Below are 72,089 nucleotides of genomic sequence, written 5' to 3'. Positions count from 1 at the left end.
ACCGTCAAAACAAGTAATTAAAGATAAATGAAAAAGTCTAATATTTAAGCTAAATAAAAATATGAGAAAATTCATGTATAATTATTTGGGACATGTTATAGTCAATGAATTCAAGAAAAAGTCAAATTCGAGGAATTTTACGTCTAGGGGTAAAACGGTCTTTTACACCTAGAAATTATTAAACGTCATGGCAGTGCCCTAAATGCTATTTTATGATATTATGACTATTTATGAGATGTTCATGATTAATTATGATTTATTTAAATGTCCATGAATTTTTATGATTTAAGGTTGACATTTAAAAGACATGTTGCTACTTGGTTTCAAAAACAAAATGTTATGTTATACATGATTTTTATAAAGTAATGAGAATGTAATAAGTTGAAGGAAGTGAAGTAATTGTGGTTAATTCGATAAAATTAGAGATATCGTGAGGGCGACGGTCCCAGTGAGAGCCCGACGATCGTGTTTCCATTATTAGGAATATGAGGTTATGAGGTTTGACGTAAGAATGGGAATATCGTGAGGGGAGAAGGCCCCAGAGGGAGCCCATTTATGGAAAAAAGCCCTAGAGGGAGCCCCGACGATCGTATCTCTATTCGAATCATGATAGGCCAAGGCTCAGTTGACCGGTGAGAGTGTTGTTGATGTCCCCGCCGCCCAGTACTATGGTTTCATGTAGATGGATCCATAGAATTTTCATGTTCATGTCATGTCAGGAAAGTCACAATTAACGATCTGAATTCAACAAAGAAAAAAGAAAAGGAAAAGAAAAATGTTCATGATCATGTTAAAGGTTTATGTCATGTTGAGGAAAAGGAAAAATGTTAAGGTTTATGTGATGCATGTCATGAAAGTGTTTATGCTTAAAGTTGATGCATCATTTTGAAAATGTTTCTATTTAAAGTTCATGCATCATAAAAGGTTTACGAAAATGTTCATTTTTGAAGTTTATGCATCTTCATGAAAACGATATTTTAAGTACAAATATTTTTCACTGTTATATGTTGACTGTATTACTTATTACTTGCTATAAAGATGATGGTGTGTTGGGTCTTTAAACTCACTAGGTGTGATGGATGCAGGTGAGTTTGAGGGAGGTCTTGACGGGTGATTTGACTGGACTGAAGGTGCACACAACCCGAGGACCAACGCTTCTATTTTTTCGCATTTACGATTATGACTTATGATTTATGCTAAAGATTTTAAGACTATTTATTTATGCTTTGAGAGATTTTTGAGAGGTTTAGTATGGGCTATACTTTTCAAATTTATTGTTTTTATGTTTGATAAAACATGCAACGATTTCATTTTTATGACTATTTCACTTGATTTTTAAAATGCTAGTTGGATGATGTTTTATTTTAAAGGGTAAAATATTTTATAAAAATATTTTATAAAAATATTTAATGAGGTTTATGTGTATGGCCGAAAATTGAGTGTTTATATAAAAAAACTTCTAGTACTTTTTAAGCAATAAAAAGGGCAGACGTTTCAGTTGGTATCAGAGCAATGGTTCTGTAAAGGGTTGTGCCACCATCAGCGCCAGAAAGATCAGTCGTCAAGCCTCAATTTGTAAGTTTACATGCTTTATGTGATTTTTATCTTGATACCTGCATAAGTACATGAATTATACGTTCCCGTCACATGTTTAATAGCTCTATGAAGATATATGATTTATATGCTTTAGAATTTTTATACGTGATACGATATCTGATAATAAATTATTTGGTTTCAACGCATGTTGACTTTGTGGTGGAATTGAACTATGTTGATTTTTGGGTTTTTAGTATTGACGGTATACTTTTGGGCTATAAGTTAATCGTGAATATTATGAATGCTTTGGGACACGTAGATTTTCTAAGAAATTCGTGATTACTAGTTGAAATAATTTTTGGGAATTACTCATAAGAAATAATGATTCGAGGATTTGCAATGACTTGGGAGTAAGAAAATGTATAAATTGGAATTTTATGTCTTGATGAAAGGTAAAATTGATAATAGCAATTGATTTTGGGTAAATAAGTTTAAATTATCGAAATTTATACTATGAGAAACCCATAGAGGAGAATTAAGAATGTTAAGAACTTATGGATTAATCGTAGGATTTTGAAATTAAGAACCAATTAGGATGATTTTTGAGGAAATTAAGAATTTATTTTTGCAAATGCTAAGGAATTTGGGAACTAGTTTAGCAATAAGCGATAATTAAATGGTTTAAATGATGAGAATTTTGAGGATTTAGACTTTTAAGAATATTTGGAACATTGGGATATCTTGGGTTATAATATTATAAGGAATGTTAATCAAGGGTTTTTAAGAATGAATCGCGATTAGACTTGAAAATCTAAGCGTTAGCGGATGCGTTTGGGATTTAAGATTGAAATTTGATAGGTTGATGAATATTTTGGGTATAAAATAAGGAAGTAATATACGATAAGTATGATCGTCCATCTTTTGATATTGGGAATTTTAAGAAAAATTGAAATTCGAGGTTATAATAGTAACAGCACTAAGTCATTTGGGTCTTTTTAAGTTGCAATTTGAAAATAAGGATTTAGAAGGAAAATTTAATTGGGATTAAGGAGATGTAAGAACATTCTAGAACTTAAGTTTGATCAGAGTAGCGCAGCGGAAGCGTGGATTTTTGGGATACTAGAACTAAGTCTAAACTGTGGGTTATTAAGGATAAACGAATTTCGATGACTAAATTCAATTGAAGGGGGGAAGATTGTAACATCCTGAAAATTTAAAGGTCCACGTAAACCACATGCATGCAATTATTAAATTCCCTTGTATTTTAGTTAATTGTTTTAATTGCATTAAATTAATTATGTTGTGCATATTTGTATGTTTAAATTATATTTTATGCATGTTTGCATTAAAATGTATTTTTAAAGGTTATTCGAGTTGCGATCGAGGAACGGAGACCGAGGGCTGAAAAAAATAGAAAATGTTTTTATTAAATAATTTCTTTTAATTATTTAAATTAAGGATGATGCTTTTTCTTATTTTTGAAAGTAAGGAGTTTTTATGTGATTTTATACGCCGTGATCGAGCAAAAATTGCAATGTGAAATCCTTAATAAAAATATGTTTTATATGCTCAAAATTAATCGCAAGTGCACGATGTCAAGCTATAGTGTAGTGTACGTGAGTACGAGTATCGTTCTACTGAAGACTGTATTTAACAATTATTATTTTCAGTTATTGAACATTTAGCAACGAACATTGATTTGATTGTTTTAACACTACTATTTTTGAACAAATATGCAAATAAAAAGATTCAATAATTAAATGATGAAAGATAATATCTAAAATGGTTGATTAAAATTCAATGAGAAATGGATTTGTTGGGAATATCGGTTCACTTACCCCTCGTTAATTAATTAATTTATTCGATAATGATCATATGCTTCCGACAGGATTTCCTATTCAATTGACCGCACTCTCTCGAGCTATGCCAAACTAATTCTACTCAATGAAGTAATTAAATGTCTTTAATTATTTATCAAGAGTGAATCGCATTTCGATCTATGAAATCCCCTAGTTTTCGACCTTTAGGACTATGACTATCGGCGCGTATCCAATTTCATATATCTATGCAAATTGTAGATCCACGGATTATACTACTCGTTCCTATCACAAGTTATTCTCTCGAACTCACTCGCAATATAAAGACGTTGTTAAAGTTAGTTACGCTCTAACAACGCGATAAAACAATAGTATAATCAAGAATAAATCAGAAATCGAGGTGTAAATTAATTATATCAAAGTTTTGGGGCAGGATCCCCTTAAATCCCAACAAATTATAAATTTTAGCTACTAAAATTCATAGCGAAAATAAACAAAACTAAGTTCAAATGATAAAAACTAAATAAGAAATAATAGAGTTGATGAAAAACACGAAGAGCGATGCCCGGAAAGCTTCAAATCTTCAATCCAAGCGCCAAATTCTCTCCAAAGCTTCCGTTGGCTCTTCAACCTCGTTTGAATGATCTCCTATTTCGTGCAATGATCCCTTCCATCTCATTCCCATCCAGAATTAAGGGAAGAAATCGTCCAAAATCTTCCCAAAAATAACGAGTGCGCCCGGGCTGACATAAGTTTCCGTCAGGCGGATGGTCTTCGCAGATTTTCTTTTTTCTCTCTTTTTTGGCGCGCCCGGGCGGACATAAGTTTCCGCCCGGGCGGATGGACTTCGCAGAAATTGATTTTTTCTCTCTTCTTTGGCGCGCCCGGGCGAACATAAGTTTCCGCCCGGGTGGATGGTCTTCGCAGAAATTGATTTTTTTCAAGCTCTCAAGCGCCCGGGCGGACATAAATGTGCGCCCGAGCTGACGTCCTTCGCAAAAATTCTCTTTTTTCTTAAGTTTTGTACGAATCTCCTGCATTTTCACCAACGAGATACATGAGTAACAATAAAACATAATTTATTCTAAAATATGATAAAATGCATGCAATCTAAACGATAAATGCAACACCATGCGACAAAACATGACATGAAAAAACAAGTAAAATCCACCTATATCAACCCCCCAATACTAACCTTTTGCTCGCCCTCGAGCAAAATAGGTGACAAGATAGAATGGAACATGGCATAAATTAGCTCGACAGTGAATTCATAGTAATCAACCAGCCTCAGCGAAACTCAACATATTCCCTTGTCAATCAACACAAAAGCACAATTCTTCGCACTTCCCTTGGTCTAGACATCGTTTCAAATAAAGCCTGAACATATGTGTGTGTTGTTAGTCCTAGCATCACAAATGATAGAGGGATCCATTCTCAACCATTGTCAGAGATTTAAATCAGTCTGTTAGTGTAAATATCACTCTCCTTTATTCCTTTGCACTCAGTATCCATCAGCAACTAATTTTTTTTTCTGAATAAGAATACAGTAATGAAAGGACTATATTAGAACTTTTCATTTCAGATTCAAATCCATGTGTTTTGCATTTTTAGCCAGGAATAGGATTTCATTCCTTTATTCGGCTCCTCAACACCTTACATCTCCAACTTTAGCCAGGAATAGGATTTCATTCCTTTATTCGGCTCTCCCACACCTTACATCTCCATCTTTTTTTTTACGATGCTGATAGATACCTCGATTCAAGAGAATGTCGTCAAGTTCAATTTACACCTTCAAACATCTTCGTTCCCCACTTTAGTTTTTAAATTTTCACCATCTTATCACGCATGCTTCTAGTTCTAACATTTGTGCAAAGAGAGTTCAATGTTTTAAATAAACTTTATGTCTTTACCATAGTATGTGCTAAAGGTGTGCGAATACACGACAGACAGGGCATGTCTCATCACTTCCTAATCATACTTGGCTAACAATGTACTACTCCAAACACTGTCGGCTGACACACAAACATATGCAAAACAACTAAAACTACATGCCAATGAACAATACGACCAAAGCACCAACACGACAAAGACGACACAACACCCATCCACCCCCCAATACTAAAGTCGAGCATTGTCCCCAATGCAACAGACGATAGAACAGAGACAGATAGTGCATAACAAAACAGATGCAATATTACTTAAACTATGCAACAAAAATAGAAATAAACGAAAATAAATAAACTGAACGAAACGAAATGCGATAAAGAAAAGAAGGGATAGAAGTGACTCCCCTCTCACTGATCCTCCTCCTCGTGCGCCTCCGGGGGAACGATGCCAGCGTCCGGCTCTGGCGCATCGGCGTAATGAAAATGGAACGGCGGCGGGAAAGCTGGCATGGGTGGTGGGAGAAGAGCTGGGTCGACACCGCTGTGGCTCAGGGATAGGCAAAGCATGGCGTCAATGGCGGTCTGATAAGTCTGACTCACAGCCTGCCACTAGAGCTGATGATCAGCAAATGCAACAAATTCATCCATCCTCTCATGCAGAAGGCGACGTCTAGGTCGCGGGGCCGATGGTGGAGGCTGCTCTGGCAGTGGATCAAAAGTCAAACTGTCCCAGATAGGGCCAAACTGAGGGAACGCCTTCCGCCAGTACTGCGATCTTCTGTAGCCAGCTGGCATCATCGAGGGCCTTGGTCGGTGGCAGCCACTCATCGTCGTCCTGAAAAACCACCCCAGCGCTCGCACATAGTTCGGTGATAATATGAGGAAAGAATAACGCCACATTTGGATTATGGCTGCTCAATTGGATCTGTGAATGAATGATTTTTCCCGCGTTGAGCGGCAAATGTGTGATCAGTGCATATGTCAACAATGCCCTTTCCCTCTGGACGTCACTCGTGTGCCCGACTGGCATCAATCATGTGGTCAGAAAAGCATACCACATTGCAGTCGGGACTAGCAGATATTTTTCAGCGAAACAGGTGTGCGATCCAGGTGTCTTCCACGGAGACCCCGGATAGCAGATGCGGCGCATCATCAACTCTAAATCGGGTTCTGCCGCCCATGCCGTATACAACGAATCATCCACCGCCGGTGTCTCAAGCACCCTATTAATTTCGGTTGAACTAAAATCCACCAATTTTCCTCTCACAAACGCCTTGCTGTCACTTCGGTCAGCCGCATTGGCGTAAAATTCTCGCACCACTGGTGCCACTGCGGCTTGCGGTTGCAAACAAAATTTACCCATCCTCTACTCGCAGTTTGTCTGATAATAAGAATATTCTCCTCAAGCTGGAAACCTCGCTCCCGAATCGGAGCGCGATGTATTTTCGCATGCTCATATTGTTCCCTAGCCGCAGTATTCACAAATAATTGGGAAGTATGAGATGACGAAGAAGAAGCACCGTGACTTACCCGAGCCTTTTTAGGTGCCATCGTTGTTGACGATTTCTGAAGAACAATAAGCCCGGAGTAGGAGGGTGTGTCGCCGAGAGAATGCTCGTCGGAACTCGGAGGAGGTGGCCGGAATAACGCAGCGGTGGCCGGAGTTTGTAGAGATGGCCGGAAAGTTCAATTTTTGACCGGAAAAATCACTTCTTGATGTTTGGTGCGGATGGAGACCCACGATTTGTACCTAAAATTGACACAGACAAGAGATTTGAGCGAGATTGAGAGAGTAGGGGCAAAAAATCGAGGGGAGGGGCGGCTAGGGTACGAATGGGGGAAGAAAAAGAAATTTGCAGATTTAAGAATCTGCGCGATCCGCCCGGGCAAGAATAAATGTCCGCCCGGGCGGATAACTCACGGCTTTTTTAAAAAAAAATTTGAAAAGGGACGCGTCCGGGCGAATGTAATGTTCGCCCGGGCGGAAGCTTCACGGCATTTTTTTTAAAATTAGAATGAAAAAGAACGCGCCCGGGCGGATGTAAATGTCCGCCCGGGCGGAAGCTTCACGGCTTTCCCCTTCTTCTTTTTTTTTTTTAAATAATAAGAGCACAAACTAAAAATCGAATGAAATGCAAGAAAAGGGAACGAGAGGTAGTTCTCAATTTATAGTCGAGAGCTGGACTGTCGGTCAGTTTCAGTTCGGATTGTCTTGGAACCGGGTGATTCCAAGTTGCGGCTCAATTGTGCCACCCATGTAGTGCTTCACTCGCTGGGCATTGACCGTAAATGTCCCATTCTTTCCGTTGTGCAATTCTACAGCTCTCGATGGGTAAACTTTAGAAATTACGAATGGACCAGACCATCGCGACTTCAATTTTTCGGGAAAAAGTCGCAACCGGGAGTTGTAAAGCAGGACGTTTTCACCTTCCTTGAATTCTCTTTCGATGATCCGTCTATCATGAGCTTTCTTTGTCTTTTCTTTGTATGACAGTGCAAGATCATATGTTGAAGGAGACGTCGTTCACCTGCATCAGTAAAGTTAAAATTTAATGCTTTTGTTGCCCAATATGCACGATGCTCTAACTCTACAGGTAGATGACATGCTTTACCAAACAGTAACCTATATGGTGTAGTGCCTATAGGTGTTTTAAAAGCTGTCCTATATGCCCAAAGAGCATCGTCTAACCTTACTGACCAGTCTTTCCTACTAACACCTACCACTTTTTCTAGAATCCGCTTAATCTCCCGGTACGACACTTCCATTTGACCACTCATCTGGGGGTGATAGGGAGTAGATATCTTATGTGTCACACCATATTTGCTCAAAAGTTTTTCAAATAATTTGTTGCAAAAATGGGTGCCACCATCACTAATGATTGCTCTCGGTGTTCCAAATCTGTTAAAAATATTTTTTTTCAAAAATTTCAAGACCACCTGAGCATCATTAGTGGCATATGCTTCTGCCTTCTACCCACTTAGACACATAGTCAACCGCAACCAAAATATATTTTTTCGTGAATGAACTGGGAAACGGTCCCATAAAGTCTATCCCCCACACATCAAAAACCTCACACTCAATGATGTTATTCAATGGCATTTCATGACGGTTAGAGATGTTACCTATCCGCTGGCATTTATCACAAACTAGCACATAAGAACGAGCATCTTTAAAGAGGGTTGGCCAACAAAAGCCGCATTCAAGTACCTTAGATGACGTCCTTGTTGGTCCAAAGTGACCACCTACCTCACGGTCATGGCAATGATTGAGAATTTGCTCAAACTCCTCCTCTGCAACACACCTTCTTATCATAGATTCTGCACAAATCTTAAACAAAAAAGGCTCCTCCCAAAAATAAGATTTCACGTCAGAGAAGAATTTCTTTCGTTGGTGAAATGATAGATTTGGTGGTGGTGTGCCTGTGACAAGAAAGTTAGCGAAATTTGCATACCACGGACAATGTTTCATCTCAAACAATTGCTCGTCAGGAAACCAATCATTAATAGCCTGATCTACACAGTCATTACTAACAAGTTCCAGTCTAGACAAATGATCCGCCACCACATTCTCAACACCTTTCTTATCTTTTATTTCCAAATCAAATTCTTGCAACAATAAGATCCATCGAAGTAGGCGTGGCTTTGCATCTTTTTTAGCGAGTAAATATTTCAGTGCCGAGTGATCTGTGTAAATAATGACTTTGGACAAAACAAGATATGAATGAAATTTGTCAAGCGCAAATACTACTGCAAGTAATTCCTTTTCAGTTGTCGCATAATTCAATTGAGCCTCATCTAAGGTCTTACTTGCGTAGTAAATTGTATGTAATACCTTGTTTTGCCGCTGTCCAAGCACAGCTCCCACCGCAGTATCACTGGCATTGCACATGACCTCGAAGGGTAGATCTCAATCTGGTGCCACCAAGACAGGAGCCGTCACCAAGCGCTCCTTCAAATTCTCGTATGCCTGTAAACAATCGGTATTGAAATCAAAGGGCACATCTTTCATAAGTAAGGAAGATAGAGGTTTAGCAATTTTAGAAAAATCTTTGATAAAACGCCGATAAAAACCGGCATGGCCTAGAAAACTTCTAACTCCCTTAATGGATGCCGGAGGTGGTAAGTTCTTGATAACTTCAACTTTTGCCTTATCCACCTCCATTCCATGCCCTGATATCTTGTGCTCCAATACTATTCCTTCTTGTACCATAAAATGGCATTTTTCCCAATTCAGCACCAGATTCGTCTCCTCACATCTCATCAATACCACCTTCAAATTCTGCAAACAGTCATCAAAAGAAGAGCCAAAAATCGAGAATTCATTCATAAAAATTTCAAGAAAGGTTTCTATCATGTCATGAAATATAGCGGTCATGCATCGTTGAAAAGTGACAAGGGCATTACACAAACCAAAGGGCATCCGTCTAAAAGAAAAAGTGTCATAAGGACAAGTGAAAGTGGTTTTCTCTTGGTCATCAGGCGCAATCATAATTTGGTTATACCCTGAATACCCATCCAAAAAACAATAAAACTCATGACCCGCTAACCTCTCAAGCATTTGATCAATGAAGGGCAGTGGAAAGTGATCTTTACGGGTGCATCATTTAATTTCCTATAATCAATGCACACACGCCATCCCGTAGTTGTCCTAGTAGGTATTAGTTCATTTTGTTCATTTTTTATCACAGTAATCCCACCTTTTTTCGGCACACATTGAACATGACTTACCCATGCACTATCAGATATAGGATAGATAATACCTGCATCAAGGAGTTTGATAGTTTTTGCTTTTACTACCTCTTGCATCTTTGGATTTAATCTTCTTTGAGGTTGCACAAGAGGTGAGTACTTATCTTCCATCAAGATCTTGTGCATGCAGACTGATGGATTGATTCCTTTGATATCCGCCACCTTCCACGCAAAAGCACTCTTGTGTGCTTTCACAACTTCCAACAGTTTGTCCTCCATCACATCTGTCAAAGCAGCAGAAATTATGACAGGTAAAGTGTTATGCTTACCTAGGTATATGAACTTTAGGTGTGGAGGCAATGGTTTTAGCTCAAGCGTCGGTGGCTTCTACCAGGCTTGACTTCTATGGGATCAAGTCTCTTCGATCTCCCAAGTCCTCTAATCTCATCCTTATTTGCCTCTTCCATGGTTGGTTGACATTGAGGTATGCCACTATTTCGGCTTTCTCTTCGTCCAAGTCATCTTCTCTCTGTTCAGTAGTGAGAGTGGCCTCCAAAAGGTCCCTAAGAGCATACTGCACATAGTTAGACACAAAAGCATCAAAAGCATCAATTCTATAACAACTATCAGATCGCAATGTGTGCTTAAGTGCATTAAAAACATCAAAAGTAATCTCTTCGTCGCCCACTCTCAATCTCAACTTCCCTTCTTGAACATCAATCAGGGCCTTGCCAGTCGCAAGGAACGGTCTCCCCAAAATCAAGGGCATCTCCATATCCTCCTCCATGTCGAGCACCACGAAGTCCGCGGGGAAAATAAATTTGTCCACTTTCACTAGCACATCTTCAATCACTCCGCGGGGGTACTTGACAGATCTGTCAGCTAGTTGTAAAGACATCCTCGTTGGCTTAGGTTCTCCCAATCCAAGTTTCCTAAACACAGAAAAAGGCATCAGGTTAATACTTGCACCAAGATCACATAACGCTTTACGAAAAACAACATCTCCAATCATGCAAGGAATAGAAAAACTCCCTGGATCCTTAAGTTTCGGTGGGATCTTGTTTTGCACCAAAGCAGAGCAATTTTCAGTAAGATTCACCGTCATGTGATCCTCCAACTTTCTCTTGTTTGCTAAGATGTCTTTTAAAAATTTAGCGTAACTCGGCATTTGCATCAAAGCATCGGCAAAAGGAATATTCATATGCAATTTTTTAAATATCTCAAGAAACGTACTGAATTGCGCATCCAGTTTGGCCTTTTTTAATGCTGCAGGAAAAAGAGGAGGTATAACAATTTTAGGTTGTGTAGTGGGTGCTAGTGTAGAGTTAGAAGACTTACCTTTGGATGTTTCAGAATGCTCATCCAATTTCTGAGTTTTCTCTTTTTCTCTTGACTCTAAAACTTTCCCACTCTTCAACTCGATAGCCTTCACTTGCTCTTTTGGATTTGTCTCTGTATTGCTTGGCAAGGTGCCCGGCTCTCTACTTGCTATCATCTTGGCCAACTGTCCAATTTGATTCTCGAGCCCTTTTATCGATGCATCTTGGTTTTGAAGTCTAGTTTCAGTGGATGAAATAAACTTAGACATCATTTGCTCCAGGTTGGACTTCTCTTCTCTAGGAGGATCAGATCTATACATCGGTTGTTTCCTATATGGTTGTCCTCCTTGCGGTCGATTCTGACTGTTTTGACCGCCCCATGAGAAGTTGGGATGTTGCCTCTATCCAGGGTTATATGTGTTTGAATATGGATCATTCCTTGGACGGTTGTGGACTCCCACTTGATTCACCGGTGCCTCATTTTGCACATAAAATGGATTGTCATCTTGACAGTCCTTCACAAAATGTTCATCTCCACACTTTTAACAGAATATCTCTTGAACACGCATAGTTGTGCCACCCATGTTCAAGCCATCTAGTTTCCTGTTCAAAACCTCAAGTTGTGCAGTAATAGCAGAAATATCAGTTACCTGGTGAACTCTCGCACTTCTCCGCAGATTGTTTCTTTCAGATTGAGGATGATAGCTGCTAGCAGCCATCTCCTTCAACAACTCATATCCCTCTTCAGCAGTCTTCCTCAATAGGTTTCCACATGCAGCAGCATCTATGTTGGAACTTTTCAAGTTCGCAATCTTGATTTTGATGTTAACAAAACTTGTTAATGTGTTTCTAACATATTTACTCAAGTGTGAAGTTGAAAACACAAGAAGCAAGCTGAAACTGAATTTTGCACAAACTGAATTTCTGGCGAACTTCAGTATTTTGATGATATCTCTCAACTGGATCATCCAAATGACAATCCGCCAACTGGACTGATTAGAAAACTCAGTTTGGAACAAATCGTGTTTCACGTCAGTTGGGCAAAATCGGATGTTATCATGGTCTAACTGATCGATCAATTACCGAACTGATCACACGAAAACAGCAATCAGTTGAGTTTGAGCAGCTGCGGTATTTTGGTCATATCTCTCAGCTCGGTTATTGAAATGAAGCAATTCAGTATGCGTTGGAAAGATAAGACGATGATCTACAAATCATCTTCAGAAGTCAAAGTCTGAATCAAAGCTTAAGATGCTGATAAATGACGATGAACTTACTGGTTCTGCACAAACTGAAATCAGCTAGGCTGATTTCAGCACACCAGCTAAAGACCAGTTGAACCAGACCAGCTGAACTGAACCAGCTGAAACTGAACCAGACCAGCTGAAGACCAGTTAAACCAGTCCAACTGAACCAGACCAACTGAACCAGTTGAACTGATTGACCAGTTGAGTTGACCAGTTGACCAGAGTTGACCAGTCGAGAAAATGTCCAGCAAGACGAATTTGACCGTTGCAATTCCAGAAACAGTACAGAAACTTTCCAACGGTCATATTCTTGTGTCTAACGTATATATCAGTGTTGGAGCCTATAAATACAATATATTGAAGATCAAACAAGAGCTTTTGAAGTGGATTCAAAGCATGGGCAGTTAGCATGAAGATATCAGCTAGTTGAGAGCACAAGCCCTTGTGTGAGGATACATTTGAGATATACACTGTAAATGATAAATTCCTCACACACAATCATTCACACATATACAAGAGATTTGAACTTCAAAGAGTAGTTGAGTGAGTCTTGCACAAAGACAATAAACTTGTGTATGTATTCTTTGCATATGAGACATTAAACAATATGCTGATTGTGAGGTGCTGCCTACAATCTTGAGTGCTAGGAGTTCTAGTTGGGTGCTGCCCTTCCGGAATGGGTTTGTACAAGTAGTTGTATAAATCAAAGTCTTCTAGTGGATCTTTCCCAAGGGGAAGAAGGGGTGACATAGAAGTGTTTGAAATCTCCGAACATCCATAAACAAATTCGTGTCTATTTGTTTATTGCATTTGCTTATCATTTTCACTGTTTTTAAAGATGCATTGTTGAAGCATTTTATGTCTTCTTCAAATACCAAAATATTGTATACCAAGTGTTTGATAAAATGCTTCAACTGAATATTTTTACTCATTCAAATTACATATATTTTAAATGGTTTACAAAATATTTAATCGGTTTCTACGAAGGATTATTTCGAGTATCTTCCGCTTGGTTTTTAACCAAACTCGATTTAATTGTCGGTGTTCAATATTTCAAGAACCGAGCTATTGTAGCTCAACGGTGATCCCCCTAACCGATCGTATCAATCTATCATAGTACGATTAGGAGTAAGTAAACCATAATAAAAGGTTTGAACAACTAACCCAAGTGGCAACTCGTGATGTGGGCATCTACGTAAGAGATCTTTGAAGCGCTCCCATGCCTCATACAACGACTCCTGCTCGAATTGAGCAAAGGTGGTGATGTCTGCCCGAAGCTTCATGGTCTTAGATGGAGGAAAATATTTGATGAGAAACGCTTTCGCCATATCCTCCCATGTGGTGATTGAACCTACAGGCAAACAATTCAACCAAGCTTTAGCTTTATCACACAAGGAGAAAGGAAACAAACGCAATCTAACAGCATCATCAGAAACTCCATTGAATTTAAACGTATCGCAAATTTCAAGAAAATATGCGATGTGCGTGTTTGGGTCATCTACTGCAGATCCTCCAAACTGGACTGTGTTCTGAATCATCTAAATTATAGCTGGTTTGATTTCAAACTGGTTTGCCCGCACCATAGGCCTCACAATGCTGGGGCGTGCTCCATCCAAAGAAGGTTGGGCATACTCCAGCATCGGTATGCGGCGTGGCATCTCAACACGTCTAGCATCATGGTGTTCCTCCTCATGATCGTTCTCGTGCCTCTGCATCAGTTCTTTCAGTCTCTGCTGTTGTCTTCTCCTGCGGAAAGTTCTTTCAATTTCAGGGTCAAACTGCTCAAGCTCCACGTCAAGTGACTTTGGCATGCACTGGATGAGATATCTGTGAAGAAATCGAAGGTGTCAAACAAAGTAAAATAGAGAATACTAAAGAAAATAACTAAAAATAAAATTGTGACTTAACAATTCCCGGCAACGGCGCCAAAAACTTGATCGAGCAAAACTTGCAATATGAAATCCTTAATAAAAATATGTTTTATATGCTCAAAATTAATCGCAACTGCACGATGTCAAGTTATAGTATAGTGTACGTGAGTACGAGTATCGTTCCACTGAAGACTGTATTTAACAATTATTATTTTCAGTTATTGAACATTTAGCAACGAACATTGATTTGATTGTTTTAACACTACTATTTTTGAACAAATATGCAAATAAAAAGATTCAATAATTAAATGATGAAAGATAATATCTAAAATGGTTGATTAAAATTCAATGAGAAATGGATTTGTTGGGAATATCGGTTCACCTACCCCTCGTTAATTAATTAATTTATTTGATAATGATCATATGCTTTCGACAGGATTTCCTATTCAATTGTCCACACTCTCTCGAGCTATGCCAAACTAATTCTACTCAATGAAGTAATTAAATGTCTTTAATTATTTATCAAGAGTGAATCGCATTTCGATCTATGAAATCCCCTAGTTTTCGACCCTTAGGACTATGACTATCGGCGCGTATCCAATTTCATATATCTATGCAAATTGTAGATCCACGGATTATACTACTCGTTCCTATCACAAGTTATTCTCTCGAACTCACTCGCAATATAAAGACGTTGTTAAAGTTAGCTACGCTCTAACAACACGATAAAACAATAGTATAATCAAGAATAATCAGAAATCGAGGTGTAAATTAATTATATCAAGGTTTTGGAGTAGGATCCCCTTAAATCCCAACAAATTATAAAGTTTAGCTACTAAAATTCATAGCGAAAATAAACAAAACTAAGTTCAAATGATAAAAACTAAATAAGAAATACTAGAGTTGACGAAAAACACGAAGAGCGATGCCCGGAAAGCTTCAAATCTACAATCCAAGCGCCGAATTCTCTCCAAAGCTTCCGTTGGCTCTTCAACCTCGTCTGAATGATCTCCTATTTCGTGTAATGATCCCTTCTATCTCATTCCCATCCAGAATTAAGGGAAGAAATCATCCAAAATCTTCCCACAAATAACGAGTGCGCCCGGGCGGACATAAGTTTCCGCCCGGGCGGATGGTCTTCGCAGATTTTCTTTTTTCTCTCTTCTTTGGCGCGCCCGGGCGGACATAAGTTTTCGCCCGGGCGGGATGTTCTTCGCAGAAATTGATTTTTTCTCTCTTCTTTGGCGCGCCCGGGCGGACATAAGTTTCCGCCCGGGCGGATGGTCTTCGCAAAAATTGATTTTTTTTCAAGCTCACAAGCGCCCGGGCGGACATAAATGTGCGTCCGGGCGGACGTCCTTCGCAAAAATTCTCTTTTTTCTTAAGTTTTGTACGAATCTCCTGAATTTTTACCAACGAGATACATGAGTAACAATAAAACATAATTTATTCTAAAATATGACAAAATTCATACAATCTAAACGATAAATGCAACACCATGCGACAAAACATGACATGAAAAAACAAGTAAAATCCACCTATATCAACCCCCCAATACTAACCTTTTGCTCGCCCTCGAGCAAAATAGGTGACAAGATAGAATGGAACATGACATAAATTAGCTCGACAGTGAATTCATAGTAATCAACCAGCCTCAGCGAAACTCAACATATTCCCTTGTCAATCAACGCAAAAGCACAATTCTTCGCACTTCCCTTGGTCTAGACATCGTTTCAAATAAAGCCTGAACGTGTGTGTGTGTTGTTAGTCCTAGCATCACAAATGATAGAGGGATCCATTCTCAACCATTGTCAGAGATTTAAATCAGTCTGTTAGGGTAAATATCACTCTCCTTTATTCCTTTGCACTCAGTATCCATCAGCAACTAATTTTTTTTTTTTTTGAATAAGAATACAGTAATGAAAGGACTATATTAGAACTTTTCATTTCAAATTCAAATCCATGTGTTTTGCATTTTTAGCCAGGAATAGGATTTCATTCCTTTATTCGGCTCCTCAACACTTTACATCTCCAACTTTAGCCAGGAATAGGATTTCATTCCTTTATTCGGCTCCCCCACACCTTATACTTTAGCCATGAATAGGATTTCATTCCTTTATTTTTAGCCAGGAATAGGATTTCATTTCAGATTCAAATCCATGGGTTTGGTTCAAGGGTCGGGGCGTTGGCTAGAGCCACATGCACCAAAACTTGGAGTCCTAGAAAAGTTAATCTCTCGGCCAGCTTATGGATGAGGGAGGGGTTCATGTATTTGGGTTTTGGGTTGGTTTCTTAGTGAACTTAGGGTCCAGTATGGTACTCTAGGATGTTGGTCAAGTTTTGGATCGACATGGTTCGGGGGTAACTCGCGAAAATCGAAAGTTGGCTTGGGGTCGAAGTTTAGGTGTCAAGTTAGAGTTTTAAACTAATTAAACATTGGAAAACGGCTCACAGGGGCTCGAGTCATGGTCCATAAGGGCTAAAATAATATAAAAAGACTAAATTATGAATTTAGAAATTTTATATTAAAGTTTGGGATTTTACGGGATTTAAACACCGTCAAAACAAGTAATTAAAGATAAATGAAAAAGTCTAATATTTAAGCTAAATAAAAATATGAGAAAATTCATGTATAATTATTTGGGATATGTTAGAGTCAATGAATTCAAGAAAAAGTCAAATTCGAGGAATTTTACGTCTAGGGGTAAAACGGTCTTTTTACACCTATAAATTAGTAAACGTCATGGCAGTGCCCTAAATGCTATTTTATGATATTATGACTATTTATGAATGTTTATGAGATGTTCATGATTAATTATGATTTATTTAAATGTCCATGAATTTTTATGATTTAAAGTTGACATTTAAAAGACATGTTGCATGCTTGGTTTCAAAAACAAAATGTTATGTTATGCATGATTTTTATAAAGTAATGAGAATGTAATACGTTGAAGGAAGTGAAGTAATTGTGACTAATTCGATAATATTGGAGATATCGTGAGGGCGACGGTCCTAGTGGGAGCCCGACGATCGTGTTTCCATTATTAGGAATATGAGGTTATGAGGTTTGACGTAAGAATGGGAATATCGTGAGGGGAGAAGGCCCCAGAGGGAGCCCATTTATGGGAAAAGACCCTAGAGAGAGCCCCGACGATCGTATTTCTATTCGAATCATGATAGGCCAAGGCTCAGTTGACCGGTGAGAGTGTTGCTGATGTCCATGCCGCCCAGTACTGTGGTTTCATGTAGATGGATCCATCGATTTTTCATGTTCATGTCATGTCAGGAAAGTCACAATTAACGATCTGAATTCAACAAAGGAAAAAGAAAAGGAAAAGGAAAATGTTCATGATCATGTTAAAGGTTTATATCATGTTGAGGAAAAGGAAAAATGTTAAGGTTTATGTGATGCATGTAATGAAAGTGTTTATGCTTAAAGTTGATGCATCATTTTGAAAATGTTTCTATTTAAAGTTCATGCATCATAAAAGGTTTACGAAAATGTTCATGTTTGAAGTTTATGCATCTTCATGAAAACGATATTTTAAGTACAAATATTTTTCACTGTTATATGTTGACTGTATTACGTATTACTTGCTATAAAGATGATGATGTGTTGAGTCTTTAGACTCATTAGGTGTGATGGATGCAGGTGAGTTTGAGGGAGGTCTTGACGGGTGATTTGACTGGACTGAAGTTGCACACAACCCGAGGACCAGCGCTTCTATTTTTCCGCATTTACGATTATGACTTATGATTTATGCTAAAGATTTTAAGACTATTTATTTATGCTTTGAGAGATTTTTGAGAGGTTTAGTATGGGCTATACTTTTCAAATTTATTGTTTTTAGGTTTGGTAAAACATGCGATTTCATTTTTATGACTATTTCACTTGATTTTTAAAATGCTAGTTGGATGATGTTTTATTTTAAAGGGTAAAATATTTTATAAAAATATTTTCATGAGGTTTATGTGTATGGCCGAAAATTGAGTGTTTATATAAAAAAAAATTTTAGTACTTTTTAAGCAATAAAAAGGGCAGACGTTTTAGTATGAAATCTCTTATCAGAGTATGGTGGTAATTATGAAAGGGGTTTCATAGATTACACCATCGATGCAACTACGACGTGACACATAGTATCGATTCTTTGACAGCTCTCGATATACCAATAGTTGTCGAATCGATCGGGATATATGAGATGAAGGGGCCGTACTGTACGCTAACCATAATAGAATGCTTCTTGCAGGCACTATCATTTGGTAGCTAGGGAATCATGTAAGCGATGCTGCTAGGCATTTAACATGATTGGTTGGGTACTATCAGACTTGAGTTCTGACGTTCTTATTATCAAAGAGTTGATAATTAAGAATGGAGCAATTGGGGTATGCTCATATAAGGACATGTTTAGTCCCGAATCACATTAAGATGTGAACCCACGGCTAGTTGTATCAATGAACCAATGAGGGTCACACAAGTGCTAACTTTTTAGATCCCGTTGAGAAGTAAAATAGTTCAATGTGTTGAACAGCTTATAAAGGAGTTTATAGGCACAAGAAAAATTAGAAGTATGACTTCTATAAGGGGAATGTATGTGAGGCCCAGGGCTGAAGAGGGCGGGGGGTGATCGCCGGTGCCATGAGGTTGCACGGACAATGAGCGGCTCCTGGCAGGCTTCTAGGTGGAGGGAACATGAATGAACCGATCCCACACCAGAATGAGAGGGATTCCGAGACTATTCAATGTAATGGACTAGACAGTTGAAGAGGGCTTTGACTTGGGGTAATTTTGGGATGGGTGATCTCCTGGGAAGTTTCCGAGGGTGCGTGTGAGTGAGGACATAAGCACGCTGGAAAGACTCGTCTTGGTACAGTGAGGACAGTCGTTGAATCTGGGGCGTTACAGTTGGTATCAGAGCCGACCTCTCTTAGTACGGTGTGGTTCGGGGACGAACCAAGCGGAAGCTGGTGGGCATGTGAGGCCCGGGGCCGAAGAGGGCGGGGGATGATCGCTGGTGCTATGAAGGTTGCACGGACAATGAGCGGCTCCTAGCAGGCTTCTAGGTTGAGAGAACATGAATGAACCGATCCCACACCGGAATGAGAGGGATTGCGATACTGTTCAATGTAATGGACTGTACAATTGAAGAGGACTTAAAAGATTTGATATGTACTACTCATATCAAGAAGGTGCATCTTCTTTTTGGTAGCTCATCACATAAGAACTCCAAAGTTAAGCGTGCTTGACTTGGGGTAATTATGGGATGGGTGACCTCCTGGGAAGTTTTCCGCGTGTGAGTGAGGATATAAGCACGCTGGAAAGACTCGTTTTGGTACAGTGAGGACAGTCGTCGAATTTGGGGCGTTACAATGTAACTTTTAATTTGTGGAAGTGTTCCTAAATTAAAAGTTGATCAAATAAATAATGTATTTGAAAATTGTGATTTTCATAAACATTATTATGGACTAAATTAAATTAATTCAAGTGTTGAATTAATTAAATAACGTTGGGCCTTGTAGAACCCAATAACAAATAATTATTCAACTAGTGGGCTTGAGTAAAATCAAGTAAAGTTTAAATGGTCTCAAATTTGTTTGGAATATTTAAATAAAATTCCATGGGCCTTGTAATTGTTACAAGCCCAAATAAAATGCTTGCTTGGAAGGTGAAGGGTCGGAGACAACTTTTTCAACAAACAAGGCATGGCATGCTCATGCACTTTTCAACTTTTTGCACAACCAAAACAACTCATCTTTCTCTCCACTAGGGGTGGGCGCGGGTCGGGTTTTCGGGTTCGGGTACCCGAAATTTCGGGTACCGACAAGTCGGGTAGTAAATTTTACTACCTGACACCAACCCGATCGGGTACCCGAAATATTCGGGTAATTTCGTCGGGTACCCGAAAAAAAAAACATTTTTTTAATTTTTTTTTGAAAAAATATATGAATTTTTCACATTTCACAAAAAATCATGTCATTATACCGAGTTATAGCTAGTCATTATATCATATTATGGCTAAAAAATAAAAAAAATCATGTATTTTTCACATTTAACAAACCCATAAAAAAAGTAAAACAAAAAATTTCGAGTACTCGATACCCGATCGGGTATCGGTCAAATTACCCGAACCCGAACCCGATAATATCGGGTACCCGACAAACCCGATTTTTATTAAAAATACCCGACCCGATCGGGTCGGATCGGGTACCCGATACCCGAGAATAAATGCCCACCCCTATTCTCCACACCCATCTCACTTGGCCGAAATTTTGAGCCTCATTTTCCTTCAATTTTGTTCTTCAATTTTTGAAGAAAACATACTCTTCTCAAAAGAAAAATGCCTTACATTTTATAGTGCAAGTGTAAGGTGGATTTAACTTGTTGGTGGTGGACCTTATTTGAAAGAAGAAGTCCAAAAACAAAGAAAGCTTGTAGAGGGTCAATCATTCAAGAGCCAAGTTGTTTAGAACTTGGTTGAAGCCAATAATCAATCTTTGTGATTGATAGGTAATTTCTAAAACACCCTATGTATGACATTTTGTGTTTTATTGTATTTGTTACACATCTTAGTGTTTAGGGTGCTCGGTTTTTGCTAGAAAAATAATTTTGAAACTTCCGTTGCGTATTTCGGACACCTTAAACGATCACCCTTCATTTTTATGTTCAGTTAAAAAGCTGTGTTTGTTATCCTCTGTGAAACATTATCAAGATGGTATATAGGGATGTAAACGAGCTGAGCCGAGCTGATCAGTATTAGGTTCGAGCTCGGCTCGTGTAGGATATATATATGCTCGAGCTCGTGAGATGAGCAGTATCAGGTTTGAACTTGACTCGTTTAGGATATATATATGCTCGATCTCGGTTCGTTGAGCAGTATCAGGTTTGAACTTGACTCGTTTAGGATATATATATGCTCGATCTCGGTTCGTTTGAAAATTACTAAGCTCTCGGTTCGTTTGAAAATTACTAAGCTCGCGAATAGCTCGAGCTCGGTTTCGTTAATAGCTCGTATCATGTTTAACATGCCTATCTCGAGCATGGCTCGTTTTCGAGATCGATAACAAATTCGTTTTAGAATTCGTCGAGTATTTTTAGCCAAAATTTCAAATCGTATATGAGAATTTAAGAGGTATGATTATCTTTTTATAAGATTTCAATAAAATAGAAACGTGGGACAAAAACTCATTGCCTACAAACCAACCCAAAAATTAGCCTAGCTCGAGCTTGAGTTCACAATTTCTGCATATGAAGTTTTCAATATTCTCGAGATTGCGTTGTAATTGTGTATACAATTATGTTCGGATTTTATTAATGCAATAAGAAGGTTTGCAAATTACATTTGTCAAATCATCTCAAAAGCTTCATCGTCAAAACTTGAAAAGTTTAGGTGTTCAATTATTATTTTTTCCAGAAAAACTAAAATTAATTCGCTTTGCCTTTTGAAGTTTCCTGTCATTGATAAACCGAAATCGAATCATATACCTCTTTTATGGTTTTAATCGAAAAATTAAATATGAACTTATAAAAAATTTTTATAAAAACGTTTTTACAAAAAAATTTTTATAAAAACGTTTTTACAAAAAAATTTCATAAATATTTTAAAAGTTGATTTAAGTTAAGAAATAATTTGTATTTGAACAACTATTCTATAAAAAAATTTACGGTTAAAAAGTATATGTTTTGATTCTCGTTACTTTTATTTCTAAAACTATAAAAAAAACATTTATCATTTAAGAATTTTTTTTAAAAAAATATTTTTGAAAAACATTTAACAAAAATCTTATCCAAACAAATATTTCATGTTTTTTTTTTCACTTATAAAATACTAAAAACCTTATAAAGTATTTATTCGAACGGAAGCTTGAAATCCAACAAAGTCGTATCAAATCCAAAAATCACAAAGCCAATCCACTAATGTTTTTTTTATTAATATAATTTATCTATTCTTTTGCCATTTTAAAGAAAGATTGACTTCCAATTGAATTCATCTTAAAATAAAATATAATAAAAAAGATTATATCTCTTGTGAAACGGTCTCACGAATCTTTATCTGTGAGACAGGTCAATTCTATCGATATTCACAATAAAAAGTAATACTCTTATCATAAAAAATAATATTTTTTCATGGATTACCCAAATAAGAGATATGTCTCACAAAATACGACTCGTGAAACTATCTAACATAAATTTTTGCCAATAAAGAAATACTTTTTGGTTTAAACCAAAACCACGTACTTCGGTCTAGTTTGATTCGGTTTATGAACAAATTCGTAAAAAGTAATAAGCCTCACTTTCTTTTGCTTTCAAGTAATAATCTAACTCATTATCGGATACACACGTGACACGCTGAATGAATTATTGGAAATGTAAAATATAAATTTATTGATTAATGTATAAATATGTGTAAAAATATGATTGTGTGGTAAGAGACATAATATTATTTTAAAAGTCAATATACTATAAGATTGAAAACTATCGTTAAAAACTAGTAAAATAATAAAACCAATTTCTAATAAATATAAAATATTTAAAAGCTGCATTAATACCGCTGAATGCATAAAAAATATTATAAAAATTTTCATGGGACGATCTCAATAGTCAATTTTATGAGAAAAATATTTTATTTAGGTCATTAATGAAAAAATATTATTTTTTGTACAAAAAATATTACTTTATGTTGTAAATATAATATAAGCAATAAAGCAAGTTTGACATGTTTCACAAAAATAGATCCGTTTCATAAAAACTACACCAATAATATATATACCCATGATGGACATATGTTCTTAAATTAGAAATTTTATTTCGAATTATGTAATCGTACTGACCCAAAGAATATTTTTTTTATTAGAATAACATGCTTGAAACATGTTATTCGACCAAATATAGATAGTTCTTGTACAAAGTATTTACCTTTATGAATATTTTAAGATTTGATAATTTATCTATGAAATAATGAAAAAATATATTTCAAATCAAATATAATACAAGAAAAACTCAACTCAAATTTGATTTGATTGAGCTCGAGTCAAACGCAACTTTTTACGAGTTTAATTGTTTTTTCGATTAATTATATATAATTTCTAATTTTTAAAATGTTTTTTGGAGTAATTATATATTATTGTTTTTTTAGAAGATATATAATTTAAATATACTTTTGTCTATACAAATAAAAAAGCAAAGTTGTTAGGGAAAATAATGTAATATATTTACAGACATCTTCTACATAGAAAACACCTTCACATCTTCTTGAATCAAAGACGATTCTCTGTTGTGAGGTTGAGAAAGCATATCATGTTCACAACCGGACGGGATTACGGGTCGAATACTGCCTGGATTCAAAGGGAAAAGGATCTTGTAATATCCATCCATGATTGCTTCTAAATTGCATGTTTCTGCAACTTTTGGGATCTGGTCCACAAGGAGATCAAACAATTCAAGATCCCTAATAGTTTGAGATTTCAAAATCATAAGCTGTCACCAAAACAAATTCACCCCAGATTCTACAAGCTTCCAGAAACCGGGCTTGATGTTCTTGGCCAAAAATAAGGTAATTTGCATTCAGACCAATGGTCTGAAAAACAAAATCATCTAAAGTCCCTCTCAAGAAATGATAGGAAAACCTTGTCCGAATTTGGTTTCATTTCTAGTGTGATTTTCAAAGACGTGCTCAGATTGTGTTTCAAATTAAAACAGACCCCCATTTTCCAGCATGTTTGACATATGCAAGGGTGATGCATTCATCCACACATACTAATTGCTTTCAAGATCAGTATATTTCGCAACACTATGGTGTCAAAATGTGAAAAAGAACTATTTTTACCTGATATATGTCCCGCAAGTATCCGTGAAGGTTTGGATATTCAACCAGTTTCCTTTTGGTGCACTTGAACAGAACATTGTACACACTATCAAACCTTATCAAAGTCGTGAACAAACACACATCTGCAAGTGTAATGGTATCACCACACAAGTATCTTGAGCTCACCAAATGCTCATCCACCATGTTCAAAGTACTGAACAACTCGTTTACCGCGGTATCGTAAGCTTCTTGACTCTGAGCAAAGCCACACCTATTGGGCAGACAAATCACATCACAAAAGTCAAGGCTTGTAACGAAATCACATAAAAAGTTGAGAAAATTTATTCATTTGCCATGCCTAAATCCAGAGCTCGTTGGATGTAAGTCTGGATGTGCTCGAACAAATAGTATCTTTTCATTCACTTGAGTTTCTTAATCTTATAAATTACGGAGAGCTTTTCGATGGCGATGATCAAAAACCTGTATACACCATTGTTAACAGTGGGGTAGATAATTTGGTTCCATTCTTCTATCTTCTTCTTCAATCGAGGAGGAGCTAGGTCTAATCCCGGATTGGATGACAACTCATTCAATCCAGAATTGAACAGCTCTATGATATCATAGCTCTCGTTGCAAGCAACGTCCTTGTTGTCCACATCCCACAGCATCGGAACAGTAGACCTGCCGCTATATCCCCCACGCCGCAGATTGTAAACCTCCTTCAAGGTTTTACAACCATTTGCCTTGTCGGAACCAGGAACGAGCATGTCATTCTTCGTGGCAGAAATGGAGTTAGCCCTGAATTCCCAGGAGCCATCGGCGCCCGGAGAGGCTATGGAGACAGGGATGGAACCTTCGAGGCCTTTCAGTGCGCGTACGATCAGGGTGCGGTGTGCCCACGGGCATGATAGGCCGACGTAGAGGTGGAGGTTTGGGCGGGGTTGGATCGTGGGGCTGCGGAATTGGGACGCGGGGCGGTTGTATCGGCCGGTTGGGTCTGAGGGGGCGAGCTGGGACATCATGAGGTGCCAGACGGTGGACCAGGCGGCGCGGGCAGTTGAGATGAGTAGTTGGGGTGGGAGGGAAGGACCCCACAGGATTTTGGTGAGGCTGGTGATGGGATTTGTGTTTTTGGACATTTTGATGGTTGGTCGGAGGTGGCGGCGCTTGGCGTGGGCGGAGGGCGGAGGGAGGATGAGGGAGACACCGGTAGATGAATTGCTCGCCATTGCTCTGTTGGTCTCTCGAGTGAGTCGGTTTATACAGATACCAACTGCTGACGGGTGCAACAGTCAATACCGAAAACTCGAAAAATGAGACTAGAGCTTGGGCTGTTGCGACTAAGCCCACTTAAGTACCATAGCCCATATTACTCACTCAATTAGACGAAAAGGATTTTATTCATTGAGAATTTAAGATTTGTATATTTTAAATCTATCATAATTATTATTGAAATTATATCATTTTGAATTTACGCATATAAATTTGAAATCAATAAATTTAAAACGCGACATCATGTTATCTGATGCAACTCGGGCGACTGTGACGAGTCGGGTCGGGAACTCCGCCGGATTTGCAATCAAGATGTTGAAGGAAATATGACATCTGGACTGAACTTCTCTTCTTCCTGAGAGATTTGAGAGATCTGCGAACAAGAAAGTAACCACGTTAATGGGCGTCGGAGAGGTGTCCGGCGTGACCTACTCCGATGCTTAAGTTAGTGAGAAACTCAAGCAAGAAAACCAATGTAGCCAAGTGATGGCTGTGAGATTGGTGTGGAGAGTGGGAGTAAATGAATAATAAATGAGAGCATTCAATGTGTGAATTAATATCTGAATAGAGAGTAAATGCAAGTAAACAACCTGGTATTCATAGTAGAGGATGCAATGATGACCTCGTTCTCTGTATTTGAGCATTAATTGTAGTAGAGCGGCTGATTATACTCTATTGTTCTGACATTTCAAATCTCATACTAGTCACATCCAGCCTACTTGATTTTATCAACCACTTGCACTTGTGTCAGAAATAGGTCGGCTGTGCATACTCTAACAAGTCGACGCCATTAAATGCTCCACTTATATCGAGGTGGCCTAGGTAAAATACTTCTCGAGAATCCTTATGAGGGCCCGGGCATACAACATCCCGGGGAGATAATGTCCCGGGTGCTCCCCTAGCCCGGCCTCTCGACTGACTGGCCCTTCCATGAATTCTTCATGTCGCTTTCTCCTTGTCCCGGTCAATAGTCCATTTTTCTGACCCGGGTACTTTCCATGAACAGGCTCTATGGCCCGGGAGGTTCCGGGCACTATCAATGACCCCGGACATCCCGGGGTATCATCATTTCCTCCTTAAATAGTCGGGCTAGAGCCAAGCTCGCTGTATCGATTAGTTTTATGTACCCGATCAGGAGGAATATTTTGTCGTTTTTAGTCTACCCGAGATGATAAGGATGACGTCACCACATCAATGCTGACGTGAGACCTAGCCTTAAAGTTAACAGAAACTTTTCGTATTCCGAGAAGATAAACCATCATGCCGCCTCGAGCCTTGCGCCTATCATTTCAGATATCCCGCCTAATCATTCCGCCCAATTTCCTAGGTCAATCTGGTTCGTCCGATTCTCCTTAGATCAATGGTGTAGATTGACCCTTACCCTTATATATAGTAACTAAGTGATTTTCGAAAAATCATTTGCAAGTTCGAACTTGTAGCGAAGCTCTGTCAAATTTTCTCCTCAAGCTATTCCAACGTGCACTCTTGCTTTCCGGCGATTTCTACTACCAACTTTCCACCACCGTTCTTAGTAAGTCCCCTCTACCCTACTCTATTTCTTCATCATGTCCAATTCCACCTCATCCACATCCCGTAAGAAAGTCAGGGGTCGGTCGGAGGATAACTCCCCGACCCCTTTTGAAACCTCCGTTCACATCCCAATAGGCATACCTATTGTTTCCTCCCGACCCCTTCTTAAAAAACAGGCCAAAGCGTCTTCCTCCTGACCCACTGGGGTCTCGGGCAAGGGGAAAGACAAAGTAGCAGAGCCTTTGTGGTTCTCTACTGTAATTTCTACCCTTCGCCCGGGTAGTTTAGAGGAGGTAAAATCCTTGGGCTCCATCCCATCTAACTATAAAATCCGAATCCCCGGCCCAAGTGATAACCCAGGCACCTCTCCCCTGGTTTCCAGACTTTCTTCCTGGAACAACTCAAAAGTGGACTCCGATTCCCATCCACCACTTCTTTGAAAACACCTGCCCGGTTCTATGGGCTTCCCATTAATCATCTCCACCCTAATGCCTTTAGGATCATGGCAGCCACCTTTATTTTATTTCGTATGAGAAATATCCCGATTAACTCCTCTATTTTTCATTTCTTTTACTCTTGTCAGTTTAATGATGGGGTCTTCTCTTTCATGGCCCGTATGCATTACCGATTTTTTATTGACATTCCTTCATCTTTGAAGGGATGGAAAACCAAATTCTTTTTCTTGCAATTCCCCACTCTCCCGGCCTGTGATACAGGCTTCTTGTCTTCACTGCCCGAGCAACCAGAACTTCCCCGGGATTTCAAGCTTCTTCCCTCTTTCATCCATGCCTGGGATGCTTTGGAAAAGCAGTCCTTCCTATCCTCGGTGTTGATCGGGGGAAATAATCTGGTTCATTATGGGATCGGGTCCCGGCCCGAAGACCCTGTAGATCAGATGATAGATGAGTTTGATCAACCCGGGTCGCAGGCTGGTAAATTACTTTCCTTGATCTATTTATTTTTTGTATGCTTAACTGTCTAATATGTTGATTTATGATGCAGCTGAAGAAATGATTAAGGCAACTCTTCAGGAGGCTGCTGCCAAGAGAAAAGCCGAGCAGAAGAAGGCCCGGGCTGAGAAGCGAGCCCGGGAAGTTCAAGAGCAAGAGGAGCGACAAGCTCGGGCAGAGGTTGAGGCCCGGGAGCTAGAAGAAAGCAGGGTCCGGGTTGAGGCCGAGGTCCGAGAGGAGGACATCTTCCAGGCTGGTGAGGAGGACTCGGTTCCTTTGAACCATCATAAGAGAAAGGCCGTGGTCGAGCCGATCGTGGAGACAGTGGTGGTGGAGGACGAGGTTGAGGTGATCGCCCGACCTCCTCCTTTGACTAGTTCTTCTGCTGGCCCATCAGGGGGAATGCCCTGGGTCCTCCCCAACATCTTGGGGATGATGTTAGCTCGGATCTAGTCAAAATGATCCGGAGCCTTCTGTGCCCTGATGAGGTGGCACACCTCCAGGGAGTTCATCCCAACATGCTGCTTTGCGAAGGAGTGGCTCGGAATTTTTCTGTAAGTTCATTGAATTATTCATTTTTTCCCTTTTGTATCGTCTTCTCTGACCTTTTCTATGTTTTCAGGGCTTGCAGATGCTCATGCATGCCAATGAGCGAGTGGCCCAGGCAGCGAAGGGGGCCAATACCCAGGCCCAGACTGCCCGGGAGACACACGCCAAACTCCAGGAGGAGATAGGCCGGCTGAATGAGCTCCATGAGCATGTTCTGGCCCGACAGAGGGCGGTCTAGGAGCATACAAATGAACCTGACCCGGGCAGAGCTTGCTGAGGCTCGTGCGGAGGTGACGGCAGCTAAGCCAAAGGCGGAGTCCTCCCGAGTCCGAGCTGAGGATTTCCAGGCTGTTGTGGCCCTTATAAAGACTGCTCAAGAGGAACAAATGGCAAACTTTCTGAAGTCCCCTGAGTTCAAGAAGATGGTGGCTGAGCAAAGCATTCCCTTACTTTGAACAGGACTTTAATAAATGCCTGGAGCAGTTCGAAGAGGCGGGCCTAGTCCCAGCTGACCGGGAGGACTTTCCGGACTTGGAGAAAGCCGCTGCATCTCTTCCGGACGAGGAGGAGGAGGACCAGGGTCAAGATCCCAAAATAGATTAGGACTTCTTCTTATGCTTTTTTTTTAATTCTCGGGCTTCCGGGCACGTTGTAAATATTTTCATTTTCAATGAAATACTTTCCTTCGTTTTCTTCGCATTTGAATATCATTTTAAAATATTTCCAAGTGTTATAGATAACTTGAACCTCTTCAAAGATCCTTATGGATTTTAATCCATTTTTGCCTACACATTTGAGAGATATCCAGGGTGGGAGTACCCGGGCCAGGGTTCGGGTCCCTGGTCTTAAGGGATAACCGGGGTACGGGTCCCTGGGCTTGGTGGATAATCGGGGTACGGGTCCTCGGGCCAGGGTACGAGTCCCTGGGCTTGAGAGATAACAGGGGTACGGGTCCTCGGGCCAGGGTACGGGTCCCTGGGCTTGAGAGATAACGGGGTGCGGGTCCCCGGGCCAGGGTACGGGTCCCCGGACTTGGTGGATAACCGGGGTACGGGTTCCCGGGCCAGGGTACGGGTCCCTGGACTTTGTAGATAACCGGGGTGCGGGTTCCCGGGCCAGGGTACGGGTCCCTGGACTTGGTAGATAACCGGGGTACGGGTCCCCGGGCCAGGGTACGGGTCCCTGGACTTGGTAGATAACCGGGATACGGGTCCCCGGGCCAGGGTACGGATCCCTGGACTTTGTAGATAACCGGGGTACGAATCCCTGGACTTTGTAGATAACCGGAGTACGGGTCCCCGGGCCAGGGTACGGATCCCTGCACTTTGTAGATAACCGGGGTACGGGTCCCCGGGCCAGGGTACGGATCCCTGGACTTTGTAGATAACTGGGGTACGGTTTCCCGGTCCAGGGTATGAGTCCCTGGGCTTTGTAGACATTTCCTTGAACAATTTCTTTATTCGATGCGGACACAGTAGATACAAGTGCTTTTAAACATAATACTTCTTTAAATGAAAAGCATTCAATGACCTCTTAAGAGAGTGTCCCTGAGAATCCTCGAGATAATAAGCTGCCCCTGAGCTGACTCTTCGAACTATTCTGAAGGGTCCTTCCCACCGGGCTTCAAATTACCCTACATCACCCACTGGTTTGACCTTTTTCATGACCAAGTCCCCTATCTGAAAATCTCGTGATCGAACATGCTTGTTGTAAGATTTCATTACCCGGCTGCGATAAGCTTCCATTCGAATGGCTGCTCTGTCTCTCCTTTCCTCAACCAGATCAAGTTCAATGACCCGGGACTGATCATTGTTTCTCGGGTAAGATTCTACTCGAGTAGAAGATTGCCCAATCTCCACAGGTAGGACTGATTCTGAACTATAAACAAGGCTTGTAGGGAGTTTCCCGAGTAGTTGTTCGTGGTGTAGTTCGATATGCCATAATACACTCGGCAGTTCTTCCATCCAATCTTTACCATTTCCATGGAGCCGGGCTTTTAATTCTTGCACAATGATTCTATTAGTTACTTCAGTCTGACCATTAGCTTGAGGATAGGTTACTGAGGTGAAGGATTGGATAATCTTCATTTCTTGACACCATGAGGTGATTTTCTTTCTCTAAAATTGCCTCCCATTGTCTGAAATTAATTTCCTCGGGATGCCATATCTGCAAACAATATTTTTTCAGAGAAATTTCATGACTTCCTCCTCAGTAATCTTGGCTAAGGGCTCGGCCTCTACCAACTTGGAGAAATAATCCACAGCCACAAGAAGGAATTTTTTCTGTGCTCGGGCTATGGGGAAAGGACCCACGATATCCAACCCCCATTGATCAAAATGGCATGACGCTGAGATCGGTTGCATGTTAGCAGCGGGGCGATGATGAAAATTAGAATGGTGTTGGTAACCCTGGCATTTTTGAACAAGCCGGGCAGCGTCTTGATTCATTTGAGGCCACCAAAATCCGGCCAAAATAGCTTTCCGAGATAGGGCAGTCCCACCAATGTGTTCCCCACAGCACCCCTCGTGTATTTCTCGGAGGACATATTCTACCTCATTCTCCGATAAGCATTTGAGCAGAGGGCCTTGATATGATTGCCTGTATAAAACATCATTCAAAAAGACGAATCTGGGTGATTGTTTTCTGATTTTTGCAGCCCGGGCTTGATCTTCTGGGAGCTTGCCATGGACTATATATTCAATGAGAGGGGTCATCCACGAGCTTCCTTGGGCAGATGGTACTTCTTCATCAACGGAAAGCATTAACCGCTGTAAAACAGAGAACTTCTCGGGTGCTTATATCTGACATGGAAGCAGCTAATTTGGCTAACGTATCAGCTTCTGCATTTTTCCTCCCTGGGAATTTGCTCAACACCCCAGTCGGTTAGAGACGATGCCCGGGCCTTGATGAGCCCCAGATACTTGAGCATTTTTTCATTCTTGGCCTCATATGCTCCCTTGACTTGCTAAGGTGAACAACTTAGAATCAGAATAAATAATGACTCGGAAGGCACCGACTTCCCGGGCAGCCTGCAACCATGCCAGAACAACTTCATATTCTGCTTCATTATTAGTGACCCTGGAGTCAATTCTTAAGGCCAGCTTGATCTTTTCTCCTGATGGAGAGATTAGAACTACCCCAACTCCACATCCTGACAAGTTTGATGCCCCATCCATGAAAATTCTCCATACTTCTTCCTCTCCCGGTTGAATCATCTCAATCAAAAAGTCTGTCAATGCTTGGGCTTTAATAGCAACTCGAGGTTTATATTCGATGTCATATTCCCCGAGCTCTACAGTACACTTAATCATTCTCCCTGAGACTTCAGTGTGTGTCATGATCCTCCCGAGTGGAGAATTGGTGAGAACCACAATTGGATGTGAGAGGAAATAAGGCCTGAGTTTCCACGCAGTCATTACCAGAGCCAGGGCTAATTTTTCCACTTCACTATATTTCAATTCTGCTCCTCGGAGGGAATGACTGACGTAATATACAGGCTTCTGGTCGGCCCCTTCTTCCTTGACGAGCACCGAACTAACAGCGTACTCAGTAGCAGATAAATAGACCCACAATTTTCCCCGGGCTCTGGTTTTATCAAGATAGGCAGCTCGACAAGATGCTTCTTCAAGTCTTGAAAAGCTTGTTCACATTTTTCATCCCAACCAAATTTTTGTGCTTTCCTCAAAACTTGAAAAAATGGATAACTTCGATGAGCAGACCGCGAAATGAAGCGTGGCAAGGCTGCAATCCTCCCGGTTAATTTCTGCACATCCCGGACGGATTGAGGGGAAGGCATGTCCATTATTGCTTTGATTTTTTCGGGGTTGACCTCGATTCCCCGATCAGTTACCAAGAAACCCAAAAACTTCCCACTTCTCACCCCAAATACACATTTAGCCGGGTTGAGCTTTATTCCATACTGTCTCAGAGTGGTGAAGGTCTCGGCCAGATCATCAATAAAGCCGGAAACCTCTCGGGTCTTGATTAGAATATCATCCACGTATACCTCAATATTCCGGCCTATCTGCCTTTGGAAGACATGATTCATCAAGCGTTGGTATGTTGCCCCAGCATTCTTTAATCCAAAGGGCATAACAACGTAACAGAAGGTGCCCTCGGAGGTGATAAAACTGGCTTTATCTTGATCTTCGAGAGCCAAGGGGATTTGGTGATACCCCTGATAGGCACCCAGAAAGCTTAATAACTCGTATCCAGAGGTGGAATCCACCAGCTGATCAATCCGGGGGAGTGGATAGCAATCTTTGGGGCAGGCTTTATTCAGGTCCCTGAAATCGACGCACATTTTCTACTTCCCAGTGGATTTTGGGATGAGGACCACATTTGAGAGTCAAGTAGGGAATTGGAATTCTCTGATGTGACCGGCCCTCAACAATTCTCCTACTTGCTCTTCAATGACTTTATCTTTTTCAGGGCCGAAATGCCTCTTCTTCTGCTTCACGGGCCGAGATCCCGGGAGAATATTTAACTTGTGTTCTACCACTTGGGGTGAGATCCTGGCTAGTTCGTGTTGAGACCAGGCGAAAACACTAATGTTAGTTTTTAAACAGAGTAAGAGATTTACCCGGGTGGACATGTTGATATCTCAGGTCACCCGGACGTGCTTTCCCGGCTCAATTTCCACCACCTCCTGTTCCTCTTCTGCAACAAAATGTACCTCCCTCTCTCTTGCCACCTCCTCCTGACTCTTCTTCCCCTTCCCCTCCCTTCTCGCCTTCTTCTGGTCTACCCGGATGGTCTTCCCATAACACTTCCGAGAAGAGGGTTGATCCCCCTTGACTTCCCCGACCTGTCCTCGAACCAGAAATTTAATTTTCTGGTGATAAGTGGAGGCCACAACTCTCATCTCATTCATAGTTGGCCTCCCCAAGATGATATTGTACGAGGACGGGGCATCCACCAGTGTAAAGACTGTCATCACAATTTTCCTCAAGTCTTTAGTGCCCAGGGTCAGTGGCAGGGTGATTTCCCCCTCAGGGTACACGACATGTCCAGCAAAGCCAAACGGGGCAGTCTCAACCGCCTCTAACCGATATTCATGCAAATCCATCTGGACCAGTGCCTCTTTAAAGATGACATTGACAGAACTGCCATTGTCAACAAATACCCTCAACACATCATAGTTAGCCACTCGAGCCTGGATGACAAGAGCGTCGTTGTGGGGTAAACTAACTCCCCTGAGGTCTTCTGGTCCGAAGCTTATAACTGGCTCGTTCCTCCTACTTCCATCAACCTCCAAGCACTCCCTCATGCTCCTCGATTTTCGAGCCCGATTGGAATCACCATCTGTGGACCCTCCCGAAATCATTTTTATTACTCCTCGGCTCGGGGAAGGGTCCTTCCTTTCAACTTGTGTGCTCTTTTCCTCCCGGGAACTCGTTTCTTCCCTTCTGCTTCCACTCGGGATGTTTATTGATTTGTGAGGAGTGTACTGCCCGGGACGTTGAGACAACCAGGGCGGATGTCTAGACTTATCCCGGGGAGGATGAGAGACTGGCATGAGACGCTTGCTAGATTCCTTCCTTAGAGTTCGGAACTCATGGGTACTGTGAGAACATTCCTTGTGAAGGGTGCAAAACCCTCTCTTCTCCGGTCTTGGTGCCCTCGCCATTGGACTGGGAAGTGGGGCCGTGTCTGAGCTGCATTCCTGGATTTCTCGATCCCGGGCAATCCTCAGAGGGACATGAGAGAAATGTCCCGGACCGCTTTTCTTGTGAGCTCTCTCCTCGGGCTTCACAACCCGGTCTCCTCTCGATCTCTTCAAAGCTTCTCTCTTCTGGTTCTGTGCTTCTTCCATATTGATATACTTCTCTGCCCGGGATAGAAGATCTTCAAAGTTCTCGGGCAATTTTTTGGTCAGGAATCGAAAGAAATCCCCTTCCCACAGTCCATGCATGAATGCGGTAGTTTTTATCTCGGGTGCACAGGTTGGGACATCTAAAGCCACCCGGTTGAATCTTTTGATGTACGCCCTTAAGGTTTCATCTTGTCCCTATTTCACCTCAAACAGGCTAAAATGAGTCTTTTTGTATTTTTTGCTACTACTGAATTGATGCAAAAATATTTTTTGAAAATCTTGAAAACAGCGAATGCTCTGTGGTGCCAGCCCTTCGAACCATCTCTGTGCAGAATTGACCAGGGTGGTCAGAAATACTTTGCATTTAATCTGGTCTCCGTAGCAATGCAACATGGCCATATTTTCAAAGCGAGCAAGATGCTCCTCGGGGTCAGAACTCCCATCATAACCTTTGATTTTGGCTGATTTGAAGTGCCCGGGCAGTGGTTCCCGGACAATAACATCAGAGAATGGGCAACCCTTTACAATTTGAGCACTGTTCTTAGAAACCACTTTCCCTTCCAATGCCTTCACCTTCTTCCTTAATTCCTCCAACTCTTCTGCCACAGTGGGAGATTTAGAACCCGCACTTGACTCCCTCTCCTCCTCCCTTCTTTTTTCCCCCTGCGGCTGCTCACGTTGCTGCTCGGGATGACTGGAATGATGAGTGGTGGTCTTCATTGCCATGGCTATCTTAACAGCAGCAGTTATAATCTTATTCAACTCCTCGGGTGTTAAATGGATGGTGGGCAGAGGACCATTAGGTGGGGGGCCACCTGCAGAGAGACGAGTGTTGTTCTCTTCCTGGACCCAGGAAATGTCTTGATTTGCTCTTCTAGTAGGAGCAATATCAACGCCTTAATACTCAGATTTCCCACGGACGGCGCCAATGATGCAACCCGGGCGACTGTGACGAGTCGGGTTGGGAACTCCGCCGGATTTTCAATCAAGATGTTGAAGGAAATATGAGTTAGATGTCTGGACTGAACTTCTCTTCTTCCTGAGAGATTTGAGAGATTTGCGAACAAGAAAATAACCACGTGAATGGGCGCCGGAGGGGTGTCCGGCGTGACCACTCCGATGCTTAAGTTAGTGAGGAACTCAAGCAAGAAAACCAATGTAGCCAAGTGATGGCTGTGAGATTGGTGTGGAGAGTGGGAGTAAATGAACAATAAATGAAAGTATTCAATGTGTGAATTAATATTTGAATAGGGAGTAAATGCAAGTAAAGAACCTGGTATTTATAGTAGAGGATGCAATGATGATCTCGTTCTCTGTGTTTGAGCATTAATTGTAGTAGAGCGGCTGATTATACCCTATTGTTCTGATATTTCAAATCTCATACTAGTCACGTCCAGCCTACTTGATTTTATCAACCACTTGCACTTATGTCAGAAATAGGTCGGCTGTGCATACTCTACCAAGTAGACGCCATTAAATGCTCCACTCATATCGAGGTGGCCTAGGTAAAATACTTTTCGAGAATCCTTATGAGGGCCCGGGCATACAACGTCCCGGGGAGATAATGTCTCGGGTGCTCCCCTGGCCCGGCCTCTCGACTGACTGGCCCTTCCATGAATTCTTCATGTCGCTTTCTCCTTGTCCCGGTCAATAGTCTATTTTTCTGACTCGGGCACTTTTCATGAACAGGCTCTATTGCCCGGGAGGTTCTGGGCACTATCCATGACCCCGGACATCCCGGGATATCATCATTATCTTTAAAGTCAATTAATTGACATTAAAACCATATATAAATCATGTTTTATTGACTAAATATTATATTTTAGAAATTCAAGGATTTCGTTTGGTTGGCTTGATATTATTAATAATTCAAACAAAATCAAATATTTGGTTACAATTTTTATGTAATGATAATTTATCTCACTAAATTAAATCATTAAGTATTTATCAAACACCAATAAAACCATTAGGAAAGTGCCACACGCTCCAAAAGGCGCGTGATTTAGACTGATGATTAAAAACATTAATGAAAGAAGGCCAAGGAGGACAAGACAAGGCGCACTGGTCACCGTTCAATTTTTTTGGCCACTTGCCGGCGACGGAATGCCCTAAACGACGCCAGCGCGTGCTAATTCCTGTCACACGTGTAAATGCAACTACCTTTACGTACATATCGTGTTTGTTATGCTCAGCTGTCGCAGAACTGTGGCGTAGATTTTGTTTTTTGGCCAGATAATTCGAGATGGGGCTTTGAATTGCCATTTTCTTGTACTTTGGGTAAGAGAATAACTAAATTGTGATTGATTTCGTAATTGGTAGTTATTTTTTCAATCTGTACTTGATGGGCTAAACTTTCAAGCACGACCCACGTCGAACTTTTGTCGATCATGAAACTTTTGTGTTTTAGACGTAACGGGGTTCATTGAGCTCAGAATTTGAAGATAAAAAAACTTGGTAGTTGTAATTAAGCCGAGCTTGGTATGACGTATGGGATTTTTATTGTCTGGTGTTTCATTTCTATTTTAGGAATTTATGTCTTTCTTTGTTGCCGTTTATTTAGATTTGCTTATTGTATTCGGAAAATACTGTGGACCTTGGTTTGAATTTATACATCATTCTAATCAACTTTGGTGCATTTTTAGGTTCTGATATTTGTCGTCTTTTCAGATAGCTTGAGCTGACCGATTCAGCTATATTGACGAATAGTTGTTTGTTAGCAAACTGGTTTGTTTCTTTGAATGGGAGAACTCATAGAATAGTCTGGTGATTGATTCAACAATCAGCTTGCAAACAAATCTCAGTTTTATTCATAAATCTTCTATAAACGTAGATTCTTGCCACGGGAACAAATTAAATTGCCCTGTTCACTTCTCGATTATAATGCCTCCGATTTTTTCCGTTAGAAAGATTGAGCAAAAAATCGTTGCTTCAAGCCTTCAACAGCCTAGGATAATACCTTTTTGATAATTAAGATCTTGTTATTTCGTTGTGGAAGTGTGCCATAAAGAGCGACTTAGAAGCACAGAACAGACATTGTGCTGGAAGAGTGTGTGTGTGTTTTTTTCCTGGCAACGTTGTAACATTAATGATAGCGTAACTGTGGAATGATTTAACAAACTGGCAGGTTTTTGTCCTTACCATGCATGGTGAATTTTGTGTACTGCAGTAGTGTTGTTTCTTTAGAAGCATTGACCACTAATTATGAATTGAAGATTTACATTTGTTTTAAAGCTTGATTAAATGAATTTCTAGAGCTAACTGTTGAAAATTTGAAGCATTAGCAATTATGTGTTTCCGTGAAGAAGCTGTGTTTTATTAGAGTCAATAGGAATTTTTAGTGACATCGCGTGAGAAGAGACTGTTATGTTATGTGAAACTGAACATAGTTCATGATGCATGAAACTCTTATATTGTATTTAAATCACTTAAGTGAGTTTCTATTTGATTGGTCTGGTCAAAGAAATATCATTTATCTGTAATAGAACAGATGATGGCGGTGTTTACTTAATCTGAAAGTTACACTTTGAGAAAATTTTCCTTGTAGTTTAGCCAGAGGGGCACTGACAGTGATCATTCTTCTTCTTAAATTTCTCTGTATGAAAAAAAATTAATTTACTCTCCTAAATTTTTTGAATGTTGGTTTTGCTTTCTTCTATGCAAAATTTGTGCCTCTGCCACTGATTATCTTCCCATGGTATTGTTGCAAGTTAAATAGGCGACCAAAAAAACTGAGCTGGTTTTGGTGACTTCATTGAAATTGTTGTCTTGTGTGCCAAAATTGTCAATGGAAGCAAAACCAGCTTTGTCCATTCAGAGATCACGTGCAAGCCAACTGGGTGCTTTTGGGACGTCAGGAGCTGTGCCACCTTCATTTCCTTTTCTTCCAACCTCTGTAGAAGGGACATATGCTAAATGTTCTGACTCCCTGCGGGTATCCCTGGAGAGGGAATCAATGCAACATCCTTCATCTGTAGTTTCACCATCGTCTTCCAGTAGTGGAGCAGTTGGTCATATTTTTGCTTCATCCTCGGGAATTTCTTCAGATCTCCAGTTTTCATCACAACAACTAGAAGGAAAGCATCCAAGACAATCCCCTTTCATTTCTCAGTCAACCAATAGTGGGGAATCAGTTATTTTGCCATATTCTATTGGTTCTAAAGCTCTTCAATCTTCTACATCAAGTCACTGTAACAATCAAAATAATGGATCCTGGTGTACAGATTCACTGCCTGAGTTTCTTGATTTTCCAGCCACAGCGCAAAGTTGTCCTCTTGATGGTAGTGATAGTGGCATAGTTTCTATCCAATCTGAGGATCTGAGCAAGCAAAATGATTGGCAGGACTGGGCTGATCAGATTATCATTGATAATGATGATTTGACTTCTGATTTGAATGATCTTCTTGCCGATGCAAATGTTGCAGAGCCAGAGCCAAAGGTGGAGATGATTTTTCTGTCCATGGTCTCCTAACATTTTCTTTAGCTTTTAATTTTGTGTTAATGCTGGTTTTGATTCAGATGTCCAAAGACTCGATAAATTACTCAATGCTTCAGCCACATGCATCCCAACAGCTCTCAGCTACACCTGGAGAAACTTGTGCCACTGCTGGTCAATCTCCCTCTTCAAATACTGCTCCAGCAAAACAGCGAATGCGTTGGACTCCAGAACTTCATGAAGCTTTTGTAGAGGCGGTCAACAAGCTTGGTGGAAGCGAAAGTAAGTTTATTTTCACATTTTTCCTCATGAAAGTCATTTTGATTAAATACTTGCCTAATTGACCTTGTACTCAAACTGGTCATGTTATTTTTTATTTTTAATCACAGGAGCTACTCCCAAGGGTGTCCTAAAGCTAATGAAAGTTGAAGGTTTGACCATATATCACGTAAAAAGCCACCTGCAGGTAGCAATTTATACTTTATTGCCCGTTTGTGGAACCTGTGTTTAGTATGATGGTCACTTTTCTTGACATTAATCTGTATTTTGAATTGCAGAAATACAGAACGGCCAGATATAAACCAGAGTCGGGGGAAGGTGTGCCACAAGTTCTTCCTAGTCCTTTTGCTATAAGTTTTTTCTTTAATTTATGTCTTCTAGTTTATTTCTTCATAATGAAGAAATGAAGAAAAGGTTTGTTGGCCATGTGACAACTGGTTGGAATAAATATAATGAAAAAGCGTTATTATTTTTCACTTGTTTGGCCACCCTTTTAACTTACATAGTACATAAAAGATGAAGTTTGACTGCCGGCTGGAATAAATATAATGAAAAAAGAGTAATTATTTTTCACTTGTTTGATCACCCTATTCACTTGCACATTACAGAAAAAAACAAAGTTTGACCTATAATTTATGCTTGCGTTGTCCAAAGGAACGATAATTGCTGTAAGGAACCATTTTATCATGGATGGTTGGGCAGAAAGACAATTCTTCGATATAATCTATGTTATGTTTTCTTCTTTAAAGTACCATAGTCAACAACTTATATAATTTTCCCAGTTATCTCCGCTGGTGGTTCATCTTGAGTTATTCGGAATTCATTTCTTTTTCATTTCCTTCTCTCATTTGGTGATGGGCTGGGTGAATTTACTATTATTTCTCTCTTTCTTGGGTTTCAAGAGTGCCAAGTCTTTTCCATCAATGTCAGGTTAAATTAAGTCTCTGACACTATTATTTTTTAGCATGTTTTTTTTCTTTTTTCTTTAGTTTTTGTTTTTCTACAAGATTATCCTTGTTAGTTTTAAGGAAATTTATCCTAATAATTTACATACGCTTGATGATATTTTGTCTACGAAAATGGTTGTGTTCGTTCTCTATTAATTATGTTTATTTTTCATGGAACATAACATATGAAGTCCTGATAAAGTTTTATGAGCTTTGTCATATTTAAGTCGTCCTTTTGCTATCAGTAACAACTGTGAGTTTATACATGTACCTCCTGGAGTTTTTTAAAGAAACTGGTAGACATCGTATATATGTATTCTCTAATCTGTGTTGTTTTTTTTTAAAAAAAATTATTTATTTCTCTCCAATGCATTCCAAAACATTATTTCTTTACTTTTTTCATCATTATTTTTTGTAGACATGGGCTTGTTACTTTAAAATGGTTATACTTAAAAGAGACCAATATTGCCGGCATCACTCACTCGATGTTTTTCTTTTGCAGAATCTTCAGAGATAAAACTTACCTCCATTGAAGAGCTGTCCTCTCTGGACTTAAAAACGTGAGTTGACAGTCTGTTGAATCTATGCTACTGCAGTGGGAAATCGTTCTTTATTGTTGCTTTCCTAATGTTAAGGATTGAAGATTCATTTGCGTTTGAATATCTTGACTGGGTCGATCATCGTCATTATACAACTAGGTCATGTTTATTATCACTGCCATTGGACATGGATTGTGTTAATACTACTCTAAGCTTCTGTAACTGGTTGCTTATATGTGCAATGAGTATTGCAAAATGCCAATATAGATACATTGTGATGCAATAATTGGGTTATATCCAACTAATACCATGTGTTTTCAATCCGAGGGGAAATTTTTATACTTTTTAAAACTTAAAATATGCTTGATAATTTTATTTGTCCACAAAGCTACTTCCTGTGCTTATATCGATTGCTACACAATTTTGAAATAGGGGGATTGAGATCACTGAAGCATTGCGACTGCAGATGGAAGTCCAAAAACGGCTTCATGAACAACTTGAGGTATGATTTGTCCTTCATGAAATTATATGGTAAAATTATCTTCATCCCAGACCTCTTTTTGTAGTTTGGAATGAAGTATCTTTTGATATGGCTCTAGGCAACTCTGATAAACATGGGGATTACACTGGTCTTCTCTTAATGCTGATGCTAATTATGCCTGCAGATTCAGAGAAATTTACAGCTACGAATAGAAGAACAGGGGCGATACCTACAGATGATGTTTGAGAAGCAGTACAAGCCTGGCACGGACTTGATCAAGGGGGTTTCTTCAACAAATGAGTGCCCATCTAATGAGTTGACAGATGCACCGCCAAATTCTCCTCCCCAAGAAACTTTAACTCTAGAAGCCAATAACAGCAAAGGAGGTGACTCGACTAATTTAGCTACAACATCCTCAGAAACTTCGAGACCTGTTGCTGGAAATCCCAAGGCCAATGATGCTGGCATGGTTGAGTCACCATCATCGAAGCGCGCAAAGGTGGATGAGTAAGGCCCCGGTAGTAGTGTTCTAGGCAGTATGTTGTCTTTCTGGGCGATATGTTGTCTATCTAGTTAGTACCCTCCCTAGAGTATGTTCTATTGACTTCAGAGAATGCAGTTTGTGAATTGTGAGAATTATTTCAACCCATGATGATTTTTATGCGATCTGTGAATACGAGTCTCTCTTCAACATGCCCAAAGAAAAAGTAAATATTGTTTTAATATGTAGTTTGGTAGCACTAATTTACGAAAGTTCTGATAGAAAATTTCGATTTTGACCAACGTTGAAGCCTGAATAATATACGACAATATTTCTGAGAATAACTGCAGTTATTATTTTTTTTATCTTGCAGAAATTAATATATTTAAATGTCATGCAAATTCTTTTTACTTTTATTTTGGAATAAAAAAAGAATGCTACTTTCATTCCAGTACTAATAAATCCGGAATTTTGAGGAAAATCTGCATAAATACGTAACAGAAAATTCTTGTTGGAGGTGATTTTGTGTAAAAATTTGCAAAGACTGAACATTAATTAACTCTGAAACCTCCGAGGGAAAAAAAAAAATAACTAATAGGAAGAGTAAAACGAAAAGTCAATTTAGAGGAAGAAAGTTTGGTGGAATCCACTGATTGAACACCTTTGAGTTGAAGCTACACACTATACAGAGACATATTGATTTTGGTGCCAGTTTATGGAAATACTTCATACATATCCTAAAACTTGGTTTTATATATATATATATATATATATATATAAAATTCTTGTCATGCAGACGTGCAAGTGTATACTCGCACCAACCTAAGTTCAAAGCATTGAAAAATGAGACATTTGCTACTGTTCTTTGTATGAAATACGTCCTCTTTTTTTAGACCATTTATATATATACAAACCCATGTAACTTGCTCCAACTCAAGATGTCGGCCACATAAAAAAAATGAGTAAGTTTGATGTGAGATGGTGTCAAAGATCTTTATTCATGAGAATAATCAATCATACTAATAATTTTCATGGGTGATCAAAATATAATATCTGTCTCACAAAATTATTCCATGAAACCGTTTCACGAGAGTTTTTGTGTAAAAAAAAAATATATTATTTCTTGAAAAAATAAGACAAATAACGTTAAGAACAACTGCTTAACATTATTTCGTCTGTCATTTCAAGATTCTCTTTAACATGATCCCTTCAAAAATGTTATTTCATCGTCAACCACATGATTCACAGTCAAAAAAAAAAAAACAAAAGCAATCAATAAAATATCAGACCTCAAAGCTTTCTAGAGCTATCATGGCATCAAATTTCAATCGTACTGTAAAGTATCACTTGTTTTATTCCAACAAAATATCATCTCAGCTACTAAGAAATATAAAATAATATTTAACATTGGATGAAGATATCTTAATGTTCTCCCATTTAAAGGGTATTAAAGTCCTCATCACATGGAGGGAAAAAGAAGAAGCAAGCAAGATGTCCCTCTTGTTACCAATCTTGCTTCTTTTCGAATCAAACCCCAAATGCAGACCCCTCACCTACAATCTGGTAGCCTCCCCCCTCCCAATCAAAATCTTCATAAAAACCCTCCTTCACTCCACTAGGAACCACCCAAGCTAGCTATCTCCGACCGCCCGGCCATGAAGTCGTCAAACTCCACGTCCGGCCTCTTCGCTGGCTCTCACGCCCGCAACGAACTGCATGTCTTGCATGGAGCTGATCAAGATCAGGTAAGCTAACATCTTACTGATTATGATATATTTGTACATACACTGTCTCCGTTCACTGACATGAGCTAGCTTTCATGATTAATTACCCCGGCATACACAGCATAATCGGGATTCATCATCAACAAGGGAATCTGCCACCATAACGTGCCGGGTATGCGGAGATGAAATCGGATTGAAGGAAAACGGAGACAGATTCGTGGCGTGTGGCGAGTGCGGGTTCCCAGTCTGCCGGCCTTGCTATGAGTATGAGAGGAGTGAAGGAAACCAGAGCTGTCCTCAATGCCATGCACGCTACAAGCGCCACAAAGGTATCTTACATTTCATTCCTCATTTATCTTACGCTACATATCTTTGATCTAATACTTCTGCGCGCGCGCATACACATATATACACATATCGCAAATATACGAACCCGTCGATAATATCGTCGTGTGTAGGTGATCGTTTAGTAAATCTGTTGCATGCATGTTTGATTAGGTTGCCCGAGGGTGGAGGGAGACGACGAAGAAAATTTCGATGATGATTTTGAAGACGAATTTCAACTCAAAAATCATCACGCTAATCATGTTTCTCATCATCACGATTCGGTAATTCTACAAATTTACTAAGATATGTTAAAACTGTTATCTATCTCTTGATATATAAGAGCTAATAGATGCATATTTCGGTAAACCTTACATACTAAGATATATTTTACTATTGCAGAATCAAATGCATACATTCAAATAAATACTATTAGGAAAACCACATTTAAACTAAGTTAATTTCATGATTATAAATTTTATGCATATAATTATAATAATAATATCTGTAATAAATTTATTGATTAATTACGTTGCTTTTTTTTTAAAAGGGTGTACAGTTATAGGTATAAAACTGATGCAATTTGGCTCGAACAAGATTGTCCGAGTTGGTAGAGTATGTAAGCACTTGATCAGTAGTCATGAGTTCGATTTACTCTACCAAAATTTTTTCGGACGAGCTTGTCGCACAAGTTCTGCAGAATGTGGTTTATTTGACTGACGTGATTTGAAGACTATCATGTTATCTTGTGAGTTTACCCACTTAGCACCGAATAATAGTAGATGAATTTCTTCGTCATAAAAATAATATGATGCAATTTATACCAATTCAATTTGATGACATAATTCCTAAATCAAGGGGGCATAATGAGATTCAACCGATATTACATATATGAAAATACCCACACAAGTGAAATAGATCCGCGCTCAAGGATTTATCAATAGACCCGCGCTCAAATATATTTTAAAAGATTATTTTAATATAAAATTAAGAACCAAATCCATTTTCCAAATATACCCGGTTGGTAGCCATCCCTTGTTAGTTAATTTTCAGTGCTCGTGCATTAGGAACAATTAAAAAAGTAGGAGTGAGAAAGAAATTATTTAAAAAACGAGGACTATGACTTTTTTTTTTAAGAAACAAGGAGTTGGCTCCTGATTATTATATTAGCCGTAATTAAACTTTTAACTTAATCAATTAATTGTCTTTTTCTCTTTCTTCTCGATCGACACACATATTTCCCAATTAAAATTTACGAGCCATCTATCCTTCCACCCAGAAAAATTGGTCGACCAAAATTAAATTGATCGACCAAAAAGACTTTTCTTGGTCGACCAAGAATAAATTTCTTCTTGGTAGACCAAAAGACCAACACCTTGGTCGACCAAGAAGAAATTGGTATTGGTCGACCAAGAAGAAAATTTCTTCTTGGTAGACCAAATGGTGGTCTTCTTCTTGGTAGACCGAAGGACCACCATTTGGTCTACCAAGAAGAAATTTCTTCTTGGTAGACCAAAGGACCAAAATGTTGGTCCACCAAGAAGAAATTTCTTCTTAGTCGACCAACAAAATTTTGGGTCGATCAATAAAATTTTGGGTCGACCCAAAAGATTGGAATTTTGGGTATACTCAAAAGGCTGGAACTTTGGGTCGACCCAAGTTGGTACATAAATGCTACTTTGGCGACCCAAGTTAAATATGTGTTTCATATGTTAAATCATGTAATATTATGTAATGAAATTGTGATTCATATGTTAAAATATGCAATATAGTTGTGAAATTATGATCCATATGTTAAAACATATAATTGTGATTTTTATGTTAAAACATGTAATTCAATTGAAATTATTGTGATCATATAATTGTGATTTTTATGTTAAAACATGTAATTCAATTGAAATTGTGATTCATATGTTAAAATAGTAACATAGTTGTGAAATTGAGATTTATAAGTCAAAACATGTAACATAATAAGTTAAAACATATTACATTATAGAACATACTATACTTGTGATTATGTAATTGTGATTTATATATTCAAACATGTAACATACTTGTGAAATTGTGATGCATATGTTAAAACATGCAACAAAGTTATGAAATTGTGATTCATATGTTAAAACATATAACATAATTGTGAAATTTGTGAAATTGTAATTCATATGTTAAAACATGGAACATAGTCGTGAAATTGTGATTCATATTTTAAAACATGGAACATAGTTGTGAAATTGTGATTCATATGTTAAAACATATAACATAATTGTGAAATTTGTGAAAGTATGATTCATATGTTATAACATGTAACCCAGAAATCACCAGGGTCGACCCAAAAACTGACCCACAACAAAATTCCATCATAAATACTTAAATCGAAATAAAAAAGATCAATACAATGTCCAATAATTAAAAGATCAATACAATGTCGAATGATTATCAAACATAATACAATGTCCAATAATTATAAAAATCAATACAATGTCCAACAATCAACAACGATCGACCAAATTGATCGACCAAATTTGGTCTTTGACCAAGCTTTTGATCGACTAATTCTTCAAAGAATTGGTCGACCAAAGCATTGGTTTTTGACCAAGCTTTGGTCAAAGACCAAAGCAATGGTTTTGACCAAGTTTTGGTCGACCAAAGCAATGGTCGACCATTGTTTGGTCGACCAAAGTTTTGGTGGACCATTGTTTGGTCGATCGCATGATAGACTACTGTTTTTTGGTCGTTTCGATCAAGAAGAAATTGGTGTTGGTCGACCAAGAAGAAAATTTCTTCTTGGTAGACCAAATGGTGGTCTTCTTCTTGGTAGACCAAAGGACCAAAATGTTGGTCCATCAAGAAGAAATTTCTTCTTAGTCGACCAACAAAATTTTGGGTCGATCAATAAAATTTTGGGTCGACCCAAAAGGCTGGAATTTTGGGTATACTCAAAAGGCTGGAACTTTGAATTGGTCGACCAAAGCAATGGTCGACTTTGACCAAAGCTTAGAATTGGTCGACCAAAGCAATGGTCGACCATTGTTTGGTCGACCAAAGTTTTGGTGGACCATTGTTTGGTCGACCGCATGGTAGACTACTGTTTTTTGGTCGTTTCGACAAAAACGTGGTCGAAATTTTCTTCCTCAACCAGTCGATCGACGAACGAAAATAAACAATAAATCGAAATAAACATTAATATTATCAGATTATATGTAATCAAATTTAATGATGTATTTACACTTAAAACACAGAGACATTTAAGTAAATTGACTTATGGATTTTTTTTTAAATACGTCGTGTCCCATTCTATTTTCCCTAAATTTCCCGCATTATTCCGACAAAAAAAAAAAAATTATCTTGGATGTATCCTGACCTGGGGGGATGAATTGATTCGGAAATTGCAATTCGTTGAATAGAATCCCTTCCTCTGCAGGAGCATGGGGATTACAATCAGAATCAGAATCATCCCAACGGAGTCCCAGTTACTTCAGTTGCAGGAAGCGGTAACCAATTTTAAGAAAGTTTTTGTTAATTTAATGTTCAAGAACAGCCCATTATAAATTTATAATGACCTCGACAGCATGTTCTATTGATTTTTTTTTTTTTGATATAGTTGCCGGAAAGGATTTTGATGGTGAAAAGGAAGCTTATTATAACAACGAGGAGTGGAAGGAAAGAGTGGAGAAATGGAAAACCAGACAAGAAAAGAGAGGCCTCTTTACAAAAGCAGATGATGGAAAACATGATCAAGATGATGACGAGGACTTCCTGTAAGATATCGGCATCCCTAGTTTGATGTTTTCTTGATTTTGTTGATGTGATTGCATCTGTTTTCTTGATAGCTTGTTGCCACTGAACCCGTGTTCTTTTGTTTTGTCGATTCGTTTTATGTCATAGGAATGGTTTTCTTGATTTATTTTGTTACAAACTAATATGCGTTTTTTCATTTCTTATGTTATGATCGAAACCGTTTCCCTGTCTTCGTGCGCTGATAATACTACAATGATTCCTCAGTATGGCTGAAGCCCGTCAACCTCTCTGGCGAAAAGTCCCAATTTCTTCCAGTCTAATCAACCCCTATCGCATTGTCATCGTCATTCGATTCATTGTTTTATGTTTCTTTTTCCATTTTAGAATCTTGAGCCCAGCCTATGACGCTTATCCCTTGTGGTTTATCTCTGTGATATGTGAGATATGGTTTGGTTTATCCTGGATTCTTGATCAGTTTCCCAAATGGTTGCCCATTAACCGTGAAACCTATCTTGATCGCCTGACTTTGAGGTTTGAGCGAGAGGGGGACCCTACCCAGCTTAGCCCAGTTGATTTCTTTGTAAGCACAGTGGACCCTCTTAAGGAACCTCCCATTATTACAGCTAATACTGTCCTTTCAATCTTGTCTGTTGATTATCCGGTGGAGAAGGTGAGTTGCTATGTATCTGATGATGGTGCCTCCATGCTTCTCTTCGACTCTTTGTCTGAAACGGCCGAGTTTGCTAGGAGGTGGGTACCATTTTGCAAGAAATATAGTGTTGAGCCCAGGGCACCGGAATTCTACTTCTCTGAAAAAATTGACTACTTGAAAGATAAGGTTCAACCTACTTTTGTGAAAGATCGTAGGGCCATGAAGGTAAATAATGTAACCCCTTCTTCAGCTGATCTCAGTTTAATTTGATGCATTATATAACTCGTATGAAGTTTTTACCATTGTGCAGAGAGAATACGAAGAGTTTAAAGTAAGAATTAATGCATTAGTGGCCAAGGCTCAGAAGAAGCCAGAAGAAGGATGGGCTATGCATGATGGGACTCCATGGCCAGGGAACAATACGCGCGACCATCCTGGCATGATTCAGGTGAAGAGGCCAGGCCTTAGCAGAAATTTTTTTAGCCCTAAAAGTGGTTGAGTTCTTGAGCTTTTGGCTGAATGTAATTGCTGATTTAAATTACTTATGCATTACAACAAATGAGCATCTACTCACGAATGAAATTAATTAGCTGAAAATTTCTTGTGATGCAGGTATATTTGGGAAGTGAAGGTGCACTCGATGTTGAAGGCAAGGAGCTACCACGGCTGGTGTATGTCTCACGTGAGAAACGACCAGGTTATCAACACCATAAGAAAGCTGGTGCAATGAATGCTCTGGTATGTAGCCGGTTTTTGTTTAAATCTGCTGTGGTTTTTCATTGGAAAAGTGCTATTCAGTTAAATGTTGCTAATGCTTGGGACCTGCTTTGCGTTGAGCAACAGGTACGAGTATCTGCCGTGCTCACTAATGCACCATTTATGTTGAACTTGGACTGTGATCATTACCTCAACAACAGCAAGGCTGTCAGGGAAGCCATGTGCTTTTTGATGGATCCCCAAATTGGGAAGAAGCTTTGCTATGTCCAATTTCCACAGAGATTTGATGGTATCGACCGCCACGACAGATATGCTAATCGCAATATTGTATTCTTTGATGTAAGTCATATAATTTCTATCTAAGTTGCAAGGCAATTCAACTATCAGAGACTCCTAGTATTTTCTTCAATGGATTAATCCTAATGAAAATGTTCATAAAATAGTATTTTCGAAAGGAAATATGAATAATAATATTATATCATTTCCAAAGCTTGGCCTAGGTCAAAAGTGAATTATCTTACAGATCAGGCTTCCTCTAATCCCAATCTCTATTATAATAGATGAAGAGTTGAGATAGATTTGATCCTTGCTTTTTATTACAATCTTTTTAACACTGCCAAGTATTTATCTACCAGATTAACATGAAAGGTTTAGATGGCATTCAAGGGCCTGTATATGTTGGCACCGGGTGTGTCTTTAACAGGCAGGCATTGTATGGCTATGATCCAGCTGCATCTGAAAAGCGGCCGGCGATGACTTGTGACTGCTGGCCCAACTGGTGCTGCTGTTGCTGTGGTGGATCAAGGAAGTCAAACACTAAGAAGAAAGGGCTGAAGGCTTTACTTGGGCTTGGAGGACTCTATAGCAAGAAGAAGAAAATGATGGGAAAGCAGTACACTAGGAAATCATCTGGACAAGCTTTTGATCTAGAGGAAATAGAAGAAGGGCTTGAAGGATATGATGAGTTAGAAAAATCATCTCTCATGTCTCAAAAAAATTTCGAAAAACGGTTTGGTATGTCACCAGTTTTCATTACTTCCACTCTCATGGAAAATGGTGGTGTTCCTGAGGGTACTAACCCAACGTCACTTATCAAAGAAGCTATTCATGTTATTAGTTGTGGCTATGAAGAGAAGACTGAATGGGGCAAGGAGGTCAGTAGAAGCATTAGACTGTTACCATCTTTGTCCAAGAATATCATTTTTCTTTTTCATTCTAGTAGACAGTACATTTACTTTTGTTTACTATTTTAGCTAAACAATAACCTAAAGCCTGAGTACCTAGTTCATATCGAATCTTTGACCAGGTCATTAACTTCTCAAGTTTATTTGTCCTCAGATTGGATGGATTTATGGTTCAGTTACAGAAGATATTTTGACCGGCTTCAAGATGCACTGCAGAGGGTGGAGGTCTGTCTACTGCTCGCCAACGAGACCTGCTTTCAAGGGGTCAGCTCCAATCAATCTGTCTGATAGGTTGCACCAAGTCCTAAGATGGGCTCTAGGTTCTATTGAAATCTTCTTTAGTCGCCATTGTCCACTTTGGTATGGCTATGGGGGAAAGCTAAAATGGCTCGAGAGACTAGCTTATATCAACACCACTGTTTACCCATTCACCTCTATCGCTCTTCTAGCCTATTGCACACTTCCAGCTGTGTGTCTTCTTACTGGAAAATTTATCGTCCCAACTGTAAGTGTGATAGACCCTAATTGCTGGTGAATAATTTTTTTTAAAAAAACAGTTGGAATTAGCTAGTTGACTAAATGGAAAGGAAATTTCTAATTTTTATATTCTAAGCCAGTCCTTGCTGATTAGCTGGATTACTAAACAATCTTCAGTTTGTAATGGGCGATCGATTCACTTATCAATCAGATGTATCTAAAGAGTTGCAAATATGCTCTTTATAAGATTGGTTATGACTGTTCTGATGGGACTCTTTTATGCAGCTGAACAACCTAGCAAGCATATGGTTTCTTGCACTTTTTCTCTCCATTATAGTGACTGGTGTGCTTGAGCTCCGATGGAGTCGAGTAAGCATTGAGGATTGGTGGCGAAATGAGCAATTCTGGGTTATTGGAGGTGTCTCGGCACATCTTTTTGCAGTTTTCCAAGGTCTTCTCAAAGTCCTTGCGGGAGTTGACACAAACTTTACCGTGACAGCAAAAGCAGCCGATGATGCTGAGTTTGGAGAGCTCTATCTCTTCAAATGGACTACCCTTCTGATTCCACCGACCACATTGATAATTCTCAATATGGTCGGCGTGGTGGCAGGGGTAGCTGATGCCATCAACAATGGGTACGGCTCATGGGGTCCTCTGTTTGGAAAATTATTCTTTGCCTTTTGGGTTATCGTGCATCTTTATCCATTCCTTAAAGGGTTGATGGGAAGGCAAAACAGGACTCCTACAATTGTGGTTCTTTGGTCAATTCTTCTAGCTTCGATCTTCTCTCTAGTTTGGGTCAGAATCGATCCTTTCTTACCCAAACAAACTGGTCCGATACTTAAACAATGTGGAGTGGAATGCTAATTTCCTTCAATACCTTGCGTCATCTTATCATTGTCCAATTTTTCCTTTTGTGATTCATGTTATTCAGAGTGCTATGATGCATATGGTCAACAGACTCGAGACTTAAATTTTTTTACCATTTCAATAGCAATGATTGATAAGTTCATATTTTGATATGCGATTCGTTTGATTTATCGATATTGATTTGGTGAATTTTGTTGGTTAAATGTATATTCATAGTTCTTAATAGAAAAAGGAAAGCATTTGCATCGTTTATACACATGAGCGAAGAAGAAAATTCAATGCACTGAATAAACAAAGAAGAAATCAAAAAGAAAAGGCACGGTTCACATGTTCTTTGTTTTGTGTGGGATCATAATACATTGATAAATCAAATAATAAGGAAGCAAAATCCATGACAATTGCCCGTGTCTAATGCAATCTTAGCATATCGTGACATTGTTCGGATTGAATAGAAGATTTTAATAGGATTTTTTGTGGTCAAGTTTAATGAAAATAAGTGGACCGAGGGTTCATGTTTTTGAAAATAAAATAAAGAAAGTTTGAAAAACTGAAAAAAAAAGGAGCGTTGATATTATTAATTTTTGCATCAATAATGTATGTGTTTGAAGAGTTTTGGAAGACTAGTTATAGAGATGTATTGTTAACTCAACAACTAGTGTGGAAGATGATTATTGAGAACTTAGAGAGCAATTTATAGCTCTTGAAAGTTTGCCAAATTAAAGAGGAGTGGAGTTCAACAAGAAGATTTTCTTGAAGATGTATCAAAAGAGGTATAATCATGATGTAAAGGAATTGTCTAGTTACTTGTGTCATGCATTCTTGGATGACAATTTGACACATGCAGTAATTATGTATTCCTCTTTTACTCCGGATAAAAAAAAATAAATTATTAGGAGTTTTGAGATAATTTAAATATGTTTTGGGATGTTCGAAATATGACATTAATGATATTAATCCCACTATTTGCATGTGTGAGATATTGATGGATGAGTCATATACTCCTTATGTTGATAATCAAAAGAGGTCAAACCCAACTATGAAAAAAGTAGTAAAAGTTGAGGTGCTGAAATTATCGAATGATAATGTTAATTATGCTATTTCTGATAGTTCTTGAGTTTCTCTTGAGTTTCGCTAGTTCTAGTGGTACAAAAGAAGTGAGGAATGACTATGGTAAGTAATGAAAAGAACGAGTTGATCTCGACTCGTACAATCACTGGTTGGTGAATATGCATTAATTATAGGAAGTTGAATAATGCTACACGAAAAGATCACTTTCCACTTCATTTATTGGTCAAATGCTCGATACATTGACCGTCTATCAGCATATTGTTTTCTAGACGGTTATCAGGGTATAATATTACCATAGCATCAAATGATCAAGAGAAAACTACTTTTACTTCCCCCTATGGCACATTTGCATTTAGGAAGATACTTTTTGGTCTTTGCAATGCATTTGCTACTTTTCAAAGGTGTATGATAGTTATTTCTCAGACATGGTGGAGGAGAGTATGGAAGTCTTCATGTATGATTTTTGGGTATTTGCCTCTATTTTTTTGATTTTTTTGCTTAATTTTTCCCTTGTTTTGCAGATATGTCAAGAAAAGAACTTAGTTCTTAACTAAGATAAGTGCCAATTTATGGATCAAAAAGGCATTGTGATTGGAGATAGAGTGTCATCCGAGGGACTGTAAGTAGACTTACTAAACCCTTGTGTAATTTAACAAAAAATGATTCATTTTTTGTATTTTTGGTGATGGGTGTTGTAGGAATTTAAAAGAATTAAAGAAGAGTTGATTTCAGCACCGATCATGGTTGTCTCAGACCGGAAGGAGTCATTTCAAGTGATGTGTGATGCTAGTGATTATGTTGTTGGAGATGTGTTGGGCAAAAAAAAAGATGAGATGTTTTGAGCAATCCACCAGGAACTTAACACTCTTGATGGAGCACAAAAAATTTATACCACTATTGAAAAAGTGATGTTAGCTGTAGTGTTTTCATTCGACAAATTAAGTTCTTAACTAATTTACTCAAAGATAATTGTTTATACTTACCATGCACCAATTCACTATTTGTTTTCCTAAAAGGATGCAAAGCCTAAGTTGTTTGGGTGGATCTTTCTGCCGCAAGAGTTTGACTTTGAGATTAAGAACAAGAAGGGCAACAAAAAATTAGTAGCTGATCTTATGTCTTGTTTGGAGTTGGAGGGCAATATGGAATACCAGATCATCAAAGAAAACTTTCCATAAGAACATATTTTTGTGGTAACCTTTAAACTCGCTAATTTACGGATATTGCTAATTTTATTTCTTGTGGTGTTTTGTCTCCAAATCTAAATCACCATCAAAATAAAAAAGTTCTTCCACGATGCAAAATTTTATTTGTGATACGATCCCTAAGTTTTTTAGAAGTGTGCTGATCAAGTCATTAGACGATATGTGGCAGAAGAAGAAGCATGGGATATTTTTAAGAAATGTCATTATGCGCCATATAATGGTATTTTGGAGCGTCAAGAACGATGATCAAGGTATTGCAATATGGTTTTATTGGCCTAACCTTTTTAAAGATAACTATAGTTTGGTAAAATCATGTGATAGATGTCAAGGAGTAGGTAATATTTCTAAACGTCATAAGTTACCACTAACAACTATTTTGGAGATGTAACTTTTTGATGAAGTATTGATTTCATAGGACCATTCTCACCCTATTTGGTCAATCTTATATTTTATTTGCCATCAATTATGTGTCCAAATGGGTGGAATCTATTGCCAACAGTATTAATAATGCTCTTGTTGTAGTCAAGTTTGTGCAAAAGAATATTTTCACCATGTTGGGACTCCAAGAGCATTTTGAGTGATGAAGGTACATATTTTTGTATAATATTTTTTTAATTCATTAATGACTAAATATGGTGTGAGGCACAAAGTGGCACTTGGATATCATCCACAATCAAATAACCAAGCTGAAATATACAACCAAAATATTAAACAAATATTAGAGAAGATAATAAATACTAACTAAAAGGATCGAGCAATCAAGTTGGATGATGCATTGTCGGCTTATAGAACTGTGTTCAAAACACCCATTAGAAGCTTTCTGGGTTGTCAAGAAATTGAATTTTGATCTTAAAGCTTCTGGCGAACAAAGACTTCTGCAATTGAATGGGATGAAAGAATTTCACAATGATGCTGATGAAAATGATAAGATTTACAAGTAACACCAAGAAGTGTCATGATAAGAAAATCTTAGGAAGAGAGTTTGAGCCTGGATAGCAAGTGCTATTATTCAGTTCTTGCTTGCAACTGCTTCCTAGAATGTTGAATTCGAGATGGTCAGGACCTTTCACTGTGAAAAGGTTCAACCCTGCTATGAAATTAAGATAAATACAGTGATGGAAGAGTTTTTCAAGTTAATTGTCAGCGAGTGAAGTATTATTTAGGGAATGAAATAAGTAATGTGGATAATGTTCCACTTGGTGAGTCGAGTTGATGATTGAAGTGGAGTCAGCTGATGAATTTAAACAAAATGCTTTTTGGGAGCCAACCCAAATCCATTTTCTTTGTTTTCGAATAATCCAATTTTTTACTGTCTTGCAAATTATATTTAACAAAAGAATGCTTTTCTTCAACATCATAATTTGAAATTCCAATATATATTTCTTTGCAAATCCATAACGAGCTCATTGACCACCATTACCAAGTATGAAGGAGTAATAAGATCCAATTTGTACAAGTCAGGTTCTTACATGCCACCTATGGGCGCCTAAGCACCACCTTCAACACCTATTTTATGCAGGATTTTAATATTTAATTGTGAGAGCCAGGCGCTTCAGTGCTTTTTTTAGGCACCTTAGAGCCCAAAAACAACTTCATAAAAATAAATTTCCACAAAAAAGGCGCTTGGTAGTGCCAGGCCACCTCGGTCTAGAAATATAAAAAATTGTGTGAATCGGGTGCCTCAACCCCACATCTTCTCACCTCAGCGCATGAAGCCATATTCAAAAAAATAAAAATTTGAGAGACGCTCACTTAAGCGCTACACCCTTTAAGCCTGGATTCAGAAACAAGAAGACAACCTCCATATTTTCTCTTGCAAATCTTCATCATATGGTTAAATTTCTTAATTTAATTCAAGTTCGATCCAGAGCTTAGGGGCACGATTTTCATATTCTCTACCATAATATTTATAGTTTTCATCCTTCTATGGTGCAAGGTGATATTATGTTGGCATTGATATTTTGACGAGATTTGGACTAGTAGCATTTGCTTTTGTGGTGAGTTTTGAATTCAGAGATTATTGAACTAATTGCACCAAAGAAATAGCAAAATCCAGATGTCTCTTCATCCTCATCAGCGGCCATTGATCAGCGAACGATTTTAGGATGACACTGCAGCGAGTAACTATACCAATCCAAATTAAACTCCTTACGAAACTTGGCACAAGCGCAAACCAAGAAATCAAGAATTTTCGAGTTTTTGGATGCCTGGCTTATTCTCTCATTCTTTCACAACAACGAGATAAATTCAACGAAAAAAGTGAAAATATATTTTTATTGGCTACAGTGATGAATCAAAGACAAATAATTTATTTAATTAAAAACAAACGAGTTAATAATTTCAACAGACACACACTTTGATGAAATGAAAGCTTGAGACTTGGAAAATAAAAATTTAATTGAAACAAAAGAAATAGAAGATTCTGGTGCAAATTCTACTATGGATCCAGTGCAAAATCAAAATATTTTTACCTTAGATTCTAATTCGGAGTCCCCGACAAGAAAAGTACATTGAACAAGGGAATCTCTAACCCTCCTCTGTATCCTCCATCGTAGATGTGGAAATCTTTTCAACTATGCTCTATTTTCCTCCTCCATTTTAGAGCATGCAACAGTGATCATCCGTTTATGAATTACCACTATTCATATAGATGATTAGTAGGAGATGGAAATAATTACAAATTTGGCATTCTAAAAATTGCAATATAGTCTTTTAGTCCTTTTTTAGTTTTATTAAATTTTTTGGCCAATTTTTTTATTTCAAATTTTTTAATTGTTTTTAATGTTAAATAATTTTTTGGTATATTTTTTATTTTGAATTATTTAATTCTGAAAATTTTATTTTAATTGTTTTAGTTTTCTAATGAATTAATTATAATTTACTATTTATAATAATTACCAAATGAAACTAATGAACAATTGAATGACAAAGAAATACATAACACAATTTATTACAAATACTTATTATCGACTTAATTTAAATTGATAAAAATGTGATATTTTTTGACATAAAAAAGTAAATGCATTGGGGAGGCCCGGGTTGTCCTCGTACTAGAAGATAATAACTGCAATGCGTATCTTAGCATACAGTGTGGCGGCAGATTCAATGGATGTGTATATTAAAATCGGGGAGTCCATTGCAATTGAAAGTTTAAAAAGATTTTGTCGGGTTGTGGTGTAGTTGTGTTGGTGACAGGTATCTTCGGTCTCTTAATGCTGAGGACAATGAAAGGATTCTCCTTATTGGAAAACAACATGGATTCCCGGGGATGCTGGGAAGCCTAGATTGTATTCATTGGAAGTGGAAAAACTGTCCAATAGGTTGAGCTAGACAATATGCTGGTCGGAGCGGAAAACAAACAATCATTTTGGAGGCTGTAGCATATTACGAGTTGTGGATATGAGATGCATACTTTGGTTTGCCAGGTTTTAACAATGACATTAATGTGTTGTCAAAATCTCATCTCTTTGTTAATTTGGCCAATGGAGTAGCTCCCACCGCTAATTATGTCATACAAGGAAAGAATACACCATGAGATACTACCTAGCAGATGGTATATCCAAAGTGGGCCACTCCAGTGCAAAAATTCACAATCCACAAGGTCCAAAGAAGAAATATTTTGCAGCACGACAAGAAAGTTGCAGAAAAGATGTTGAACGAGAATTCAGAGTACTGCAATCAAAGTGGGCAATAATCACTGGACCTGCACAAGTTTGGAGCAAACAAGTGTTGCATGATATCATGACAACATGCATTATAATTCATAATATGATTATTGAAAATGAAATGGAATGAAATGTGCCAGTCACAGATTATCGCGAGGCGCCCATCCCAGATGTTGAAATGGCACGTGATGAGCATGCCCGATTTCAAGAGTTTCTTGCACGCCATCGTAAAATAAAAGATAAATCGGCTCATTATGCACTTCGAGATACTCCTATTGACCATTTGTGGGAGGAATAAAATAATTCGGAATATTGGTAATTTTAATGGCCAATTTTTGTGTTGTTCTTTAAATCATATGTGTCGTTTATGTTTGTCTTTATTTATATTTTATGTCTGTATGATGAATGTTGTCTCTTGTTTTCACTTTGATGACAGTTTGCACTTTGATGACAAAATAAATGTTATGTTTTAAATTTATCGAGTCGAATACGATGTAGTTGTGTCATGCTTAGCGAATTAATTAAGTTTGGTTAAATAATACATTATGAAATTAATTAATTATATATATGTGTATGTGTATTCGAAAATGAAATAAATTAAAAAAATAGAGTATTTGGTAATATTTAGAGGATATGAATTGAAAAAGAAATAAATTTTGATAATATTTAGAGAATAGAGGTTGAAATGAAATAAATTATAAAAAAATTGTATTTAGTAATATTTAGAAGATATGGGTTAATATTTAGAAGATATGGGTTGGAGAATGTTTTTGAAAATTGAGATCATGGATCTCTATTTTGAATGATAGAGGATGAAAAATAGAGGATATGAGTTGAAGATGACCCCTAATTGAAATTTTTATTTATCAAATGTTGCATTTTTCTCTTGTGAATCACAGAGTTTTGAAGAGGCTCTGAAAAATAAGTTTGGCAAAAAGCCACGGATGATGAAGTTAACACTATTCTGAAAAATCGAACTTGGAACTGTGTTGATCTTACAAAAAATAAAGATGAGTTCGGATTAAAGTGTATTTACAAAACCAAATTCAATGAAGATGGTTCAATCCAAAAACACAAAGCTCGACTTGTTGCAAAAGTATATTCACAACAACCTGAGATTGACTTCAATGAAATACTTGCCTCTGTTCGAGAATGATAACTATTCGCATTGTACTTGCTGTTGTTGAACAAAAAGAATTACCAATCTACCAACTTGATGTCAAATAGCTTTCTTATATAGAGAGTTGTCTGAAGAAATCTACGTAGAACAACCACAAGGCTACGTAGTGAACATGGTTCGTAATCGTGGTCGTGGAGACCAGCACGGAGGTCACCGTTCCAGTTCTCATGATATTTTGCGGAACGGTCACGACGTGGATATTTTTTAAAAAATTAATATAAATTGAAAATTTTGAGAAAATATTTAAAAAATATGTAAAGCAAAATAAATATCATTAAATATATTATTTGATTAAAACAATATAGTAAATATATTTTTTAAATTTTATTCACGTTTTATTGAATCACAAAATATATCTTTGTTATATATCGAAATTTCACAACCCTCTCAAAATTGAAATATACTATTAAGAAAGTTTTGGTTATAATCAATTAAAATTTTGAAAAATTTCAATTGGAGGTACATATGTGAACCCAAATTGGAATCAAATTTCTTCAAAACTTACTTTAGAGTTACATATTATTTAACATCAACTAAAATCAATATTTTACAATAAATTTAATTATTTTTGTATTATACATTCTGATGAAAATTTCCCATATAAATAGTTAAATCTCAGTGTAGATCTTCTTTCTTTGATGGATGGAGCCGGAAGTAGACTCGAGATTCATCATCTTAGATCAATTGATGTGCTTTCCATTATTCCTAGTCAAATTATTGTTAACCATATTAAATTATATATACTATATAAATGAGAATAAAATGACAATAATAACTGAAATATAAATTGATTGAAAAATGATATATTGACATAAAACTATATGACAATATTAATATAGAAAAATACTTGCAAATGTTATACCATCGAGACTAATACCAAGCAGAGTGACGTGCATGAACTAAATCATTAGTATACTCTCCCTCGAGATTCAACTGAGAAAATCGATCTTCACCATATGGTTGTGGATATAAATCAGTGTTATATTGTCCACAAGGATATTGATTGAATCGGGGATTCGAAACGGAGTCGGTGTGGTGTAATGAATGTGGATTTAATAACGCTTCATATCGACGATGACGGTCTCTAAATTCTCGATGCCCAAAAGAGTTACTAGCCTCACTTAAAGATACATATCCATGGTCATGATGTCTAACATCAACTGCTGCGAATGATTGATGGTCATGATAACTATTTTGTCCACTATTAGAATACCCTTTAAATTGATTATTCATGTGATTGATATAATGAGATGGCTCATAATCAAATCCATAATTTCTAATTCCACTTGCATTAGATGAAGAATGATCATGTCTAGTACTATAATTATGAGAATACCCAAAGCTAGGTTTGTTATATCCAATGGCACCACGATCAAATTGTTGAGAGCCCCAATGGTAATTTCTTGATCTATAATCATCTCCGGATTGAAATTGTTGGTTACCCCCAAGCCAAGATTTTGTATTTGTTCCTCAACACCCATATATGAATGTGAAGATCTACTAAAGTGTTCATTGTCTTCGGCACTTAAGAACCCTGACAAAATTACTAAAAAACGACGTTGTTCCTCTATCCCAGGGCGATACCCATGATCAGTGTCTTGCATTGCATAATAATTCTCTTTCCCTCGTGCCCATTTCATTTCAGTATCATGCTGATCATCTTGATGTGTTTGGTCATCGCGTTGTTCTTTTTTTTTTTTTTTTACCACTTTCACCATTGTTTCCATCGTTACTATCATCACTATTGTCACGGCTACCATTATTGTCAGTTTCATCACTATCAGAAGATATGATTCCTTTGCCTTTTGACACTCTTGAGGTACCCTCATTGTTTTTATTCTTAGAATGACTTTGACCACTAAATTTCATGTTGTGATCCTAGGCATTTGATGTTTCATGGCCTTGATCTAACCATTCTATGTCATCATCTTGCAATACAGGGGAGTAATTATATCTTGTCCATTCATTTAAAATATCATCATCTTTGAATATGTGATCAAGGTCTATATGACTATAATAATCATCATCTTCATTTTTATGCATCAAATTATGTACTCTTAATCGCATGTTGTAGTGAACATATACCAATTTATGCAATTTTTCTATCTCCAAACAGTTGCGAAGCTTAGTATGTATTAGAGACCATGTACTCCAATTTCTCTCACAACCAGAAATTGAACATGTCTGGCTAAGGACTTTAACTGCAATTTTTCTCAAGTGGGGAGCTTCTTCACCGTAATCATTCCACCATTTAACTGACAAAAGAACAAATGAGATACGTGGTATCATTTAATGTTTATGAAAAACATAAAGATGTTCATACCTGGAAGACTTTTTTTAACGGCTGTTTTGGCAAGTGGGGATCCAAAATCTCCCATTTGTTCCGTGAACAGTTTAATCTGTAAAACATGTTTGATAAAAAATATAGTATACTGGATATGAAAAATGTTGTGGAAATTTTATAAATATCATACCTCGCTAATTATTGAAGCTTGTGCAATTAAATCAAGTTCTAGTCTCTTGACTACAGCCTTTAATCCTCGTTTGACTTCATCGGTATAAACACATGTTCCAGTAAATTGGAGCATTGGATCGAGAAAATATGCTAAAAACACACAAATATTTTAAAACAAATATATGATGATAAACTAAAAAAGTGAATTTATACTTTATGTAAATTCACATAAATATCATCTAATTTACCTGCAGCATGTAGGTGTTGGTGTAATTGACTATACCAACGTTCATCAATCACATCCCAGTACAATTGTCAGTCTTTTACACTTTCTTTTATAGACAATTTAGCTCTATCCATTGCTTCATAAATAATGGATAGAGTTGGCTTGTTGTCTTGATCAACCAACTTCAAAACTTTTACAAGAGGTTCCATAGTTGCGCATATGTCACGAGCCGTCTTCCAAAATCTAGTGCCCAAAATGATTGCTGCTTTTAAGCATCTTTTCTTCTCTTACTTGTATTGTTGTACTCCTGCCACTCAATTTAAGTACACAATCTCTTCAAATCTTGGCAATATCGGACGAGACTTTCTAAATAAATAAATTCCCTAGTAAAGCGGGTGATTCCAGTTCTTAAAAATTCACGATCATTTGTGTAAATTTTCATTAAGTTCACGATTTTATCGTTGTTGTATATAAAAAATGTTATTTGCTTTGCATTGTCAATGCACTTTTTTACCTTTGACATCTTACCAATATCTTCAAGCATAAGATCAATGCAGTGCGCAGCACAAGGTGACCGAAACAAGTGAGGTTTTTCAATCATCAATTTCTGACCAGCAGCCTTATTTTCACTTTCACTATCTGTAACCACATGTACAATATTTTCCTCTCCAATCTGGTCAATAACTTTAAGCAAAAAGATAATATAAAATCAACTGTCTTTTTTTTTGTTGATGCAATCCACTGAACTATGAAATATCATGTTGTGGTCGCAATATATCATAAAACTGATGATATGATCCTTGTTACGTGTGCTCCAACCATCGCACATTATTGTGCATCCATATTTCGGCCATTTTGATTTTAATTAATGTATTTAAATATCCAGTAATATCTTCTACCTCCTCCTACAAAAAAACACCACCTATTTGACGTCCTGAAGGACCTTGTACTCATGGTCCAACATCTGCGATGGTATTAATCATTGCTTGATAGTATGGACCATTGTCTGCTATATGAAATGGAATTGCATTGTATATAAACTATTTTGTAATAGCCTTCTCAACTTCTTTTACCTTTTCAGGAGCAAACCAATTTTTTATACTCTTTCGTTTTGATAGAAACATATAAGAATCAACCCCTTTCGATGGTAGCTCAGCTCTCTCTCTTACGCTAAAGCTACGATGCATCTTTTTTCTAAAATTGAGATTTGTACCAAGTGATGAACTACCACCAAAAATTCCCGAAATTCAAGAATATAGAGTAATAAATATTTATTTTTGTAATTAAATATGGTTGTTCATCAAGTAAAATGATAACGTATTTAATTTACATGTACCATACCACTAGTACACATCTTCTCCTTGAATGCTCTTGTTTTACGACTTTCTTTCATTGCTTTTTGCAATGCTCTATTTTCCACATCTTCTAAAGTTTCTTTATTGATATTATCAAATCTATAATCATCCTCACTGCCACTGGTACTATCGAATTAATGTATGCTATGTTGAATTGCACTTACTGCAATTTTTTTTCTTTTTGATTAGATTTCTCTCAGACTTAGTCTCTTGAAGATGTTTCCGTAGCATCAATAATATCTCCTTTGGAGCTTTACTATATGACTCAACATTTCCAGAAACATATGCAATATGTTGTTTTAACCTTGTAATTCATCAACTCACAACTTTTCCACAAAATTTGCATTGTATTGTCTTTCGATTATCTCCAATGGGTTTACCAAACTCCCAAACAATATCAAGTTTTGGAGGCATTCTTCAAAATACTTAGTGATCCATGATATTTGTTATCGAATATGCAAAAAGTAAACTTATTAATACAATCTACTGAAAATATCGACGGAGAAAAATATTTACTCAGAAGAAAGAATATATCGTACCTTATAAAATTTTGTGCCTTTGAACGCAAATAATAACTTTATAATCGCTAGAATTCTAGAAAACACCAGGCAAAGATTTAGAATACTTTTATTGACTAATACAAAATTAAAAAATTCAAACAAAACATAAAAGCCCAAATATTTATCAAATTTCAACAACTTCGAAATTATAAATACAAAAGATAAAGAAATATAATGTATTACTTCAAAGAAAAACAATATATTCATACCTTATAATTCTGAGTACGGCATAATTTCAGCTACAAAATTGAGTATGACTATATGTGTGATATGCAAATCAAGAAAATAGTAAATGTAAGCATTACACGGTGCTTTCAAATCAAATAATAAACTACTTTACAGCAATGCAATATACATTATTTGAAAAGATATCTCGCAGATGTAGGTTCACTTAGAGACATTATTTGAAAAGATATTTTGCATCTATATCGACCAACTCGACCCAGGTGTGAAGATCTCGACCCAAAAAAAGAGCTAGACCCAATTTTTTAAGACCGTAGTGCTTTCCTCAATTTAAAAAATTCAAAATATCTTTTATTTAATTAAATTTTAAATGGATCATATATTTTTTAATGAGCCCTCCCGTATTCCTTTTTTTTTTTCTTTTTATCGTTCTTATTTTTTTTCTTTTTAACGTTCCGTTCGTGCCGTTTCGTCGATCTGTGCCGTTCCACCGATAACAAGGCATTTTCTATCTACGTAACGACGACCCAAAGCATCAATGTTCACACTCCGGAACTTCGTCAAGGTGGGCCTTGTTCCGTTCAGGTACTGTTTCTTCAAAACATGGTAGTGAAAGGCAAAGAAAACATGGTTATCACCTTCACCAAGCTCTATAGTTTGAAACAAACACCTCGCACATGTAACAATAAAATCGACAGTTATTTTACGAACAATGGATTCCATCGAAGCCCAAGTGAGTCATCACTTTATGTCAAGAAATGAGGCACAAATGAATTTTTAATGGTGTGCCTTTATGTTGTTGATTTGATATACATTGGCACTAATACTTTGATGTAGAGGAATTCAAAAAGGACATGATTAAAGAATACGAGATGACAGAGCCATATGAAATATTTTCATGGCATCTAATTGCAAAAAAAAAAATATATCTATTTCTCAAGAAAATATTTTGAAGATTTGCTGAAAAAAATTAACATGTCAACGTGTAATTCTGTCACAACTCCGATTACCTTAAATGGAAAATTGTAGCAAAACGATGGAGCAAAAAAGACCAACGCAACAATTTCTCGAATTTTAGTCGGTTCACTGATGTACCTGATCACTAACACAAGACCAGATATTGTCCACTCTGTGAACATGATATCCAGATTCATGAATGACCCAAGTCAAATTCATATTTCTAATGCTAAACGAATTCTACGATATTTGTAAGGAACACAAAATATTGGTATAAAATATACCAAAGAAGATGACAATAGTCTAATTGGCTACACCGACAGTGACTTGGCTGTATCATTTGATGATAGGAAAAGCACATTTGGATATGTAATTTGTATAGAACCAATTTCTCGATCTTCTAAAAAAAAGACAGTTTCACTTTTATCAGCAGAATATATTGCTGCCATGATGTTGTTTGTGAAGCAATCTAGCTACGAAGAGTTCTTAAAAATTTAAAACAAGAGCCAGAAAGTCCTGCAAAAATATTTTGTTATAACATGTCTGCTATTGCTATGACGAAAAGTCCTGTTTTTCATGCAATGTCAAAGCATATAGAAGAACTTCGTCAACATTTCATCAAGAATCTCGTCAATGACAGAGAAATTCAGTTGATTTTTGTTAACACTCAAGAGCAAATTGCAGACCCCTTCACAAAGCCAGTATCTTCAAAAAAATCGGATCATCTCAAGAATTGTATATGCATTACAAATTAAAGAGGGGTGTAAAATATAATAATTTGTATGCATTTGTCTTGTTGTATTAATTGTACGTTCACGTTATCAAAAAGTGTAGGCTATTATCACGTCATATTCAATGTTTTGTCATGAATTTGTTTTCAAGTGTGAGTAACCAAAGTCAAGGATAAATAATGCATGACATGCGTGATCTAAATCATTGAAATAATACATTTCGTTTCCTCCTTTATCCTCTTGTTCTATTTTCTTTGTCTGGCGGTTTTATTCTAATATTGCTCAATATATTTCATCTTTATTCAAAGCTTCCAACAGGTCATCATAATCGATTCTAATAGAAGTCCTTGCATACCATATATTACTGGTACCCAACATTAGAATCAAGATATTTGTTCCTGTCGTATGTTTCTTCAGAATGCTTTGACAGATCCTCTACGAGTTCAGACTCCAGACATCATGGATTACTGGAAAGAGTTGGCTGATGATGTAAGCTTGTGCAGCCTTTTTTAATCTGATGTGTACCTTTTTATTTAATTTTATGTTGGCTTGACTATTATATATGTAGATAGCTTATGTTAGTAGTTGAAAATAGCTATGTAAAGCAAATTTTATTGTTGATGAAGTAACAGATGGATGAATCAGTGGGGGATGAAGCAGAATATCATCACATAAATAATCGAGTCAGTTTTTTACTTCTACTTTTCTTTTCACTGAACTCGATCTTTCTTGATTTTGATTCTCATACATTATATTTTGGTGCTCGTGCTTATTACCAACCCCAGAAAAATGGCTTCCTTGACTTCAGTTTAACAAAAATGATAGATAAGGATGACACAGTTTAAGAAAACTCTATGTTGATTGAGCAAATATCACAGCATTGTCGATGTTTGGGGCTTTTAAATTGATGTCTAGAACATAATAATGTGCTTTAATTTGGTTGGACAAGTGCCAAAAAAATCACAAGCTATTAAAAATTGATTTCAATGATTTTTTTTTAATTAAAATCTAAGCTATTGATGTGTAAGTTCATCGTAATTGTCGATATTTATTTACAACCCAAACTTGTGAAAGGTGGAGATGTCAAAGAAGTGAAAGAATATGAAAAGAATTACCAATTATGGATATTTGATGACTGGATTTTGTCTCAAGAGGTTTTATGAAATATTGCTGAATTTGGTTCTTTTTTATGTTTCTGATAAATTCTGCATCATTCTATTGCTTTGATTTATTTATCGTGCTTATGCATATATCTCTTCCATTCTATTAACTTCCTTCCACTATTACATATCCTGGTGCGGGTCTATTGCTGGAAAGGTTTAAGGTTTTCGTCTCGGCAAGATTTGGAGGGATTTTCTGGACTGGGACTCCAAGTCCAGACGAACAGCCTAAGCAGATCTGGGATACTGACAGTGGTCAGGAACTAGGCCAGATTGAAGAAGATACCCAAGTTGAACCAGGTATATATGTTTGATGGTGAGATGGATGCGGAGGTTGATTTTGATGTCGTGCCACGACGCACCATCCATGTGTGTAGTAGCATTTGTTTCTCCTCATGACTGGGGTGGGGTTAATACTGAACTTATGGACATTGAAGTGAGCAGGCATACACCTCCGAAGCGATAAGTTACCTTGTCATCCTTTCCCTGTTTGAGTTTGAATGGAGGACTGTTACTTTCTTCTCTCTATATAATTTTAGACTTTAAGAACTCAAGTAGTACATTCTGTGCTTCTAGATACAATTATACACATCACATCACATTTATTGTCTCGAATTATTATTGTCAAATCATATAATATGATGGAAATTAAATTTAATATGAATGAAGATCCGACTTATGGGTTCTTCTAGCAAAAAGGGACTAAAATTGAAAAAGAATCAATAAAGCCAATAGCGAAAAAGGTGATACTGATAGCAACAACCTATTACGTTCACAATTGAAATTGACTTTTGGATAATGTGTGGCTAATTCAGTGGTTACTTACGAGAAAACTGAGCTAGCATTCTCAGACATGGTCCTAGCAACCGCTTGACGATAATTCCATGTTTCTTCTTCATTACCAACCCAATTAACAAAAATTTACCAAGTGGAAGGTTGTAATCGTCTTCCAAAAGTGATCCGGAGGAGCATAATTGAATGACTTTGATATTCAATACTATCGGAAGAAATCCTGATTCCCTCCAACCTTTGATTGCATCTGCAAGTGCCTTGGTTAAGCTCCCAACTTTATACACCACGTAAATGCTAGCTATGCAGCTAGTGACGGTTGCAAATCCAGTAATGACTTCCAATAAGGGAATGTTGTATTCTACTGGACGTGGAGCTCGATCTAGATTATGGAATCCACGCTCTATGCTTGAGATTTTGACCTTGAATCTGGTCTTCTCGTTGGGTACTGGGGTGATCTTGATCTCAAGTTTGGATCCATTTGTTCCGTCAAAAGCTTCTATCTTCTTTATGGCGATACATGATCTCGCGGGGGTATTAGTTGCCATTTGATCTAGAAAATAGTAATGATCAGAATGTCCAAAAAATATTAGTCACAGACAACAACACAAATCTAAAAGTGAAAGGGCTATGCAAGTGTTATTACTTGGAACAAAAGCAAAATAATGCAGCCAATTCTCTTCAAAGTTGCAAGCCACAATTTCACTGTTTTTGGGATATTTCCGTATATAAGTTTCAAGAAACAAGAAACAGGAAACTATAAAAATGTTTCTTAAAATCCCGAATAGGATCATGACATTACTAATCAGAGACATTCAAGAAAGCTTGAATATTCACTAGTTATATATGTGATCTTGAAAATATTTATTGATGAAAAAAGAGTAAATTAAAAACATATAATTGAATTACTCCATAATATATTCTATTCTTCAGTTGGATCATTACCTAAAACTCACAAGGAACGGTGAATTTTTTCCGGATGATAACAAGTACTTATTAGAATTTCCTATATGAAACACAAAAAAAGGTGGTTCACACGCACCATCGTACACTCAATATATTGACCCGCACGAACCAAGAGACGACTCATGTCATATATATGTATATGTACATGTTACACTGAATCGTTCATATATAGTAGAAAAGAAGAGGTTTGCGTCACCGTATAAGCATCAAAATTCAATATTTTGGAGCCATTGGCATAACCGAAGACCTTTGAAATATAACCATTAGGCAACGTTGAACAAACCCTAAATGAAGACATTACAAACTTATGAATAAAACTAACCTTGATTTACGGTAGCAGCCGCGATGAGGCAAAGTTGAAGATTTTATTTAACTTTTACTGCTAATTAAAATGGGTTTTATTAAGATGATTTAAATTATTATGGATGGACTGTGCAACCCACTTCTTAATCAAGCCCAAAAAAAAACCTACTGTTATTATTGATTGCGCAGGATATTTTTGTCTATAGCCTAATGTTATCTATCATGATTTTTAATCATTCTTTCAAATTGAATGAAAGGAAGATAACGTAAATATAAAAATAATTTTGATTGATATATATTTTTTAATGTGGATAAGGTTTCTTAGAAGTCAAATTTTAGGTTAATTTAAATTTATAGATATGGGGTATATTTGTAATTTTGTAGCGGTCATATGAAGAGACCGACTAGATTATTATAGCAAAATTATAATTATCTACAAAAAAAGTTGCTATTAACTAAAATAGATGAAACTAGTGATGTAATCGAGTCGAGTCGAGTCGAGCCGAACTCTTGAATGTTTGAGCTTGGTTCGTTTATAATCGAGTCGAGCTCGAGCTTTATTTAATGAATATATGCATGGCTCACGAGCTTATTCAAGCCTTTATCGAGCCTAAACAAGCTTAACAAATATGAATTATACATTTAAATTTTCATTAAATTAATTAAAAAGTAAATTATATATTTAAAGAAAAATATATTATTCTTATTAAAATTTGTAAATTTATTATAATAAATAAATTTAATAGATTTTTCTATATATTTCATAAATAATATGCAAAATCAATAAATCAAATATCAAAACTATTATTTTTTCATCTAAAAGATTACTCATGAACTTACCAACGAACATGTTCACGAGCTAACGAGCCGAATACTGTAAAGCTTGAGTTTGGTTTGTTAATCTTAACGAGCCTAATTAAACGAGCTCAAACGAGCTTTTATCGAATCGAGCTTCGAATAGCTTACGAACGGTTTGGTTCGTTTATATCCCTAGATGAAACCAATTGTTAGGACTTTTATGTCAAAAGTAGCGAAACATAAGAAATAGTTATCTATAAAAACAGTGAAAATCAACATTTTCAAGTCATGTGACTCACAAATTTTTATTTTTGGCTTATTATCATTCGTTTCATAGTTTTTGTTTACTAATGTGTAAAAAAAAAAAATCACTTCGATAACTTTCATTAGAATACCGATGCGACATATGACAGATCAACAATTTTCGGTGACGTCACTATTTTCCAGTGTCACAACATCATTTTTCGATACCACATTACTATTCCGGTGAAAATGACCAAAAGTGAATAAAGTGCAAGTTATTGGATTAAAATTGTGAATTAATCGATAACATGACCAAAAATAAAAAAATACAAAATACAAGACCAAAAATTGTTCTCCCAAAAACAATTGTTGCAATGCTACATAAACACTAATATATAAAAATAAGCACCAGTATATATAATCTAAATTATATTAAGGTCGCGTTTTTTGGGGGTAATTAACATGGGATGTGTTTATTAGTCCCAACTAATCCAATGCTTACTTACAAAACGAAAATTTAAGGGGCTAAATTGCACTAGACCGAGAACTCATGAACTAAACAACAATTTTTGAGCAGTTTGGGGACTGGAATTGTGAAAACCGAAGATTAGGGCTTAATTTGATTGGATTCGAAATTTTATGGGACTAGAATGCAAATTTTCAAAAAATTAGGCCAAATTGAGGAATTTCGAAACTTTATGTGGATGAAAATGCAATTTTAAAAAAAAATATGGGCAAAATGTGCATTTTTCGAGAAATAGTAGGGTCAAAGTGTTAATTTCGAGAAATTTTGGGTAATTAATTATAGAAATTCTTTAAGTTTGACACGTATACATGTCAAAACGGGCTGACGGGGCGGGCCAGCCCGCAACCCACCGCAACCCGCCATTGGGCGGGGCGGGGCGGGCCAGCCCGCCATTTTGGCGGGCCTCTAAATGGCCAACTCAGCCCAACCCACCTTGGGCCGCGGGCTAGGCGGACCAACCCGCTTATTATTTTTTTTTAAAAAAAATACTAAACAGTATTAAAATAAACATAAAAGAAAAATATATTTCAGTTAAATATTTTCATAAAAAACTTAAAAACATTGAAATAAGACATTGAAAGCATACAACAATCAACATAATACATAAAAAAAATAAAGTGTTTATTCTAATTCACACAAGATTTCATCGTACACATGTACTAAAAATTAACTCATGTAATATTATGTTTTCAATAATACAGATAATTAATTTATTTACTATATTATTTTGATAATTCTGGATTAGTTCGAGTTAAACATTAAAAAAAGGGAGGGGACTGAAGAGTATAACATCTTCAAAAAAAAAATAGAAGCATATAGATTTTACCAGAGTGATTGAAGTTAGGCACATGAGAAAAAATAAGGAAGAAATAGGAATTTTTATATAAAACTTAAAAATATAAAATTCTACCCTAATTTGGCGGGCCAGCCCGCAACCCAAACGGGATCAACCCATTTGGCCCGCAACCCAAACGGGCTCAACCCGTTTGGCCCACCTCCAAACGGGCTGCTATTTTATCAACCCAACCCGCTCAATTTTATGGCGGGGCGGGCCGACCCGACGGGCCTGACCCAATTTGACAAGCCTATTGACACGATTGGATTTGTTGGTGTGTTTGTCGCAATAAGGATATTCATTTTAGGTGTAGCTACCTATTGCTAGATTCGGGAGTTATACACTCATTTAGATCTGAGACATTCGTCCAGCGACTAAAGATTATACCCGCGGATGTGGTATTGGGCTTTAAAGTTTCTATTTCTTCTGATGATCAAATGGTCACTTCAAGCATTGTGAAGAATCTGGAGCTTCGTTTGCAAAAAGATGTGGTTCGGACAGATCTTATCGAAACTCCCGATGCCTGAATAAAATATCATTCTTGGCATGGATCGGCTATCTATGAATGGAGATTCACTAGATTTTCTGCAGAGGTCAGTATCTATTCGACCGTCCAGCGAGAAATCTTTTGTCTTTGAGGCAGCAAGGAACAAGCAAATGTCTCACGTTATCTCCTGGATATGTGCGAGAAAGCTTATGAGACGTGGCTGCGAAGCTTTTTCCAGCATGTGTTACTTCAGCACATGTTCCGGTCAGTATGAAAGCTAGAGGATGTTGAGGTTGTCAGATACTTTCCTACTGTCTTTCTTGAGGACGTTTCTGGCATTCCACCGAACCGAGAGGTGAAATTTTCTATTGAGTTGATGCCGATCACTATGCCAATTTCTAAGGCACCCTATCTTCTAGCACCTACTAATTTGTAAAAAAAAAATAATCACTTCGGTAACTTTTATAGAATACCGATGCAACATCTGACAGATCAACAATTTCGGTGACACGTCACTATTTTTCAGTGTAACGACATCATTTTTCGATGCCACGTTACTATTCCTGTGAAAAGGACAAAAAGTAAATAAAGTGCAAGTTATTGAATTAAAACTGTAAATTGATCGATAACATGACCAAAAATAAAAAATAAAAAATACGAGAACCAAAAATTGTTCTCCCAAAAACAATTGTTGCATGCGCATAAACACTAATATATAAAAATAAATAAAAATAAGAACAAGTATATATAATCTAAATTATATCAAAGTGGCGTTTTTTGGGCCGGGTAATTAACATGGGATGTGTTTATTAGTCCCAACTAATCCAATGTTAACTTACAAAACAAAAAAAATTTCTTAAACACAGGCTGGTAAATAATTGGATTTGGGAATGAGTTTTAGTCTTTAATTTCAATAAGGATAAATAATCTATGGTTCAGTAAAATGGAAAGAAAATGAAAATCTCTTACATACCCTATTAGGATCGGGGGATATTGGTTTAGAGATGATGAATAAACAATCTCAACAAATATAAAAATTAACTCAGTTGGGTTAACAACAGTACATTGGAATTCTCTTCAGTTGGTATCAATAAAGCAGCAGTTATGTCTTACGCAAAAATAGATTCACTAAAACAGTTTAAACACCGAAAGTGGCTAATAAAATGAACATTTGGGCTATCAAACTAATATAAAAACAGAAAGTAAAATTTACAAAATTGTTTCTGGATATTCGGAGAATGGAACAATTCCTACGTCTCCCCTTCTTCTAC

The 72,089-nt window shown here is 37.6% G+C and overlaps 5 protein-coding genes and 1 non-coding gene across 6 annotated transcripts; 3 read left to right on the top strand and 3 right to left on the bottom strand.

The window, feature by feature from the left end:
* Nucleotides 1–13,667: 13,667 nt before the first annotated feature.
* LOC142521271 (small nucleolar RNA R71) lies at nt 13,668–13,773 on the top strand. Its single transcript, XR_012814116.1, has one exon. It is a non-coding gene; the product is annotated as a small nucleolar RNA R71 (small nucleolar RNA).
* A 9,731-nt stretch (nt 13,774–23,504) lies between these two features.
* LOC142545118 (uncharacterized) lies at nt 23,505–25,457 on the bottom strand. Its single transcript, XM_075652097.1, has 3 exons — nt 24,646–25,457; nt 24,187–24,436; nt 23,505–23,774 (listed from the first exon to the last, which is right to left on the bottom strand). Exons 1-3 carry the CDS (start codon nt 25,392–25,394, stop codon nt 23,586–23,588), a joined length of 1,188 nt encoding a protein of 395 aa, XP_075508212.1. The 5' UTR covers nt 25,395–25,457; the 3' UTR covers nt 23,505–23,585.
* Nucleotides 25,458–30,094: 4,637 nt separating this feature from the next.
* Nucleotides 30,095–30,553, bottom strand: LOC142510673 (uncharacterized). The gene has a single exon (XM_075619623.1). The coding sequence runs from the start codon at nt 30,551–30,553 to the stop codon at nt 30,095–30,097; it is 459 nt and encodes a 152-aa protein (XP_075475738.1).
* A 2,516-nt stretch (nt 30,554–33,069) lies between these two features.
* On the bottom strand, nt 33,070–35,007 carry LOC142510627 (uncharacterized). Its single transcript, XM_075619621.1, has 2 exons — nt 34,639–35,007; nt 33,070–34,476 (listed from the first exon to the last, which is right to left on the bottom strand). The coding sequence occupies exons 1-2, from the start codon at nt 35,005–35,007 to the stop codon at nt 33,070–33,072; spliced, it is 1,776 nt and encodes a 591-aa protein (XP_075475736.1).
* Nucleotides 35,008–36,292: 1,285 nt separating this feature from the next.
* LOC142545110 (protein PHR1-LIKE 1-like) lies at nt 36,293–41,742 on the top strand. The gene is made up of 8 exons (XM_075652083.1): nt 36,293–36,427; nt 37,997–38,716; nt 38,797–38,995; nt 39,103–39,179; nt 39,271–39,310; nt 40,442–40,499; nt 40,911–40,980; nt 41,144–41,742. Exons 1-8 carry the CDS (start codon nt 36,308–36,310, stop codon nt 41,468–41,470), a joined length of 1,611 nt encoding a protein of 536 aa, XP_075508198.1. The 5' UTR covers nt 36,293–36,307; the 3' UTR covers nt 41,471–41,742.
* Nucleotides 41,743–43,070: 1,328 nt separating this feature from the next.
* On the top strand, nt 43,071–51,278 carry LOC142545098 (cellulose synthase A catalytic subunit 4 [UDP-forming]). Its single transcript, XM_075652074.1, has 12 exons — nt 43,071–43,185; nt 43,286–43,493; nt 43,663–43,772; nt 46,910–46,979; nt 47,090–47,246; nt 47,491–48,103; nt 48,189–48,326; nt 48,491–48,616; nt 48,722–48,934; nt 49,231–49,749; nt 49,934–50,284; nt 50,542–51,278. The coding sequence occupies exons 1-12, from the start codon at nt 43,096–43,098 to the stop codon at nt 51,121–51,123; spliced, it is 3,177 nt and encodes a 1,058-aa protein (XP_075508189.1). The 5' UTR covers nt 43,071–43,095; the 3' UTR covers nt 51,124–51,278.
* The last annotated feature ends 20,811 nt before the right edge of the window (nt 51,279–72,089 follow it).

The sequence above is a fragment of the Primulina tabacum genome, chromosome 1 (genome assembly GCF_025594145.1).
Source record: "Primulina tabacum isolate GXHZ01 chromosome 1, ASM2559414v2, whole genome shotgun sequence".
NCBI lineage: Eukaryota > Viridiplantae > Streptophyta > Magnoliopsida > Lamiales > Gesneriaceae > Primulina > Primulina tabacum.
This window is presented reverse-complemented; position numbering and strand designations above follow the sequence as displayed.

Excerpts from the sequence above, each read along its gene's own strand:
- LOC142545098 (XM_075652074.1), top strand. The coding sequence starts at position 43,096 with ATGAAGTCGTCAAACTCCACGTCCGGCCTCTTCGCTGGCTCTCACGCC. Across the intron at positions 47,247-47,490 it reads GATGATGACGAGGACTTCCT|TATGGCTGAAGCCCGTCAAC; the intron begins GTAAGATATCGG and ends ATGATTCCTCAG. Across the intron at positions 48,935-49,230 it reads GCAATATTGTATTCTTTGAT|ATTAACATGAAAGGTTTAGA; the intron begins GTAAGTCATATA and ends TTTATCTACCAG.
- LOC142510673 (XM_075619623.1), bottom strand. The coding sequence starts at position 30,553 with ATGAAGATTATCCAATCCTTCACCTCAGTAACCTATCCTCAAGCTAAT.
- LOC142545110 (XM_075652083.1), top strand. The coding sequence starts at position 36,308 with ATGAAAGAAGGCCAAGGAGGACAAGACAAGGCGCACTGGTCACCGTTC. Across the intron at positions 40,500-40,910 it reads TCCTCTCTGGACTTAAAAAC|GGGGATTGAGATCACTGAAG; the intron begins GTGAGTTGACAG and ends ATTTTGAAATAG. Across the intron at positions 40,981-41,143 it reads GGCTTCATGAACAACTTGAG|ATTCAGAGAAATTTACAGCT; the intron begins GTATGATTTGTC and ends TTATGCCTGCAG.
- LOC142510627 (XM_075619621.1), bottom strand. The coding sequence starts at position 35,007 with ATGGCAATGAAGACCACCACTCATCATTCCAGTCATCCCGAGCAGCAA. Across the intron at positions 34,477-34,638 it reads GAGACCAGATTAAATGCAAA|GGACAAGATGAAACCTTAAG; the intron begins GTATTTCTGACC and ends GAGGTGAAATAG.
- LOC142545118 (XM_075652097.1), bottom strand. The coding sequence starts at position 25,394 with ATGGCGAGCAATTCATCTACCGGTGTCTCCCTCATCCTCCCTCCGCCC. Across the intron at positions 24,437-24,645 it reads GTTAACAATGGTGTATACAG|GTGTGGCTTTGCTCAGAGTC; the intron begins GTTTTTGATCAT and ends TCTGCCCAATAG. Across the intron at positions 23,775-24,186 it reads ACTTGCGGGACATATATCAG|ATCCCAAAAGTTGCAGAAAC; the intron begins GTAAAAATAGTT and ends CTTGTGGACCAG.